This window comes from Canis lupus, chromosome 18, assembly GCF_011100685.1.
Source record: "Canis lupus familiaris isolate Mischka breed German Shepherd chromosome 18, alternate assembly UU_Cfam_GSD_1.0, whole genome shotgun sequence".
Taxonomy (NCBI): domain Eukaryota; kingdom Metazoa; phylum Chordata; class Mammalia; order Carnivora; family Canidae; genus Canis; species Canis lupus.
The window spans coordinates 20450746-20522834 of record NC_049239.1 but is presented as its reverse complement, the minus strand read 5'-3'; the positions used below and the strand labels follow the sequence as shown (position 1 = coordinate 20522834).

Genomic DNA, 72089 nt, shown 5'->3' with positions numbered 1-72089 from the left:
ACCAAAAGGGAACAAAGGATTTGAAAGAACTTTGGAGTGCGTTAGAACCTATATTAAATGCAAGAAGAGGAGAAAAGCAGAAATGACTCAGATTTCAAGTATGAGGGAGGAAGAGAATCATGCTGGTGCACAAGGGACGAGGGAAGGTTTATACTGAAACATGGTGAGTTCAGTTTCCAACATGTTAATTCTGCAGTGCTCGAGGACTAGCCGCCAACTGAGGAGACAGTCTAGGTGGAAGGAAACATTTGGGGCTTCATCATGTAACATTTCCTAAAGAGGAAATGAAATTGCCTGAAGAAGGAGCATGGGAATTAAAGCCAGAAACGTGAAAGAATTTGGCTTTCAAAAAACTAACCGGAAAAGAATTCAGTGAAGACAGAAGACCGGTGTGAAGGCATAAAAAGGTGTTAACCAGAACGTGAAAGCTGAGTGACAGAGGTTTCAGAAGAATGAGCGGTTAGCGATGTCCACATTCCCGAGGAATTCCTGGACAAGCCATAAGGGAAAGAGGATTTGGTGTTTTGTACAACACAGTGCCTGACGAAGCAACTTTGGTAGAGTTGGAGGAGTGAGGTTATATGACTCATATACAGGATTATTTAGATAGAACTGGAAACAAATTCGATGGCTGTCTCACCTTTCTCCTTTGGCATCTCTAATACATGCTCCCACTCTTGCTTCCTATCTCAATGAGAAAACAGAAGCAATCAGAAGAGAAATATATTTTATTTTTATTTATCTTTTTTACTGAAGTATCACATGTATCCAACATAGATGCCATATTATTTTTAGGCTTACAATATAATGATTCAACAATTTTATACACTTGTCAGGGCTCATCAAGGTAAGGTATTCCTAATCCCCTTTATCTATTTTATCCATGGCCCCCACCTACCTCCTCACCTGACAACCACCAGTTTGTTCCCTGTATTTAAGAGTCTGTCCTTTGTTTTGTTTCTTAAATTCCACATGAGTGAAATCATACGGGATTTGTTCTTCTCTGACTTATCTCACTTAGCATCATACTCCCGAACTCCATCCGTGTTGTTGCAAAAGGCAAGATTTCATTCCTTTTTATGGCTGAGTGATATGCCATTGTGTATATATACCACGTCTTCTTTATCCATTCACCAATGGATGGGCACTTGACTGGCTTTCATATCTTGGCATGGAATGTAGATAATGTAAATAATCTTGTAAAAAATGTTGCAGTAAACAGAGATGCATATATTGTTTTGAATTAGTGTTTTTGATTTTTGGGGGGTAAAATACCCACTAGTACAATTACTGGATCATATGGTAATTCTATTTTAACTTTTTTGAGGAAGCTTTATACTGTTTTCTACATTGGCTGCACTAATTTGCATTTCTACCAACAGTGCACGGAGTTCCCTCTTCTCCACTTTCATTCCAACATTTTTTATTTCTTGTGTTTTTATTTTAGCCATTCTGATAGGTATGAAGTGATATCTCATTGTGATTTTAATTTGCACTTTCCTGATGAATAGTGATGAGCACCTTTTTATGTATCTGTTGGCCACCTGTAAGGCGTTTTTGGAAAAATGTCTATCCCATTTTGTTGCCCATTTTAATCAGATTGGGTTGTTTTTTGTTTTGTTTTGTTTTTGTTTTTTTGGTTGTTTTGTTGTGTTTGCTGTGGAGTTCTAGAAGTTCTTTATATATTTTGGATATATATTTTATCAGATATATCATTTGAAAATATCTTCTTGCATTCATTAGGTTGCCCTTTTGTTTTGTTGATGGTTTCCTTCCTTGTGCAAAAGGTTTTTGTTTGTTTGTTTGTTTTTTAAATATAGTCCTAGTAGTTTAATTTTGCTTTTGTTTCCCTTGCCTGAGGAGACATATCTAGAAAAATGTTTCTACAGCCAATGTTAAAGAAATTACTTATGCTGATGTTTTCTTCTAAGAGTTTTATGGTTTCAGAATTCACTGTTGGGTCTCTAATCTATTTTGAGTTTATTTTGTGTTTGATATAAGAAAGTGGCCCAGTTTCATTCTTTTGCATTTAGCTGTCCAGTTTTCCAGCACTTTTTATTGAAGAGCTTGTCTTTTACTCATTGTATATTCTTGCCTCCTTTGTCATAGATTAATCAGCCATATAAGCAGGGGTTTCGATATGGGTACCCTATCATGTTCCTTTTATCTAGGTGCTTGTTTTGTGCCAGGACCATACTGCTTTGGTTACTGCAGCTTTGGTATTATATCTTGAAATTGGGATTGTGATACTTCTAGCTTTGTTCTTTTTTTTTTTTTTTCCAAGGTTGGCTTTGGCTATTTTTTTTTTTTTTTGTAGCTCCATGCAAATTTTAAGATTATTTGTCCTAGTTCTATGAAAAATGTCATTGATATTTTGATAGATGTTGCATTAAACCTGTAGATCACGTTAGGTAGAATGGGCATTTTTAACAATATTTGTACTTCTGTTCCATGAGCATGGAATATCTTTCCATTTGTTTGTGTCGTCTTCAATTTGTTTCATCAGTGTTTTATAGTTTTCAGAGTTCAGGTTTTTACCTCTTTGGTTACATTTATTCCTAGATTTATCATTTTGTGGGGGGTTCAATTGTAAATCGGAACCTTTCAGCATCATACCTAACATCTATTTGTTTTAGTATCAATTTGCTTTTCCTTCCTGTTACTGTAGATGAAGTGTCTGGTCTTCCAATAGAAAACTACCAGCCAAAAAAGAAAAAAGAAAACTACCAGCCACATAGGTCACCACCTCGCTTTCTCACTTACTCTGGAAGATCTCTGCAACAACACAGTCCCTTCTCTATTACATGTGATCAAATCTTACCATTTTCCCTCTACACTGTATCTTTCTTATCGGTTATATAAAAGCATCCCCCTTGACCAATGTCCCCTACCAGTTACCATGCAGGTCCTCTCTTATCCTTTGCAGAAAGGAAAGCCTGGAAAGCAATGTCCACTGCAGTCTATAATTTCTCTCCCCCATTTTTTACCACTGCTTTAAAACCTCTGTTATCAAGGTCAGCATTTTTAAATTCTGTACCACCTCTATATTCAGTCAAGAGAGGACCCTTTCCCAAAGCCCCAAAATGCTGCTTCCAAGTCTGGCTTGGAAGGAAAAAACGCAAAGCTGCAAAGGTCCCAAGCTCATAAAGGCTGCTGCTTTTATTAGGTGCACTGCTTAACCCTATGTGTTCCAAACAGAGATCTCTACATTAGATAAGTCAGGTAATACAATGAGGCAGGCTGAAAATAACTTCTAATGAACACCCCTCTCATATAGGGTGCACAAGGAAGTTTCAAGTATGATGAACAGTCCATTTTTATGTTCCAGTTGGTTGCGTCCTGCATTCAGGACTTAGTGTTCTTCTATTCGTAGAAACTTCTCTTTGTCTCACCATGGGGCGCATTTCTCAGGATCATATATTAACAGCCTCTTTTCTTAGATCTATTTATGATACAAAAGGCTTGTTTCCCACACAAAACTTAGAAGTCCCCTCTCTGGCCCTTCACTGGCTGAGTTCTTCCCTCAAGGAGCAAGTAGTTCATGAGGCTGAGAGGACATGCCCACCTGGAGCCTATATTCTTCCAGAATCCAAGAAACCAGAATCCCATAATTTCCTGCTAAAATCACTTAAACCTGCTTCAGGATCTGCATGGGCCTCTTTCCTAAGTCTGAGAGTTAAGTCTTAAGAGTTTATCACACTGTGTACTTATCCCTAGTCCCGAGAAATTGCTAAGAAGCACTCATTTGCATCGTGTTAAGACGACTTGGCCAGAGCTTGCCTGTGCAAGGATTCTGTGCATGGCCGAGCATAGAATTGATGGTGGGAAGAGAAGAGGGGCAAGGTCCTCATTCTTTCATATTTTGGTGTTGAAAAGCACTCAGTTTGCTAAATCTGAACATCTTTTCACGGCACTATGAAGTTACATTTTTTTTTTCTTTAAGAGGAAAGAATACATTTTCTTTGAGTTGTTAGCTTGATTTGAAATAAATATTTAGATGTATGGTAGATACGCTGTGAATGATAGTCTTCCTTGAAAGCGTCAGTGGTAGGCCTGTTGGGAATCAATGAACAATTCTCAATATATATTTACTTATCAGTAGCATTTGACAGAGTGCCTCACTGCCTTCACTTGAGAACCGCCCCCCTTTCCTTGGGTTCTAGGAGGACAGTGTGTTCTCCTCTCTTCTCTTTCCACATTAGCAACAACTTCTCAGACTTCTATAAAATCTTGGACACAACCTCTGAACCTCTTTTCTATCTTTACATATCTGATTAGATCGTCGACTTTTGATTGCTTTGATTACCATCATCTGCTAATGACTCCCAAATTATATTCTAGCTAGAATTATATTCAAGCCAGCCCTACACCCATAAACTCATGAGTAGCCTGCATAAACACTTAGTTTGGCTGCGTAATAATTATTCCATACATGTGATATTCACAATTGAGCTCCCGATCTTCCTCCTCCAGGTTGGTTTCACAGTCTTTCCTGTCACAATACGTAGCAACTACACTCTTACAATTACTCAGGCTCCTCTCTTTCTCTTTCAAATGCTGCATCTCCAACCATGTCCATTCTACCTGTAACCTGTATCCAAATCTGACCATTGGCTACTATGGTGATAATGTCGCCTAAATCATGTTGCCTTTCACTTTTGTTCTCATGAAATTTTCCTGATTAATTTTCAACACGCTATCCAGAATCCTGTCAACCTTGCAATGTTTTCCAATACCTCAGAGTAGAAGTCGAAGTCCTGAGCTGGCCTAGGAGTCTCTCAACAATCTGGACCCCTCACCCTGACACCTATTAACTCTGCTTTGTTCTCCTGCTGCCATCCCTGTACTCCTTCTACTGCAACCACTCTGGTTTTCTTACGATTCTTCGATACGGTAGGCAAATTTCTGCCTCACGGCTTTCACATTACCATTCCCTTTGCTCAGATTTGTCTTTCTCCAGATGATTTTGTTTTTTATTTCTCATCTCTTTGATGTCCTTGCCTAAATGTTACTGAAGTGAACATTTTGCTGCATCACTTAGAATTCTGTGACTGAGACACTTGTTCTTCCAGCCACTGGGAGTGGTGGCAGCTGAATCCCTCTTCAGGAACTGCTTTTGACCAAAAGGAGCTGTCTCTCCCAAGGCTTTTAACCCCTACCTGAGGGAATCCCCCAACCATCGACTAAACAATTTGGGAGTATACATGTTCATCCCTCGTCTCATTTATGACTTTGAAGATTCATTCTAGTTAAAGACTCCTGGTAAATGCATTGCGGTTCAATCTTTCATCCTGCCAAGTTTTAATTCTAATTCCATAGAGGCATCTCTACAAAGGGTTTTCCCCAGTCCACTTTATCATGTAAATCTGTCTCAGATTCTGTTTCCAAGAAACTTAATCTGAAAGAGTTGGTGTCAGCAGTATACCTAAGAAGCAGATGCTAAAATCACACATCGGAAAAAGATAACCCACTCCTTATCCTCAACCTCTAGCCAGCCGAACAATTAGACCCTCTTTACTGGTGGTAGGTCTATCACTGATAGCTCCTGGCTTCAGTAGTTGTTTAGTTTTGAAAGATTTTCACCTGAGATGGCATACTAGTGAAAGACAATGTATAGGTGAGCACACTCTTACTGTTTGAATTAAGGAAAACAGAAACTATAAGGACTGTAGCAGTGGACCACTGATTCACTGTAGAAAGACAATGAAAGGCCAAAAGTGATTAATAAACAATTAAATGCAAAGTAAAAGCCAACAGATCTCTTGTGCTGCATAAAAAGAGACTCATCTCCTGTAGTAGAGATAAGGGTGGAAATAGTGATGATCTGGTGTAGGATTTAATTATAAAGTAGGAGAATTCCAAAGAAGATGGAATTTTCAACTTTGCCAAGACTACTACATCAAAATCAAAGTCCTCATTGGAAAGGAGTGGGACTCAGAAACTTAGAATAATGATGCATTATTATTGACCTGATGCATCCTGATGCATCAAAAAATCTGGAATTCTTAGATTTGGACCCTCTGGAGTAGTAAAAATAGGATGCTCTTCCTTTTTAAAGGCTAGCACACCCCCTTGCATGAAGACAGTACAGAGGCCTTTGTCTTATAGCATGCAACCTAGTGAAGATCTATACCCACTGCTCCTAGAGATCAGGTAAATAACTAAATCTACTTATGACAGAACCTGGCCAGGGAAGCTCTGGGCCGGCCATTGGAAGAAAGAGTTCACACACCAAAAGAGCTACAGAAATTAACCAACAAATACAGAAGGGGATGACTATCCATACACATAGTACATGTACATATGTGACTGGATTATTAGGGTGCTAGATCAAAGGAAGGTGAAACGTAAAGTTGGATAAAGGAGAAGTACCATACAGAAGATTGTTCTTATGATACAATAGGATACCAACACTTTAGGCGACAGTATTAACATGTTTTATGGGATGGACCTTAGAAGACTGGATATTGTGTTGACCTATGGAAAACGGTAGAGAAGGGCAACAAGAGGCTTAAAGAAGTTGGCATCCTAGATTGCAAAACCAATTAGACGTTAGGAAATGACCGAATAGTTTTCTATGTATTAAAATAATAAATACACCAATGAAGAAGACTTCAGCATTTTGGAGATAGTCCTTTATAGGCAGAGCTTAATAAAAAAAAAAAAAATCAAATTATAGACCTAGGCTTCCTCAAAGCAGTAAGAATAATAGGATCCCCAAATAAGAAAGATCAAGTTCCAGTACTTAATTATGAGAAGAAAAGTAAGGGTAATATTATAATGAGAGTCAAAGTCAGAGTGGCAGCCAAGAGACCCTATATGTAGAGAGAGACTTATGAAAATAGTTAATAGAACAAAATGTTCTTAAAATCCAAATAAATGAGCAGGCAATAAAAGTATTGCTCAACCTAAACAACCAGAAAAGTGAAGAATAATCATTAGGAGGATAAGAGTGGTCACTTTCAAAAAAATGTTATGAACTATTGTTCTGTTTCTATATCTGAGTTATTTCTCAAAGCCAGGACCCAATTACTGAATAATCCTCACGAATGACAAAACTTCAACCACAATGATGTATGTACAGAGTGAAGATTCACAAAAGATATCCTATGGGGTCTGTGTGAACCTTGATAGTTGGGGACCAGTAGTAGTATCATGGCCTTTATATTAGAATGGAAACTTATGGGAACCAGGTAATAAATGGTATCCTGGACCATAGTTAGGTTACAGAGGATCCGCTGGATTCACAGACTCAGCCAGTACTCATTTCTGAAGTCCCTAAATGCATAATCAGAATAAATATACACAGCAGTTGGCAAAATCCTCATTTTTTGGCTTATACAGTAAGATCTGACACAGTGAATATCAAATGGATGCCTATGATACTGCCCCACCCAGAACCTCACTGTTATGTTCTTAAAGGAGGTATACTGGTCCAGTCTTTGTGCTTCATTTCAATATAAATCTAAAGAACCATCCCAGGTTTTGAGCTCCCCATAGGAATGGCTGAGTTCTCTGTTGTAACTGCATTGCAATGTAATTTCTCCTTTTGCCAACATTGCTTCCATTACTCACTTATGTGGATTGTTCCAAAAAAACACTTTCTGATAAACTTTCTGCATGCATTTTTCATACTAAAGTCAGATTTTAGAACTCTTGATCCAAAATAATTCCTTTTTCAATTAGTTTTTCCCAGAACAAGTTATATAAAATTCTAATCTCTATCCTTACCACAACTCTCATACTCCTTATTTCATTCTGTTTTATTTAACACTTGTTGCCACCTATAATTCTGTATACTTTAAATATTTATCATGTTTATTGTCTGTGTGAGCCCCCATACATACTCACATTCTAGAATGTGAGGGTAGGTATGGGGGTCTATAAGAAGTGTTATCTAGGGCAGCCTGGGTGGCTCAGCGGTTTAGCTCTGCCTTCAGCCCAGGGCCAGATCCTGGAGGATTGAGTCCCATGTCGGGCTCCCTGCATGGAGCCTGCTTCTCCCTCTGCCTGTGTCTCTGCCTCTCTCTCTCTCTCTCTTTGTGTCTTTCATGAGTAAAAAAATAATTTTTTTTAAAAGAAGTGTTACCTAATTTTTTTTTCCACTGGTAGTAGTGTGGGGCATAGTGGAGAATATACATATTAGGTTCTTAAAGAATGGGTACTATGGGAAAAAGTCAGCTAAAGAAAGGCAAGATATTCCTAGTGAGGAAATAAAGCATGTGTGAAAGCTAAGCTGGAAAATCTAGTTAGGAAAGAGATAAAAGCCCAGCTATAAAAGTGTGTTATGAGAAGTAATGGGAAATGGTTTGGGCTAGTTGGACAGAGCTAACCAGATTGCTCAGTATATGGCAGCAGGAAGCAGTAGCAATGAAGTAATTCTTTGAGTTTTCAACAAGAAAGGTATAACAATGAAATTTGGGTTTGAGAGAATTTAACCTGGCCCCATCAGACAGGCTAGAGTGGAACAGAGCAGAGACTAGAATCTGGAAACCTAAATTAAGAGGTGGTTGCAATAATCAGAACTGCAGTGACTGAGGAGTAAGATTAAGGCAGTAAGTGGTGGAAATATTGCATTAAAGAAATGTAGTACAAAACATCTTAAATAAGATCCGAATTTGGGATAGGAAGTGGCCCCTTGGGAGATCATTATGATTTTCATCTTTGTCCATTAAGCTGATAACATTTTTAATTTCAAATAACCATTCCATATAACCATATTCTAATCCAAAAAGAACATGTAGAGTAAGTAAATGTAGAAATCAATTCCAATGAATAAAAATACATATTTGTATTACCTCTTAAGACATAAGAGCTGCTTAATGTTGGCATTGTAAACTTATTGCACCACATGAATGTACTAACTTGAAACAGCAAGTTTTGCCCTATTCCCTTAAGATCAAAAGACTGCTCTCAGGAAGTCCCCAAAGATGTGAACTCTCTGGAGGAAATACCATACACAGAGCTCACAGAAGTACACATTGGAGTACCATTAGCAAAGGAGGGATGGTTTGCCTCAAATTTCAGGGGAATATGCAAGGATAAAGGTCATTGCTAAGGTAGCCAGGACTCAAACCACCCAGGGCCCAATATCTGAAGTCAACACCTCCTATAATATATGGAAACAAAATGAAGAACAATACAGATGGTAGCCTGGATTTACAATTTCCAGAAGGAGCTGAGCCATTGAAACCACTTTTTAAAGTCAGCCACAAAGCACATCCTTGGAGGAAATCCAGCTTGAAGCCCAGGTAATTCTGGCAAAAGAGACATCTGCAAAAACATGGTTTGAAATTTCACCATGAAAAGCAGGTGAATGATTGCATGTCATCTCAAGCTAGATGTTGAATTATAAATGTAAAATAGTGATTACTCAAACTTTTTAAGGGCTAATATCCCCTTCTGAAGATAATACTGAGACCCTGACCAAAAATATCAAGAGGAAAAATTATCCACACCATACAAAGCTTGTGGTATTTCAGTGACCTAATTTAGAACTGAAGACTCTCTCTGTACTTTACCTCAAGTCTATTTTCTTTCCCACAGCCTGGTGCCAAAAGAAGATATTCTCAGTCAGCCTAATGCCATGAAATAAAAAATTAAAAAGCAACAAGGTTCTTAGAAGTCATTCTCAGTGATTATTCTAAAAGACCATGATACTGATATACAATATCTCTTGCTTTCAGGCTCTGGTGTGTGTGTGTGTGTGTGTGTGTGTGTGTGTGTGCGTGTGTGTGTGTGTGTATGTGTGTGTGTGGTGTGTACACAGCAATCCCTTCAGCAGGCTAATACGGAGAACTCTAACATTATAGTGTCTTGGATAACTTTATGTTTGTTTTCAAAAACAAAATTTATGGCCACATTTTCCCCTGAATAAAAAGCATCTAACATAGTTATCTTTCCCATTGTTAACTTTTATCCATTTTCTCTCACTATGAAATGAGGTTTTACCATAGAAAGAGAGTATACCAATGTCATTTCTAAGACTGGGAAAAAAGAAAGGTAAATTGACATCATTTGACATTATTTCAGACCAAAATTGGGCTTTCTCATTGATATTTGGAGATACTCTAAAGTTTCTAGGTTGTTGAGACAGACCTACTATAACAATGAACATTGGAAAGGAGCCCATAACCATTTTGTCACCTTATCAGAGCATAAGAAATAAAAAGGACTCCAGGCCTCAATCTATCAGCAAGAACTAATTTTTGAACTTTTCATATGGCTAACAGTGTGCCAAATACTATAGCACACATCCAAGCTAGTAAGATATTGTCCCCACTCTAGTGTTTATTATTTTATTTTCATCATTTTCTTAGGCCCAGGAAACTATAGTTCTAGGTGAAGCCACAGGACTAATAGCGTATTAACAACCCAGCTCATTAGTAAAGCTTTGTCCCAGGTACCCAGGGGAGAGGGCTGAAATAGGAACCTTTCTCTTCTCCCTGGCTCTCTCCAGCCTGCCACCCCTAAATATAGACACATCTTGAATTGTGTATCAAGCTTATTTTAATCACTGCTGAAAGAAATCATACAATAGTCTTAAAGTTGATGACTAACCATTCTGGGATACACAGAAAAGTAGAAGTTCATAATTTTATATAGTGCAGAAAACTGTACACAGCCCTGAAAGAGTTGGTCAGTTTAATAACCTACTTAGGAAGGCTGAGTAAAATGCTTCTCTTTTCAAAGCCCAGGTATGTGCGGTATATTTACTTGAATGCAAATTATATGAAGTCTCGTAGTTCATAACTGTTATGAAATATGCAAAAATCCAGTATATTCAAGGTACTCAGTATATATGATTTTGATATAAAAACAATAGGCAAAAACAAATTTATTTTAACGTTTTTATTTTGCATTGCTGTCAGAGTGAACTCCGTGTTCATGGATGAGGTTAAATAAATGAAGCAGTGCAAATCTTGTTCCTTTGGGGCAGGCCTTTTGCATTGTAAAAGCTATACCACATGATTTGCACAAACCCTTGCGTACCTACTTTTCCACATCTTTATACTATCATAACATGGCTTTGGAGAGGTGAAATCCAGAAGTTTTGACTATGCTTATATATCTGCAGCCTAATATTGTATGTGAAAAAGTAAACAAATTAGGAATATGTATTTGATTCGGAAGCCTAACATTTCCTTGCTTTATGAATATGCAAAACCCCACCTGTTCAGTCTTTGCGGAAGATCTCAAAAGAAGAACTGCACTGCCATGTGGATGGATTGACGATAGTCCAGCATTTCCTGGTCGGGGCACATTCACAGATCCCGAAATATTCATTGAAAGATTTGCCTGCTGCCACCAGTAGCCAACCCTGTTTATGAAATATCTCATCTACCTAATAAGTGCTTTTTTATGCCTCATATAAACAAAAAGTTGTACAACATAATCTTTGCCCTCTACCTTGCAGGTCTTCAAGTTCATGATATCTATTAGGATAGTTGAAAGGCAGGGAACATATTTAGACGTATTTACTGTTCTTACTTTTCAGGAAGAACCAAATTACTTACCATTTCAAAGAACATTGTTTTGTATTTTCTTGGTACCAAATCAATAAAAGTGCTTCCAGCACAACAGCTGTTGCTTAATGGCCCCAAAGAGTTAATGCACTGCCTAAATTGAACACAGTCCAGTGTCTACACCAAGTGGGCCCTAGAGTAATGTTGATGGATTGGCTTTCTCACAAGCAGTAAATTCTCAATTTATAGAGATGAATCCTATGAGATGAAAATCAATAATTTAAAAGCAGTATGTGTTGAATTCTGTCTGTGGCAATACGTTAATAAGTATAAATATAGGAACTACATTTATGTGTTTCTATTTTCTAAGAAACATGTTTTCTAGTTAATACTAAGAGATTCCCAATAATTTTTAGTGATAATCTAAATACACAAGACTGTAAATTTGGATGATTCAATATAAATATTCTGATAGTGATACTGGAATGGTTGTGAAGAATTTGAAAACTCAAATATCTGATTAGTAAAAACTTTACATCACAGCAATAAATATTATCTATTAGTGAGAAATGTTCTGATTGCATATTATCTCTAGTGTATAGATTTTGACCACGTTCTACACTATTATACCCTATTCTTTAAGGAAGCTGAGCAAGCTTTTGAAGATGTGCCATTAGTGGCCATTTAATTTGAAAGCATAATGAATTTCCTCTTTTGCTTCCAGCCATACAACCATGGTGTCCTATGGCTTTACGCTTTGATCATGTGACAGCTCAGAAAGCATCTCCTTAGTCAAAGCAGAATCTCAGAGTGAGGGAGTGGGCTGTTAGGAACCTCTGCAGACCACTGCTTCTGCCGTCCCTCATCCAAGCCAGAGCTGTGCTGGATGTTTGAAAAAGTTTGGACAAATAAACTGACAAGTATCTAACACCACAAGATGGGAAGCGGAATCAGTTCAGAGAGCAAGGAGTCAGCCAAAAGATCAAAAGAACTGGAGAAAAAGCTTCAGGAAGATGCTGAGCGAGATGCAAGAACTGTAAAGTTGCTGTTATTAGGTAACATTCTCTTTTCCTTTTGTTTTCAAAACTCCAATTTTTTTACACTTATGATGCATTTCCATTCCTCAAATTTTAATTTCAGGTATATTACCAAATGGGAGATTTATTATGAATATGTGTCTGGAAACTTAAATAGACATTATCTCCACTCTATAAATATTTTGTTTGTTTGGTATTTTACTTTTTTTTTTTTTCTTAAGCAGAGAAACAACTATTTATGAGATGATTCAATTCCTTTGCCAATAATACAATTGCCTATTATTAAAAGAAAACTCATATACATTTTTTTATTTTATCACACCCTAATCATTTTCTGAATATCAGTTATTTAATACTGAAAACAATCCTTTAATTACAAGTTGTAAAGTGTGATGTTACTTTGAAGAGAAATATGTTCAGTTGTTTGATATCAAACTTAATATGGTATTTAATTACTTGTGCTGTGAAAAACAACTAGTCTCAAGTTATTTAGAGAGTAATGAATGATAAGGTAATTTATATTAATAACATTATTCAGGCTTCTTTTTTTTCAGGCTTCTGAATACTGTCTGTGATATTGCCTGTATACTTGCAAAATATTCCATTTAAAGACTTTCAGGATATCTATATATTGATTCAGGTCAGGAATTATGTTCCTTATACTTTTTATCCTTTTAAAACTCAGAACAATGTTTTACTACAACTCTAAATTCAACAAATGTTTAATGAACTGAAGGAAAATCTATATACTGAATATTATTCTCAACATAAAAATTCTAACATGTAGTAGTCACGTCAAGATAAATATGTTTTCAAAATAAAAATCAAAACCTATTTAAAGAGATCAAAACAAGAACTTAAATCAGTTGTCTGTTTGGTACACACAGAAAGACTCATTTTATTTCAGAATTGTGTATCTTTCACATGAAATGCCCTCATTTTTTTAAGTGCCTCCCTTACTGAGTCTAATTTGCTCCCAGTGGCAAGAGTGTCTCAGAAACCAATTGTGGGATTCCCAGCACTTGCTCCTCAAAGAAAGAGAATGTTCTCTCCCTTTATGCACAAGTTCTGTGGCTATGCACTTGTCCACAGCACTTGCAAGTTACTAACTAAGGGTTGGTAACTTAGAAAGATGTTGGGGCCAACTCTTATGAAAGCACCACACTCCAGAGCACTCTCTGAGGCTTTGATCACGAGTAAAAGTAATGTGGACATAGAGAAAGCAAACAAAAGGTGAGACGGAAAGACAAACATTCCTACAAATGCATTCAGTGTCCCTCTAGTACTAAGAACAGTGGTATAATAGTAATGACAAAATATATTTAAAAATTCCTATGTTTGAGGGATCCCTGGGTGGCGCAGCGGTTTAGCGCCTGCCTTTGGCCCAGGGCGCGATCCTGGAGACCCAGGATCAAATCCCACATCGGGCTCCTGGTGCATGGAGCCTGCTTCTCCCTCTGCCTGTGTCTCTGCCTCTCTCTCTCTCTCATGAATAAATAAATAAAATCTTTAAAAAAAATTCCTATGTTTGAATAAAATTTCAAAAGAACAGACATATACTCAATATGCCAGTAATTTTTAGATTAAAGGGGTTGAGATAGAGCAAGAAGAGATGATAACTTTTAGTACCAGAGATCTAAAAGAGTAGTTAGCAGCACTATTTTACCTCTTACTCTCCCAAGACCATCACGATTTCACAAGTACAGTTCCAAAGTTACCATGCACCATGCGTGGATTTATTTGGTTCTTATGATATGTGCACTGAACTCCTTATTTACACAAGTGAATCTGATTCTCAAGTCTTCCTCTTCCAGTCTATTCCAAATATTTGTCTAAGTTTTCCTTTCTGGACTCTGAGTATTATGTATGATCATTCAATTGTCAAGTTCAAAACAACAAAGTTTTGTAACAACTCTGCTTTGATCCTCATTTTTTTTCTTGAACTCAAATTCTCTAAACAGTAATTTTTAATATGCAACATGGCCTCATTAAGACCTAAGAAAGCTAGTAGAACTAACCTAAAACTTCCCCATCCTACCCTCAAATCCCTTCAGAAATGAAATCTACTTAATTTTTCCCAACACTGAAACAATGATTCTTATTCACGAGAGCCGAGAGCAGTCCAAACAACAGTTTTAAAGTTTATCAATGTTTTTTGTCATGTGGGACTAACCAGTTACGCCTCAGTAGTGATCAGATCCAGACTATACCTCAATTTTTGAAAAGATTCAAATAGAAAATTATTTTTGACAGAATTCATTCTTTACGTTGATCCTCTTATCTAATAAATTCTGGGCGCTTAAACACATAACACAACTTACCAAATTTAACATGTGCTGTAAAGTCGTTGTACCATTTGGTATTATTATTGGACACAAAATTTCACTGAAGTTAAAGAGCTATCTAATTGCTATTCTACAAATAAAGGATCACCTTGCAGACAGGTTCCCTCTTTATTATGCCTTTCAGACATTTAGTCAAATTACAAAAGAGATGCCAAATCTTTTTCCTTAGCAAAAAGCAGTCTTCTAGGAAACAGTGGAGATGACTCAGACCTTCCTGGCACATTTGAAAATTACTATTAGAACAGTAATGTCATGTGCTTAAAAAAAAAAAAAAAAAAAACTATAAAGATGCCCCAGAAAGACTACATTTTAATTAGAAGAACAAATTTTATTGAATAACATGTTCTCTTTTGGAGAATTCTTAGTTATTTTTAAAGACTTAATTTATAAATATTTGATTAAATTTTATTTCTATTCAAAAGAAATACCTGTCATTTAATTGCAAAATCAGTGTGGATCATTTCAATTCTTTCTGTCGCTTCTCTTTATATTTTCCGTTAATTTCTTTTGTACTCCTGTAGACTCAGAGCTTAATGGGAAGTTTAAGGAAAATTAGTTTTGTTTTCTCTTCATATTTGACACTGTCACATTCATTCTACAATTTGCAATTATGATATTATAATTAGCTTTTAGCCAGTGATTTCCAGCACTATTCTGGACTGTTCATCATTAGTTTTCTTTTAGATCTTGGCCCTTCTATTCTTTATTTTTCTATCTGCTATATTGTAAACATCTCATAATTTTTAAAATTGTGCCATTCGAACTTTATTGTTTAAAAATATTACTGCAAATATCTGACTCTTAGAAACATGAACTTAAACAGGGTCCAAAGATAAAATATATCTCCTTTGAATGTGCTTATATTTACTTAGGTAATCAACACTTTCAAACTTTTCAAATGGTCCCGCTTACTCAACATATGGATATTTTGGAAAGTGTATCATTTTTCTAGTATGATAGTGGGAGAATTATTTTAATTCTGACACTGTCTAAAAACTTGTTACAAAATAATTGGTAAAACTAAATATGCACAGTAGAATTGGCTGAATAGGTTTATCCACCTGCAGAGTGAAGAGAATTCAAAACAAATAGAGTACAATGTGTTTTTAAGCCATTTGAGATAAAAAGTTGACTTCATACTTTCATTACGTTATGCTTTTTTTGCATCTCTGAGTTACCTCGGGCTAGCCACATAACCTCAGAGAAATGGTGGGTGTGAAAGTACTTTATAAATTGCAAATGTAATTTTTGTTGTGTAACATATTTACAAAATTGAAATAAATTGAATGTCAATAAATGTATACAATTTTTCTTCCTTTTGTTTTCCTTTTATGTATACCTAAAAGAGGACACAAACTCAGATTAAATCAAAGTTCTCATTTTTATTCTTTTTTTTAAGTAGGTCTTTATTTTTATTTTTAAAAGTATCTCTAAATATGAGTGTGATAGTGTGCAGGAAACTGGAGGTGTTCCTGAGTCACAGGCTAGATTATAAATTCATCAAGTATAAGAAATTCTATTTTGAATTTCTATTACACCAAGAGTCAATGCCTATCCATAGGTGTCATCAGACAAATAGACCCCTGGGATAATTACTTTAGGATTAACCAATAAATTTCTTTCTGATCACTACTGATAAGTGAGCAACATGTAAGACATATTCCTAAATAATGTTTTCAATTATTTGTTTTGTTTATTCAAATTAAAGCTGTCCTTTCCTTGCTCTATTAATGTATTTTTGTTTAAAATATTATAAAATAATTTTATTCTATCTTTCTAAAGATATCCACTCCTGTGGATGAACAAATATATTTAGTACAAATGTTTAAAATTGCTTTTCAGTAAAGTGAAGAGAAAACAGACAGAAAAAGTCTACTTGGAGAGTTTCAAATTTTCTCTAAAATACAGTGAACTATTTGCACCATAACAATTTGAAAGCTCTAAAAGGAAAGCCAAATATTTATAATGTTGTATTTATTTACCAAGAATGGCAGATGGGAGTATTAAATAGCTCTATATAATGTTTCTTTTTCCAATAGACAGAGTACTTAGACAAATGTTGTGGATACATTTGGATGTTTATTTATCTTAATTAGCACATCTTATCCATAGACTCAAGTCTCTCACATAAAAGATGCAAACCATTTATTACAGTAGTGTAAATGAAATTAAATACTCTGAAAATGGCTCTTGTTAACTCTAATTTAACAGAACCTCTCTAACAATATTGCAGAACATTTTTGTATTCACTTTTTTCTCATTCAAACTCTGCATTATTGATTCAAGAGCAAGCAATACTGTAATTTTAAAAACATTTACATAAGCACCATGAGAAGCCAACAAAAAGTTATTTGCCCCTCCAAACTGTCACAGAGGTAGGAGCGTGGTGAACATTTGAGAGCATAACGTCTCCATGATAGATTTCACATATAATATACCTCCAAGTTAAAATTTTATACTCAAACTCAGAATCCATCTGTGTATCTTAAGTTTTCTCCAAGTACTGATGTGTAAATCTATCACGGTAAACTTGAACCTATAGAAGTTGGATTGATTCAAGGTGAAACTGAGGGCGAGACCCATCAAGATGTGGGAAAACACCCATTCTGTTTATTAGATCCTGATGCTTTAAAGCAGGTGCACGGGGGGGGGCCTGGTTAAGCATCTGCCTTCAGCTCAGGTCATGATCCCAGGGTCCTGGGATCGAGTCCCACATCAGGCTCCCTGCTCAGGCAGTAGGCTGTCTCCCCCATCCCTCTACCCTCCCCCTGCTTGTATTTTCTCTCAAATGAATAAACAAAAATCTTTAAAATAATAATAAAAATAAAGCAGATGTCCCAGCTTTCATTCCTGCCTCAATACTTTATATTTAAATAGAATAGGTATGCTACTTAAAATTGTTCCTTTTTTAAGTTATCTGAAAGTTTCAGTCTCTGACCAGCATTTTACACACTCTCATTCTTTTTGACACTTGCTGAGTTATTTCTTTAATTTCATATACTTTCCTGCCCCCACTAATCGGAATCAACCTTTTTAACTGTGTTCCTCAGACAATTCTGAAATATCTTGTTCCCTTAATCTTCTGCTTTCATTGACAGTCATACCCTTGGCCCTTCAGAATTCCTCAAAATTGTCCATTCACCATTGTTCTAATACACTGAAGCCAACCAATTTCTGCCAAAGTGATGCTATTCAACATCTTTTCAGCTCTTAGTGCTGATCTAACCCTGACTCAAGTATCCCCTTAATTTCCCTCATTCCCAGGTGTTGAAGAATAAAATGCTATCATTTTCTGTTTCCTGGCTGACAATTTTCTGGGTTCTTTTTTTTTTTTTTTTTAATTTTCTGTTTTTAATGTTAGCTGGACCAACAATTATTTTACTCCGTCCTAGTTTTCTACTACAGTCCTCCAAAGGGAAGCTGTTCCTGCATTCCCAATATCATGTTCCTCTAGAACTCCCCTTTACCTCACCTGAGATCAACACCTATGTACTAGATAGTGATCAATCATCAGCTGCAAATCTCACTGCACTATTTTCAGTTTAAACCTAATTTCAGCCACTGTGTTACAAATTTTATCCTTTGCTATATCTTAAGAATTTTGCTTAATAAAATTGTTTTATCTTTTTTTGCATTTTCAAAAGTCTTCTTTACTAGCTCCTTACTCTCCGTACATGGAAGTATTTCTCTTCTCTAGCCTAAAAACATTCTGGACTCTATCTCCTTGAGTTTACCTTACATAGGTATCTTTTTAAACATACTTCTCATAGTGTTTGCTCACTGCTTCTGTTTTCTTACCATATACATTCTGTTTAGCTAATTGCAATTTAATCTCTACTAAAATGTTCTCTCTCATAGAGCCCTGATTAACCCCAATTCACAAAACTCAGACCTCAGTAACTTTGCATCTCTTCTTTACGTATCGTGTAATACTGCAATACCCTCTGGTGTTTTATATCTGTCACCTCTCCTTTTGGTGAACTCCACTTCTTCTCCCCCTTTCTTCAGGGGTTTCACCTGTCCAGGTTTGTCCTTGGATCTTTGTGTTCTGAAATCTGTACTGTCTCTCGGGGACCTCACATCAGAACTATCTCCTCTGGAAAAACGACACTAATATCTTTCCTTTGTCCATTGTCTTGACCTATATTTGCAAGCTTCTGTTATTTATCAGTGAACTGATTACACTTTAGGAGACCTAGAAAATTAATTTTCAGTCTTATCTTGCTGCCAATTTACCCCTAAGCTTTATATTATGAAGCTCCCAATTATATTTTTTCCCTTTAACTCTGTGTTTCAATCTCCTTTAATTCCTTTGTGATCATTATTTCCCCATTGTGGCAAAGTTGAGTTTTATCTCTATCTTTGATAGAATGGATCTCATATTTCTTTTTTGCACTGCTTGCTATCTACAAAAACACCCCTATGAAATAGATATTATTTTCATTATACAGATAAGAAAACAAGAACTTAAGAAGTTAATTCAGTTTCTAAGATCACAAATTAGTTTATAAGAAAGCAAAGCCTTTTATTTTTATCTGTATAAGTTTTAAATGTTTATCTGCATTATAAGGTCTATGACAACAAACAATATGTCAGGTTTTGTTCTTCATTGAATTCCTATGGCTTAGTACAGGAATGCCTACATGCATGATATATGTATGGAAGAATGACAGAATTGGAATCTAAAATATTTCTGTAAGCTTCATACTGTCTAAAGCATAGCCTTACATTTGGTATGTGGAAACAGAGCTAGAAAAAAGCCATATGTCATCCATATAGAGCTTGTTTAATTCAATTGGAAGATATTGATAGGTTTTCAGAATATAAGTGAGAATGATAACATTTGGATTGGGGGGAGGGGCATCAAAAACCATCCTGGCTACACTGTGAGACAAAGGTTTTATGAGAATGATTGAGGTAGGTAGGCCAACTAGGAAACTGTCACTGCTATGCAAGTTCTTTTGAGATTGTAAATTAAAGTGGAAATTACAAGTATGGAAGTAAGATTTGAGGAGCATGCAGAGACAAGGTCAAAAGAACGTGGTAGGTGACTGCATATGGATTTTAAGTGAGAGGAATGATTAAAAGTAGAATTGAATATAGTGATCATTTTATTAGTACATGAAATGCAAGACAGAGTTTACACTGCAGAAGATATGAAGGAAAAAATAATTTAGAACACTCAAATGTGTGATGTTTATAGCAGAACCAAATGAATATATCTATCAAATAGATGAATATATTGGTCTCGAAATTATGAGGGACAACTCAAGTGAGCATTGGAGATCTGATATATTCAATCCTTTGTTTTCCTTTGCCCAATTATCAAATGTGCATAAAATAGCTATGTAGTTAAGAAAGGGTTTTTTTTTGGGAAACTTTATTATACAAGAGATATGTACATGCCTGTTCCACAATTACTGAACACTTAGATATATCTGTCTATCATCCATTTCTAAGTAAAACAGGACTGTATGGGGAAAATCACATAATTCTGTATTTTATTTTCTTCTTTTTTCAGCCTAAAGTTTATAGTAATAAGATAAGAAAGATGATATATTTTTAAAATACTTCTCAAAATCCAGAATACCTCATATGATCTTTTAAATATTGCATTTTAAAAATAAGTATAAAATTGGAAGTACTTAAATAAAATTTCATTAGAAAAGATAGTACATAGCCATAATATTTCACACAAATGAAACATGCTTAGTTTGTCTCATAAAGTATTTTACAGATTTGTGATGCTTATTAGTATTCTATCACAGAAATTGGTATTTGGACATACTAACAGTCATAGAAATACAGGTTACACCATATTCCTACTGCTGTGATGTAAAACATAGAGTATTATTTATATCATATTTATGCTAAAATATTTATATTGGATCTAATCAGATAAATATAAAACACTGGACATTATATAAGAAATTACCCTAGACTTTAGAAAAATGCTAATGCCTTGAAAACAAAATAAAAACAATATGAAAAGGGGAATATTCTAAATTAAACAAATTTGAATAGTCTAACAATCAGAGGCAATATATAAACCTAGACTGGATCTCGGATCCAAGAAATATAAAAGGTATGAAAAACATTTTTTTGGAACAATCAGATAAACTTGAATATAGACTATATATTAGATCACATTTTGGATTAATATAAATTCTCTCAAGCATGAAACTAGTATTATGATTTTATAGGGAAAATGACCTTATTATTATGTGTTCTGAAGTATTTATGGGTAAAGTGTCCACTTTCGAAGGTATATTAAATACGTGTAAGTATACATTTATATGTAAAACATTATTTCATATATATATACATACATATATATATAAAAGAAAGCAAACATGACAAAATATTAATAATTGGTAAAGGGTGTAAAATATAGGTTTTTAAGGGAGTACAGGGAAGATGGTAGAGTAGGAGTATGCTCATCTCACCTTGTTCCTTGGACACACTGAGATAACATCTGCACATATGCAACTAACCCTGACAATGACCTGAAGACTCCTTACTTCCAGTAAGACTAACCACAGACAGGAGGGACAACACAAGGGCAGCAAAGCAAGAGTATTAAATTCCACCCTGGGCACCCCAGGAACTGGGGATTCACACTGCAAGGACAAGTTTCCGTAAAGTCTGGCATTGAAAATCAGTGGCGCTTAAATTTGAGAGATTTTACAATCAGTGGGGTTTAATTCTGATTACTTTAAAAATCAGTGGACTTAACTCTGCAAGAGCCAAAAGGCAATAGAAAACTGAGCCCCTACCCTTAAAGAGCCCACACACACACACCCTGCAAGCAGAGATCAGTGCCATTCTAAAATGATTCCTGTTTTAGGGAGAAGGGAAGAGAACCGCATACACCAGCACACTCGTAATTCCTGCATCCAAGCTTCGTAGGGGGCTGCACAGGGAGCAAGCCCTGACACTAGGTATGTCTGCACCCAATGCATTGCAGCTGGATGGGCAGAAGACAAGAGCAACCTAGTGACAACAGTAGGGCACATGCAGCCACACAGAAGACAACTCTGGATCATCTGGTTCTGGTCACCAGGGGGGCACTGCACTACAGGGCAACACAGGACCTCTTCTACACAAGGCCACTATATTGAAGACCAGGAGATGCAGCTGACCTCCTTATTGCCTAGAAGTAAACATAGAGTGAGACAAAATGAGACAGAGAAATATATATCAAATGAAAAAACAGTCAAAATTACAGCAAAAAAAAAAAAGCTAAATGAAACAAAGAAACAGTATGTCTGATAGAGAATTCAAAGTAACTGTCATAAAGATACTCACTGGACTTGAGAATAGTGGACGAACACAGTAAAAGCTTTCACAAAGATATAAAATATAAAAAAGAACCAATCAGAGATGAGGCATTCAATAACTAAAATAAAAAATACTATAGAGGGAATCAATAGCAGATTGGAAGATGCAGAAGAACAAATCAGCAATGTAGATGAGAGTAGTGGAAAGCAAGCAAGCTGAATAAAAGAGTAAAAAATGGGAATGGGTTAAGGGAACTCAGTGACATCACCAAGAATAATAACATCTCAGGAAGGAAACAGACATCCAGGACCTGAAAGCACAGAAAGTCCTTAACAAAATTAACCCAGGGAGGTCCATGCCAAGACACATAATAATTGAAATAGCAACAAGTAATGATAAAGAGAGAATTTTAAAAGCAGCTAGAACAAAAGAAAAATGTTATATACAAGGACAACTCCATAAGGCTCTTTGCTGATTTTTCAGCAGAAACATTGGAGACCAGAAGAGAGTGGCATGATATATTCAAAGTACTGAAAGGTGAAAACCTGCAACCAAGAATACTATACCCAGCAAGGTTATCATTTGGAATAGGAGAGATAAAAAGCCTCCCAGATGAACGAAAGTTAGAGGCATTCATCACCACTAAATCAGTCTTACAAGTAATGTTAAAGAAAATTCTCTGAGTAGAAAGAAAAGGCCATAGCTAGATGAAAATTATGAAAGGAAAAAGATTTCACAGGTAAAAGTAAACACACAATAAAGGTAATGGAACAATCACTTATAAAGCCAGTGTGAAGATTAAAACACAAAAGCATAAAGTCAATTATATCTACAAAAAATTAGTCAATGGATAGATACAGAAAATAAGAGATAAGTTTGGCTTTATATACATAAAACATCAAGGGGGAGAGAAAATTTCATGTTTTTTGTTTTTTTTTTAACTTAATGACTTCTAACTTTTTTTTTAAATGACTTCTAACTTAATATAGATTGCTCTACATGTAAGATGTTATATAGGAACCTAAAGGTAATCATACAAATAAAAAATCTGTAACAGATACACAAAAAATAATGAGAAAGGAATTAAAACATAACATTTAAAGAAAGTCATCAAATCACAAGGGAAGAGGGAAGGAGAAGAAAGGAACAGAGAAGGACTACAATAACAACCAGAAAACAATTACCAAAATGGCAATACATACATTCCTACCAATAATTACTTTAATTTACACCCAACGCAGGAGTACCTAAGTGCAAAGCAAATATTAATAGACATAAAAGGGGAAGTTGACAGCAACACAATAGACTAGAGGACTTTAATAGCACCTTACATCAAAGGATAGAACATCCAGTAGAAAATAAAAAAGGAAACAGTGGCTTTGAATGACACACTACACAAGATAAATTTAACAGATATAACCAGATTATTACATAAAAAATACCAGCAGAATACACATTATTTTCAAATGAGCATGGAACATTCACCAAGACAGATCACAATGTTAGGCTACAAAATAACTATCAATAAATTTGAGAAGACTGAAATGATACCAAGCAACTTCTTTTTTTTTTTTTTTACCACAATAGTATGGAAGTAGAAATCAATTACAAGAAAAAATCTGTAAAGCACAGGAATAAATGGAAGCTAAACAACATGCTACTAAACAATGAATAAGTCAACTAAGAAATAAAATGGAAATTTTAAAAAAATACATGGAGACAAATAAAAATGGAAACAAAATGACCCCAAATCTTTGAGACACAAGGAGAGCAGTTCTAAGAATGAAGTTTATAGTGATACAAACATATCTCAAGAAACAAGAAAACTCTCAAATAAAACCATCTAACCTTACACCTAAAGGACATAGAAAAGGAATGAACAAAACCCAAAGCTATTACAAGGAAGAAAAATATACAGATTAGAGCAGAAATAAATGACATAGACACACACACACACACACACACACACACACACACACACACACAATGGAAAAGATCAATGAAACCAAGAGCTGGTTTTTTGAGAAGATAAACAAAATTGATAAATTTTTAGCCAGACTCATTAAGAAAAAAAGAGAGAACTCAAAATCAGAAAGAAAGGAAGAGAAAAAAATAATCAATATTGAAGAAATATAAAGAATTAAAAAAGAAGATTATAAAAAAAACATAAAAACAAATTGAGTAATCTGGAAGAACTAAATAAATTCACAGACTATATGACTTCCAAAACTGAATCAGGAAGAAATAGAAAACTTTAACAAAATAATTACTAGTAATGAAATTTATTAGTAATCAAAACTAACAAACAAAAGTCTGGGATCAGATGCCTTCAAAGGTAAATTCTATCAAACATTTTGAGTTAATATCTATTCTTCTCAATCTAGTCCAATAAATAGAAGAGGAAAGAAAATTTCCAAATTCCTTCCATGACATCAGCATAGTCTAATACCAAGACCAGAAACAGATGCCACCAAAAAAAAAGAAGGAAGGAAGGAAGGAAGGAAGGAAGGAAGGAAGGAAGGAAGGAAGGAAGGAAAGAAGGAAGGAAGGAAAGAAAGAATGAAAGAAAGAAGAAAAAGAAGGAAAAAGAAAAAAAGGAAAAAATAAAGAACTGCAGCCCAATATCTCTGATGAACTTACATGTAAAAATCCTCAAAAAATATTAAATTGAAGTCTAGAATACATTAAAAGAATCATTCACCACAATCAAGTGGAATTTATTCCAGGAATGCAAGGGTGGTTCAATATTCATAAAATAAATGTGATACATCAGATTAATAAGAGAAAGGATAAAAAACATATGATCATCTGAAAAAGCTCTTGACAAAATATAATATCCATTCATGATAAAAACTTTCGGCAAAGTGGGCTTAGAGGGAACATACTAATGGTGAATAACTAAAAACTTTTCCTCTAAGATCAAGAACAAGATAAACGGATCCCTGGGTGGCTCAGCGGTTGAGTGTCTGCTTTTGGCTCAGGGCATGATCCTGGAGTCCCAGGTTCGAGTCTCCCGTCCAGCTCCCTGCATGGAGCCTGCTTCCCCCTCTGCCTGTCTCTCTCTCTCTCTCTCTCTCTCTCTCTCTCTCATGAATAAATAAATAAATATATTTTTAAAAAAAGAACAAGATAAAGATATCCACTTCACTACTTTTAGTCAACACAGTACTGGTGTTCTGGGCATAGCAATCAGACAAGAAAAAGAAATAAAAGGCATCCAAATTGGTAAGGAAGAAGTAAAATTTACTATTTGCCCATGACATGTTACTATATATAGAAAACCCAAAAGACTCCACCAAAAATATTACTAGAACTGATAAGTGAATTCAGTAAATTTGCAGGATACAAAATTAATATTAAAACAGTTACCTTTCTATGCACTAATAATGAAGTAGCAGAAAGAGAATTTTTTAAAATCTCATTTACAATTGCAGCAAAAAGATTAAAATACCTAGGAATAAATTTCACCAAGGGAGTGAGAAACCTATACTCTGAAAACTATACAATATTGATCAAAGAAATTAAAGACAACACAAACCAGCAGAAAGCTGTACCACACATATGCATTGAAAGAGTTAATGTCATTAAAATGCCCATACAATCCAAAGCAATCTACAGAAAAAAAAGATTCCTATTAGAATACGAATAATATTTTTCACAGAACTAGAATAAATTGTCCTAAAATTTGTATGAAATCACAAAGACCCTAAATAATTAAAGCAATTTTGAGAAAGAATAAAGCTGGAGGCATCATAATCCCAGATTTCATGATATACTATTGAGCTTTAGTATTCAAAACAGTATGATACTGGTAGAAAAATGGACACATAGGTAAATGGAACAGGAAAGACAGCCATGAAATAAACCTACATCTATATGATCAATTAATCTATGACAAAGGAGGCAAGAACCTACAATGGGGAAAAGACAGCTTTTTCAATAAATGGTACTGGGAAAAGTGAAGAGTTACATGCAAAAAAAAAAAAAAAAAAAAGAAAGAAAGAAAGAAAAGAAACTAGACCACTTATTTTACACCATATACAAAAATAAACTCAAAATGCATTAAAGATCTAAATGTGAGACCTGAAACCATAAACTCCTAAAAAAGGCAGTAATCTCTTGGACATCACTCTTAGCACTTTATTTATGGAAATATATCCTTAGGCAAGGGAAAGAAAAGCAAAAGTTAACTAATGGGACTACAACAAAATATAATATAATATATATATATATTATATATGTATATAAATTTATACATAATAAAAATACATATATATATATATATTTTTTGCACGGCAAATGAAGCCATCAACAAAAAAAAAGGCAACCTAGTGAACTAGTGAATAAGAGAAGATAGTTGCAGATGTTATCTCTGATAAGGGGTTAATATCCAAAATGTATGAAGACCTTATATAACTCAACACTAAATCATCACAATCATCCAATTAAAAAATGGACAAAGAACCTGAATAGACATTTTTTCCAAAGACCTACAGATGGCCAACAGACATGTTAAAAGATGCTCAATGTCACTAATCATCATTAGTGATCCAACTCAAAACTATGGGATGCAAGGAAATGCAAATCAAAACCGTGGTGACCTATCAGATCACACCAGTCAGAAAGTCTCAGAAAGTCTAGCATCAAAAAAGACAAGAAATAACAAGGGTTGACAAGAGTGTGGGGAAGGGAACACACATAGTATGCATTGCTGGTGAGAATGTAAATTGGTGTAATGTAAATGCAGCCACTATGGATGACAGCATAGAGTTTCTACAAAAAAATAAAAATAGAAATGTTGTATGACCCAGTAATTTCACTACTGGATGTTTACCCAGAGAAAATGAAAACACTAATTTGGAAAGACATATGCCCCCTTCTATTTATTGCAGCATTATTTACAATAGGCAATATACAGAAGCAACCCAAGTGTCTATCAATAGATAATGGATAAAAAAGATGTAAATACAATGGACTATCTATTAAACATAAAAAAAGAATGAATTCTTGCCATCCGCACCATGAGTGGACTTAAAAGTATCATGTTAAGTGAAACAAGTCAGACAGAGGAAAAGCCATACCATATGATCTCACTCATATGTGAAATCTAAAAAAAAAAAAAGAAAGAAAGAAAGAAAGAAAGAAAGAAAGAAAGAAAGAAAGAAAGAAAGAAAGAAAGAAAGAACAAAAACCAAGCAGACTCTTAAATATAGAGAATTGGTGTTTGCCAGAGGAGCAGTGGGTTGGTAGGATGGGAGAAACAGATAAAGAGGTTCACAAACTTCTAGTTATAAACTAAATAAGTCACAGAGATGAAATGGACAGCACGGGGAATATAGTCAATACTATGGTAATAACATTGTATGGTGACAGATGGTGCTTGTACCTATTTTGGTGAGCATTTATTATATATTCAATATATACAATTTAATAATGTACAGAATTATTGAATCAATATGTTGTACGCCTAAAACTAATATAAATCTGTAAGTTAACTATACTTCAATTTAAAATATAGATTTCCAATGGACTATTTTCTCAAACTCTTGCAGGTTTTAAGATCATTAGAATAAAATATTTGGGAAAAAATAAGTGTACACTGAGATATTGTTTATTATCTGGCAAAAAATATATAAATTTAACTACAAAAAAATAAAATACAAATTCAGTATGACTTTACAAGTAAATTCTACCAATAATCTCATGAACAAATCATTTACAAATTTCACAAAGAAATATATATTTTTTAAGACTTTATTTATTCATGAAAGACACACAGAGAGAGAGGCAGAGACACAGGCAGAGGGAGAAACAGGCTGCCCGTGAGGAACCTGATGTGGGACTCGATCCCAGGACCCTGGGATCACATCCTGAGCTGAAGGCAGACCACACTCAACCACTGAGCTGCCCAGATATCCCAAGAAATACATACTTTGATACAAATACATTATTTGATAACCTTGACAACAAAATTTAACAGATGGTAGGGAAGCCTGGTGGCTCAGCGGTTGAATGCCTGCCTTCAGCCCAGGGCGTGATCCTGGAGTCCCAGGATCGAGTCCCACATTGAGCTTCCTGTATGGAGCCTGCTTCTCTCTCTGCCTGTGTCTCTGCCTGTGTCTCTATGTCTCTCATGAGTAAATAAATTAAATCTTAAAAAAAAATTTAACAGGTGGTGACACAGCAATCTCCCTCAACAGAAACATAAATGCAAAGACCAAAACCAGTATTATTAGCAAGCTGATTCTAAGAATGTACAAAATGTTGAAGAAGACAAAGATGAAGACGAAGACGAAGAAGAAGAAGAAAGAAGAAGAAGAAGAAGAAGAAGAAGAAGAAGAAGAAGAAGAAGAAGAAGAAGAAGAAGAAGAAGAAGAAGAAGGGGAGGAAGAAAGTATATCAAGTGTATCTTCTTTTAGGGGGCAGTTATCCTAAAAATGCATGGTTAAAATAGCACTGGAATATTAATATCATTCACTACATTACTACATTACCACATTAAAGGAGAAAAATCGTTATAGTTATGTTTGAAGTAACCAAAAGCAAATAATAAATTTCTTTCATCCATATCTGATAAAACTCTTATCAAACAAGCTATAAAGGCAGTTCCCTTAACCAGATAAGCAATATGTACAATAACGTTCAGGGGTTGTCATAGTTCATACTGTAAGCCAGTTGACTACATTGTTGACCACAAACAGTGAACAAGGGCTAATGATGATTCAGGGACTTGACCCAGTTTCCTGCCCCTCACCCTTTCCTATTCAATGCTCTTACCAGGTGTTTGGGTGAAAGTGGATAGGCACCATTTCATACTCAAATAAGATTCAGAGTTTGGCAACATATAGTGACAAACAAAGTCAAAGTTCTGACTGACTTTAACCATCAGAAATGATTGATCCAAATAAACAAAATGGAATTTACTTTTTTTAAAAAGATTTTATTTATTTATTCATGAGACACAGAGAGAGAGACAGAGACATAGGCAGAGGGAGAAGCAGGCTCCCTGTGGGGAGCCGGATGGGGGACTCGATCCTGGGACCACGGGATCACAATCTGAGCCAAAGGCAGACAACCATGAGCCCCCCAGGTGCCCCAACAAAATGGAATTTAAACAGAGATCTTCAGCCGAGGTTTAAAAAAAGATTATACACGCATAGTATGTGAAATAATCTGTTTGCTAAGAGGTGATGTGGAATCAAAGTAGAAAATTTTTAAATATTCCAAACTCAATATAGGTAGAGGATATGATAAAATTGAAGAAGAAAAGAGAAAGAAGAAAGAAGGAAGAAGAAAAAGAAGAAGAGGAGGAGGAAGACAATGGCAGTGGCAAATGAATCATGGTCTGCATTAAGTGTTCTATTTAAAAACAAGTACCAAGAGCAAGGCCAGCCTAGGTTGCATTCCTATCCTACTACATCAGAATGTCAGTATTGTTGATAAATCTCCTGATATGTATGGCACAATTTTCAGTACCATTGTTTCAGGACACTGGCTTTCACGTGGAGTCCAGTGTCGAGTGTAAGGGGTTTAAATATCTTGTTCCACAAGAAGGGATTGAAGGACCAGAACATATTAAACTTGCAAATTCTCTTAGAAAAGAGATAGAGCATGCTTCAATTAAGAGAAAATGCCGAGAACTCACCATAAGTTAAAGTATGTCCTGGGGATTTCTATCTGTAATTTAACCTGCCCAACCCTAAGCGGTAGATATTAATAGCCCCATTTTATAAAAGAAGAAACAGACTCTCTGATTAAATTTGACCAAGATATCCAAAGTCAAAAATAATTGCAAGCCCACATTTGTTTAATTCCAAAATGTGAGTATGCCTATCACGTTTTCCTACCGTCGGTCTAGCCGATTTGAAGGGTTGTCATGAGGAAGAGACAGATAATTTTGTCACTGCTCTGTAAGAAAGAGGAATAGTCAGTGCAATAAAATTAAGTTGGTTCAAAAGGGCTACCCTAAAAACCTTCCATGCCTACAGTCTATAAATGGATGGCAGGCAGACACTGCACACCGATATCTATGGCAAGTACACTGCCTTCATATTAATTTGTAATGAAGGAATTAAATAATTTATGTGATGAAATAATTTTGATATTGACATCATAAGGACTTTTTTTTAATAAATCAAACTTACAGCATTAATATGGGTGTCAGAAGACATAGTTTCTCTGTTTTGAGGTAGATGTGGGACTTTAGGTGAGTATCACAATTTCTCCTAGACCCATTTTTCTCATGCATAGAATGAAGAGATATGCATAGTTGGTTGATTTCTGAGTTTGTATTCTACTGTACAATTATGTGATTTTTAAAACCACCTACAAAACAATCTTATGCAGGATAAGTGTTTATTCTCACTTTGCCTCTTAGCAAATGAATAATCAAGCCTGGGAGTGTGTCCAGTTGAAGTTCAGTTACAACCATAAATGTCAAGTAGCTTTAGAATTGTCTTTAATATTTGTAAATAAAAATGTGAAATAAAATATTTAATTCTTAGGAATAATTTGAGTATTAAAATAGGAAGCACCAACCTGAATATTTAATTATTTGAAACATTATCCACTTCCAATAAATAAAATTCCTTTAGTACCCCTTGACCCAGAAAATAATTTTAGTGATGACCGGTTTGGAAGGAAGAGATTATTTCAGGACACCCTCAGCCTATGTGAACATGCTGTTTTGATGTCTATATTTGACTCTGTAACATGATCTCATTGTACAAGAATGGAATGGTTATTGTGAACTATGACCTAGAATCATTGTGAGAATGGGACTTGCTAATTTACTTCTGATATAACTTTCTAATAGAGTTTCAAATAATGAATAGGATTTTGGAGAGATTGACTTTTCTTCAAGAGTTTTCCTGTTAACACTATAGCGGACTATACTGGACCTTCATATAGAAGACTAAAGTCATACAAAGAGCAAAGAATGATCCAGATAGCTTCTCTAAAGTCTTCCAAGGAAAATATTCATATTTCATATGTAGTTTCTAAAACATACTATTTTGTAAACATTACAGTATTCTGCTTACCCAAGAAAGGTCATGAATGATCAGCTAACCTATAATCATTTTATAAGATACCCTCTAGACTCAGAAATAATTTGGCAACTTGCCCGATCTTAGTGTTATCAGTATAATTACCAATTAAATATAATAGTCAGGATGAGTTCCTTTTCTCAGTCTCAGATTTTCACCAAAGTTCCCCCCCCCACCCAATACTTCCATTCTGATTGATCAAAATATAACACTAAATACATCCGCATGAACAAGCAGTGGGGTTCCTATTGAGCCCATTGGCTGTCCTCCCACATCCTTATGATTCTACAATTTTCCATATAGCAAAATTATGCATATACATATACATATAAATTTGGAGAAGTGAGATATTCTCCAAATCTGTCACCCAAATAGGATGACGCTATAATTTCTAATGTCCACATCTACTGTAGAGAGTTTAAAACAATATTACCAAGAACAGTTTTATAATATTGCTAGGTAACTTTTTTCCCCTAAAATGAGGCACAACCTGGAGCAAAATAGCCAATTTTCTGAAGCCAGCAAACCAAAATATTATACAGAGCTCGTTGATTTGCTCTTACTACTCTTGCAAACAAGCATGCTTAGTCATGCAAAATAATACAGCCACTTGTCTTCTGAAAATAGGTGAGGTGATATTTTAGATTTTTATTTTATCCTCAAAAGTTTTACCCTTGGACATAGCAGTCTCTATTAATTGGGATGGTTTTGCGCCAACTGTCAGTTCATGTTTGGTTACAAGTCTATAAAGAAAGATTAGCAAATTGCTGTGGTTGATTTTGCATTTGTCAAATTTTATGCTGTGCGGTGTAGACCACAGTAGTATAAAGGCATGAAGAGAAGTCTGCTGTTGGGTCCTCAGGATGAAGAATCCATACATCCTCACCAGGCAATGAAATCTCATTTTCCGTAGCTTTACCACTCTGATATCCTTGCTATGAGGTGGCCCGCTGTTTCAGATAACTGTAGGAACTAGATATATTTTGATAAGCTTGAGACAATACCTATTTGCTGTGAAGTAGGATTAAATTTAGGTGTAGATATATTTGTTTATCACAGCTGAAGAAAATAGTGCCAATCAGGCAGAAAGTTTTCAAGATAAAAAGTGTAATATCCAATACAAAGGGCAAAATTTTATTTTTTAAGTATGAACTTAAAGAATTCATTTATTTCATTGGAATTCTAGGATTAGACACTCTTCTAGGTGTTTTAGATTCATCAGTGGACAAAACAGAGACCCTTGCCCTTGTGCAGTGTACCTCACAGTGTTGGAAGGACAGACAAAAAAAAAAAATTAAAATGGCATGTGAGGAATTTGTCAATTTGTAGAATATGGTAAGTGCTAGGAAAAAGTCGAGTAGGGAAATTAGAATAAAGTAGCTGACAGTGGAGTTAAAAATCTAACCAGGCAAGTCAAGGTCCTCCAATTCAATATATATTTTGCTATAAGTTTAAATAAAATTCTGAGATTCAGAGTTATCAAAAGTCCTATTAGTTTTGTTTACATAAAAACAGGTAAAACAAGGCAGTTGACTGCCATGCTGGTGAGGGATAGACGTTTAGTAGCATAATAAAATCCAAATCCTGAGTTTGGATTTTTCCTGGGAAATTTTAAAACTGCCTTAGCTGTGCTACTTTGAAACCTGTCCAAAATTAACAGGCGCACTGAGATTTCGTATGTGTCCCGTGACCCAATTTTTGGAGCTACCAGTAGTATATCAAGCCTCTTGCTTCTCTTAAAGATACAGAAATTAGGATGAGAAAACTAACAAATCTACTCATTGGTATTTTAGTTCAGATCTTTGGTCATTATCTTATTTTAATGTCATATTTCCTTGGATAAGAGTTAGTTGTAAACTGAGGATAATTATAAAAAAAAATATGATCATATCAATTACAAAATACTGAATATTCCCCAATGCTTTCAAGATTTATTGGTGATTTTATCTAAAAGTTTTACGAAATTTGTATTATCAGGCTTTGCCAATTCTTGGTGACTCTCTGCTTTTCTCCCATCTGTAAAATCAGAACATTCCAAGTTCTAGTGGCTGCCTAAATTTGCTCCTTCCCCACCTCCCGCTTCGTATGTCTAGGATTCATAGATAAATACACTAAAAAATATGTCTTTATATATTTTATACTCTATACAGTATGCCCTACATGCTGCAGTAATTTTAACCAAATTCTCCCATCATTTTCACTCTCAAGAGATATATCCATTTTAGACTCCTCATATGGCAGCCATCCTTACACTAGTCATCATTTGTTTTTTAAAGATTTTATTTACTTATTCATGAGAGACACATAGAGAGAGCGAGAGAGGCAGAGACACAGGCAGAGGAAGAAGCAGGCTCCATGCAGGGAGCCCAACGTGGGTCTCGATCCCGGGACCCCAGGATCATGCCCTGGGCCGAAGGCAGATGCTCAACCACTGAGCCACCCAGGCGGGCCATCATCATTTTAATAAACACTCATATGAATACTCCTGAGTCCCATTGCATTTATCCTACTGTTCAAAATACATAAATATTACATATTACATATAAGTATGTAATATCCTACTTTATAAAACACACATATATTAAGATATTATGAGAATATTGGACCTTAAAAATCATAGGTGTTTTATTCTCTGTAGTCTTCCTGATAATGACCTACGGTACAATCATTTTTAAGTTGCTGAGGATGTATGTTTTTTAAACAAGATTATTGAGATAAAAATCTACATATAATAAATTGCAGATCCTGAAAGAGTACAATTTAGTGAGTTTTGATAGATGTACACACCCATGAAATCGTTTTTACCATGACTAAAGATACTGGACGCTTTTGTCACGCTCAGAGTTTCCTCCTGTGCCTCTGCAATCCTTGCCTTTCTCCTCTCCCGTGAGTAGGAAGAACGGATCTGCATTCTGTCACTGCGCTTGGTTTGTACTTTTTTTATGTTTTTAAAATTGTATTTATCTATTTGAGAGAGAGAGAGAAAGATCACGAGCGGGGGAGAAGGGCAGAGAAGCAGACTCCCTGCTGAGTGGGGAGCCTGATGTGGGACTTAGTCCCAGGACCCTGGAATATGACCTGAGCCAAAGCCAGACACTTAACCAACTGAGCCACCCAGGTGCCCTGGTTTGTACTTTCTAGAGTTATATAATGAAACAAATATACTATGGAATATATGGGATCAACACACTCTTTTGCGCCTTGCTTCCTTCATGCAGCATCGTTATTTTAAGTTTATTAGTGTTGTTGCATGAGTCATGAGTGTATTCCTTTTTAGTGCTTGTAGGATTTCATTAAGAGATGCTACGTTTTGTTTATTGTCCCTGTTAATGGGCAGTTGGGTATTACTGCTCTGGGGCTATCAAATAAAGTTCATCAAATATGAACATTCACGTGCAAATCCTTGTGAGGATGTACATTTTCTTTTATTTGGAGTAAATGCCTAAGAGGGTAATGAGTGGATCATATGATAGGTTTATACTCAACATATCAGGAGCCGCCAGTTGTTTTCCGGAGTGGATATACTTTGTTCTTTTCTACCAGCAAATTAGAGTCTCCCAATTGCTCCACATCCTTGTCAATACATGGTATTGTGAATCTTTTAATTGTAGCCAATTTTACTGGATATGGAATGCTATCTCTCTAGGGTGCCATTCTTGATTACTAACATGGAGCATCTTTTTACAAGATTATTGGTCACAAATATCTTGTTTTAAAAAACATCAGTTCAAATTTTGTGCCTAATTTTATTGGATATATATGTCTTCTCATTATAACTTACAATAGTTTTTATAAATCTACGTACCTGCCCTTTGCCTGACAGACTTGCTGTGAAGGTTCCCTCCTAGTCAGTAGCTTGTCATTTCATTTGCTTGACAGTGTCTTTTGGAAAGCAAACATTTTTAATATTGAGCAAGTCCAATTTATCAATTTTTAAGTCTTTGTTGTTTTGTTTGTTTGTTTTTGTGTTACCTAAGAACATTTTGGTTACTTCTAGCTTGCAAAGATTTTTAATCTATGTATTGCTCTAGAACTTGTATAGCTTTAGTACACACACAAACAGATACATGTTTATGAATCAATTCAAAATAATTTTTGGATTATTGTCATGTAAAAGTCAATGCTGTCTTTCCACATGAACAGCCAGTTGATTCAACATCATTTATTTAATACATGTAGGGTTTCTTTACACTGTTCTCTTTACAAAGTACCGCAGAGTTTCTGACATACGTGGATTCTTAAGTACATTGCTTTATATTTTATCTTGCATGGTAGCTGGCAAATAAGTTTGTGCTTATTATGGCATTATAGTCTTCAATAATCTTGTGAAGTAAATATTCTTGGTTTATAGGTAAGGCCTTAAGAACTTACCAAAGAGATCACAAAGCTCACAGGCATGCACACACGGGGACAGAACCAAACCCTCAAACCCAAGTCACTTCAATTCAGTACTTCTTGGGTTTCTTTTCACAAGTAAACACTCATTAATGGCACAGGAGACTCAAGAAATATGCTCAAAAGGCCTTGCGACATAGCTGGAAACGGATTTTTTTCATCAGTTTCATCTTTTATATTTTATAAATCATGTGAATTTTGTACCTCTGTATACAATGTTTGCCAAACATACCAAAATTAAGTTGTATATTGTATATCAACTAAAATAAATGCTCGAGGTAAATGCAACTGGTTCTCTATGGTATTATCACCCTCCCCCCCATGCTCCTCCCTCTGGAATGTGTAATCCATTTTCAGATGCTCACCGGTCATTGTTATCTGCAGCCTCTTTAGGTTTGTTTAGTGTTGTTTATCTTATTAATTTCCCTTTATATAAACAGAAGAAAAAACATTGTGTACCAAGGTAAACACAGTATTAAAGACAAGAGTCTATTCTTCAATTGGAATAGGCTTCAAAATGCTCTGGGAATAAAAGACAACTTTCTAGTGTTCCTTTTTTATTGCTATTTAATCTAATAGGATACATGAGGAAACATTCTGGGAGACTTAGAGCTACCTAGAGACTGTAAAGTTGGGACTACTTTCCTTGGGGTGCAAACCCAGGAGACACGAGCTTTCCAAATTATGTTCAAATGCAGTAATATATTTTTTTCCTGAGAGTGTACATTTCTTGTTTTAGAAGATACCCTTTACCTTGAAGTCAGACCTATATCTGGATTTAACATCAATATACAGGGGTTTTATTTTCTTCGGGTATCCTAGAAAGTAGGCAGCTAATATCTTTCAAGACTTGACAGAGATTATTTTCCTTCTTTATATAGGAGAGCTCTCTGTTCAAGATTTACCCTCAATAAAGTGATAATCAAGGTTTTATTATCTATATGAATTTAGCAATTTATAACAGTCCCATCTTTCTGTTGCAGGTGCAGGGGAATCTGGAAAAAGCACAATCGTTAAACAAATGAAGTAGGTATAGACTATTTAAAATGTTTGATATTTGAGGTCTATCCGTGTACTTGAGCAGTCCGAAAATAAATGCTTATGGAAAATTTGATTGATAATCTGTGCATCCAAGTAGTGGCAGAGCTGGCACAATTCCTGTGCAAGTATCCCTCCCTCCTTTAACAAAGAGCACAACTGGTGTGTAATATTGCAATCTCCACTCTCTTAAACTCTGCTTCTCGACAAGATGAATACTAAAAGCAGTCATATTTTAAATATATTAATCTGGGTATAATATAGGGTTTTGGTAATGTGGCCACAAGCCATAAACATTTCAAAATATGTCAATCAATGATCCATTTGAATTTAGGAGGAAACAATATTTTTAACCTGCAAAGCACTTTCTTCTTCCTTCTTTTTTCTTTCACCACAGTAACCACACCAACATCAACCAGTTTTGTTAAAAAGAAAATTATATCTCTTTCCTGAATTGTACTCTTCATGAACTATTAAGTACAAGCTCCTTGAAGGATACAGAAGACACTTCAGAATCCAGCTCTTAAGCTCTCTTCCTCCTAACATCCCACGACATCCCCCTTCCTGCTTCTACACCAGAAATGCTGAACTCACACAGTTCTGTGAACTACCCAAGTCAGTACAGCTAGGTGGCTAAGGTCGCAGGCTCCCCAATCAGACTGCGTTCCTTGCCCAACTGTACCACGTACTAACTGAATGAGTTGGGGGGCTTCCTGCCTTTACCTATGCCTCCATTATTTTCCTGTAAAATGTAGGCAAGAATCTTACCTCCTTTAAAGGACTTAGTGCAAGAAAGGAGAAGACATATGAAGCACTTAAAACAGTGCTTGGCACACACCAAAGCTTGACAATTGTAATCATCTACTTGGTCATACTGATCCTTCTGCCTAGAATGTTCTTCGTTTTCACTATCTGGAAGTAACTACTTCTCCTTGAAAGCTCAGCTGATCATCACTGCTCCCAGGCAGTCTCCTGTGACCCCTTACACATATTCCCAATAAAGTTTACCACTCTTTCTTCTCTACTTTATTGCATCACATGCAGACATGGTTGCTATGTACTATCACAATGCACAAAAATTGATTTTATGTTCTTCCTTTCTGGTATTAATAGAATATTTTGTGATGACAGAAAGATTCTCTATCTGCACTCTCTAAGACAGCAGCTCCTAGTCGTATGTGGCCATTAAGCATTTGAAATGTGGCTGGGGTAAATGAGGAATTTAATTTTAATTAACATCTAGTGGCTACTGTATAACGTCTAGGGGCTACAGTGGAGATCCAGTCTATAAGTTCTTGGGGAGGAGAGAAAGTATAATTCGCTCATTCTTTTCACACATAATTCAGTATGTTACAGAAAATGCCCAGTAAAAGCCCATTAATTTAAACAGATTTAGGAATCAACTTGCAAGTAGAAAGCTCTATCTCACTGAAATGTATTTATGCAGTCCCTAGACAAACAATGCTGCTTAAAGTCTCACTACAGCTGGATTTTTTTAAAAGTAAATTAAACACCATTTTGTCATTTTGCTTTGTGATGTTTCCTTATCCTATGATGAAAAGATAGAAATCAGAATTTGTTCCAGAAAGAAATCCTAAATGCCCCCAAGTTTAGTTGTACTTGCCATTTTAATGAAATTAAAATAATTTCCCAGTTTCAGTTTTTGAGAAAGGACTGAGATTTTTTTAATGAACTTATTCTTGATCTATCCACAAAGACATTTTACTTTATTTTTCTACAATCTCTAATTATCTATTTATTTATTGAAGTTACTTGTTTAATACAGCAAGATAAACATGCCATGTTTAAAATAGAGATACTGTAATTACTGGTAATTAAATACCAAAAACAATAAATATTGGATACAGAGGCTGCTTCAACTCTTCTCACTGCAGAAATTCTTGTATTTCAAAGTTTTAGTATCTTGCAGGGCACTTCTATTCTTTTTCCACTTATGATAAAGCGTCTCTGTATAGATAAAACACAACTGCTTCAGAATATGACATCCAAAATGATACCCAATGTACCTGTAGCACTTCAAAAACAACAACTAACAACAGAAAGGAGCAAGAACATACTATATGACAGATGTAAAAAAGTAATCAGCATATGCAGAGATTTTAGCTTTTGAAAGTAAATCTATTTTAATCTATTACTCCAAAACTATACGTAAAAGTTTGTGTTCCTATCGAGTGGAAGGAAAAGATGAGTTCAGTCAAATAAAATGTCGAGCATTTATACTTTGAGAACTAGTGGCACGTACACAGATGGAAAACTGACAAGGGATTTAACAGCAGGTAATTGCCTACATTAAAAAAAATGCCTTTGTTAATGCTATATATAGAAAGCCGGCACTCCTATTTTCCAGTGTGTTTTAAGTGATAGGAAAAGAAATGAATGTTCTGCTAAATTGCTTTGCTTCCTCTAGAAATCACGTTATAAAGACATTTCAGAACTCTGTATGTATCTTTGTGCGGGGAATCTGGAAATTTTTCTTTTGAAAACAAGTAAGCTTTCTAAGTAAGGTTCTCATGATTTACTCATTTTAAATACTGGTTTATCTAGGGTAAATTCAAAGTCCTTTTTTATATTTAGCACGAGGAGCTCAGAAAGAATATACTGTATTAAATCCCAATGATGATAATAAAAATTCAAAGGCATAAAATTGTTCAGATTTAACATAGACATATGGACAATATTTTTTGTAGCAAATACATACTGTAATTTTATTTCAGCAAATTATTATTGATGTTTTAATATTATAAAAAAAAAAATTGCTCAACTCACAAAAGCTTTTCATGTTTAAATTATAGGATCATCCATAAGAATGGTTACAGTGAGCAAGAATGCATGGAGTTCAAAGCAGTTATTTACAGTAATACATTGCAATCCATTCTAGCTATTGTGAAAGCCATGACTACCCTTGGGATTGATTATGTAAATCCCAGAAGTGCAGTAAGTATGCGAATAATGACAGTTGTAGTCCTACAATGGAGTTTCAGCCATAAAACAATAGAACTAAATTTGTAGGACTAATCTAACAAAAATTTAAAAGTATAAAATATGAATTTTGGGAATTTTAATTCTGTTTCATGTAAGATTCCTTTTTCTCTTTAAATGAAGCTTTTAGAGTGTGTTCTATTATCTTATTTAGCATTAACTATTTTTCTAGGAATCGAACCTAGTATCAAATAATACGTTGTATTAGAGAAAAAGATTGATAACATTTACTAAATATAAGAGTTCATTCCATTAACTCAAACTGCAATAAATCTACACTTATTTTCTTAGTTTAATTATGAGTCATTCATGGAGTAAACATTATAGTTATATTTATAACATAATTATCATTATTGCTCAACAATAACTACAAAGACAATGTGGGGCAACGAAATGATTCTTTTATGTTAATTTTTTAAAACAACTCGAAATTGTGTGATTAAGTAAGATGTTTGTATAATATACTCAACTAGTCAGTTATGTTTATAAGGTATATCTAAACAGTTTCATCCTATTTTATATTTTGTAATATATTTTATGTTAAAACACATTAAAAACCCACTTAGTTTAAAAGAGTTTATGTGCAAACATATAGAACTATTTTAGTTGACAAATGAAGCATTTAGTATTCTCCAAAGAACAATAGTTAACCACACCCCAAAAAGGAGTAATGGTGTACAATCAACAGGAAAATACTCATTTCCATTTGTTCTGTCGTGGAGCAGCTGGTTGCCTCCAGATGACATCAACTGAACTGCTCCCAATATAACTCCTAGATACCTTGTTACACTAACAATAAAAAAAAGAGGAACAGCATGTTTAGAGAAGAATGTGATATGTGTACTTGTCTCTTCCTACCCCCCCAGGAGTTTGAGATTAGACTATGTACATTACCATTGGAAGCCATTAGGATGAAAAGAAAAATACCTCTTTCAAGCTGTTCATTTTAAAGGAAATGGTCAATCCTCATCTGTCATTTTCCAACAAAGAACACAGAAATTCTATGTCCTTAGGGCAGATCGTTTATAAGCAGAGTCAGGAGTTCCATGAGGATCTCCTTCCAATTTTACCTTTCCTCAAACGTGGCTCCAGTAAGTCACCTACTTTTTTAGATTACAGTTTCCCTCTCACGGCATTCTTTACCATTCCATGACTTAGTGATTCCCCTTTTTACTTAAGGGTAGTTGGTTATCACTCTGACCCTGGCTGTTCCTAAGGCTCTGAGATTTTAAATTGGCTCTTCAGAAACCACCAGGTATAAACCCCATATTTTAAGGTGTGGAAAATAGGGAGGCCTAGGTGACTCAGGGTGTGATCCTGGGGTCCTGGGAGCAAATCCCACATCGGGCTCCCTGCATGGAGCCTGCTCCTCCCTCTGCCTGTGTCTCTGCTTCTCTCTGTGAGTCTCCCATGAATAAATAAATAAAATCTTTTAAAAAATAAAATAGAATAAAGGTGTGGAAAATAAACATCAAAGAGGATTAGCAATGTGGCCTGCATTGCATAGCTAGTGCTTTAGTCAAAACCCGCTTCTACTGGCTTCCATTAGAGTGCTTTTCCCTATGCAAGAATTTTTGTAAAAATATTTAATGATCAGGAATGATTGTTAATCCTTAACTGGTTAACATCTTAATGATCTGCATGCAGGCAAAGTGAAAATAATATAGACTCTGTAGATTGCTGCCATTATGTTGACTGAAAATTAAAATAAATGCAAGTTATTCAAACTGTACATTAAATGGTAGCAACAGTGTAATTCATGCAATACTGAACGATTGATATGACGTCTCAGGAGGACCTATGCCCTCAAGTGTTAAACATCACAGTTGGCAGGTACTGCATAATTCAAATTTTGATTTCAGTTGTTGAAAACTATAATAGTTTCAGTGATCTTCTTTAGTACTTGATTTTAAGATTAATATACTTTATACCTGGTTTACACGGTTTAAACAGATGAATTGCTAAACATCTTACCCATGTGTGTGTGGCTTTCAGAGTTCAGCTGTACTATAGCTTTCAATTTAGCTATTTATACAATTTATATATTTTTACATTACCCTTTGTTTTATCAACATTCAGAGAGGAAGAGTCCTAAAGGAAAATTTCCATAAGCTTTATTGGTTACCTGTTCTGTAAATTTTGATGTTACTTAATCTCTCTACATTTGGGTTTCTACATCCACAAAACGTTAGTGCTTTTTTCACCGAGTTTCAAGGACTATTACAGAATTGAACAGAAATATAGGAAATCCACTTAAAAACAAAGTACAATAAGAGCCTAGGAAATATTGAGTATATATATTTTCCAATAGCACTCTGAATGCAAGCTCATTAAATTTATGTATTAAAGTCTATACATCTAACATCATTTGAATAAATTATATTTCATCAAACTATTATTTATATGGCAGACACTTGCTTGGACACTGAGAAATCAGCAGTAAATAAAATAGAAACAGTATCTGCCCTTAAGAGAAAGAAGTCTGATGCTGAACAAGTAATTAATTACAAAGCATCACCTATTTCAGAAGTGCAGCACAGCTGGATGGGAAACCAAATCCTCACTTATGAAAAGAATTACTGAGAAAGGAAATACTATCACCAGTGAAAATGGGGGCAGAACTAGTATGTCTTAGGAAATGTTGAGTTTGTAAGTTCTATAACATACCCACATGTGTAAGTGGTTGAAAATGTGCCTTTCAAATTCAAACAAGATAATCTGATGAGAGATCTAAACCTCAGTAGTATTGGCATTACACTATGGTGTATAATTTATATTACAGAAACAGATGGGATGGAAGAGGTCAACTGCTTCAAAAGAAAAGATGAGGGCATAAAGAAGAGTAGCAAGTTAGGTGCTCGTGTTGAAAAAGTAACATATTCTGGTCATTTGGGAGGAAGAGGGAAGTTTGGAGATGATAGACTAGTAAGAGGAAAACCAAATTTATGTGGAATCACAGAATTCAATACAAAGTTTCCAAAGGGAAATTATCTAAGCTGAAAGGTCTTGAGAAGTCAGGAAAGAAGTATATTTAAAGTCTATTGGATTTAATAATATAGAGAACACTGGGGAATATCATGAGACAGGCTTTAGAAGAGTTGTGAAAAGAAAATTAAAAAAAAAAAAAAAACAACAAAAGGAAGAGTTGTGGATGCAGAATCCAATGAAGTATGCTGAGAAGTGAGAAGAAAATATGTGAACAAGGTTTAAAGACATTGTTAGCACCTATTGGTGAGGAGTAGGAGAGAAATAAGATCTGTAGCTGAAGGTGAAGGCAGCTAAGGAGGGCTTGTTCTTGCTTTGGTTTAATACTTGGCAGACTGATTTCCTAAATATAGAACATATAAAGGGGGGAAGTGGAAAACTAGAGGGGAATACAATACAGGCATTTAGTAAATTCCAACTTATCCTCTCTGAATATTATTCTATTCTATCTTAGAGCATCTCAAACAACCACTAGACCAACATGTTGTAACTTTATCACATGATTCGGGTGTTGTGACCATCCTTGCTTGGGACAGCGTTTTACAAAGTGAAGCCTCTAATATGAACCAATGAACGCTGTTTCACGAGATGTTTTAGGATAAAAGTTCTATGATCAAGTTTGAATACATATAACAACAACTTATTGGAAATTGGCAAATGGCAGTACTCAAAGGCTCTGACAGTCTTGTAGAGACAAAAACCTGGCATTTCTTAACCTGACATTTCCCAAGATTACAAGGTTGTCATATGTCTCCCTTCCTTGATATATTTTTTCCTGCAATCTTTGAAAATACGACCAAGGGTTTAGAATGAGTTCCACAATGTTCTAGGATCATCACCTAATACTGGTGAGGAAGTCTGGGAAACTAGTAGAGAATATATATTTCGGTTTCTATGCAACATTGTTCCAGAGCTACACAACCTTGATAGAATGAACAATTTCAGAATCATCGTAATTCCCAAGCTTTTCCAAATATGTCACAAGGAAATAACATTTCTTCAGGATGCCACTCAAACCTCTTTGGAGCTATTTGAAAAATGTAGGAAATTATTGGAGAATCTTTTAAGTTTCTCAAGAAAGTGAGGTCTGAGCTAATACGCCAAATTCATTTTATTGATTCATTTGTTCTACAGTATTTCTGGGACATATACTATATGTTAGATTCTGCTACCAGTCTTGAGGATGTAGAAATGAACAGAACAACAACAAAAACCTGTCACCTGCATGTGCTTATAGTCTAATATAAAAAATACAAAATAAAAAAAATGCACTATATGGGTAGAAATAAGTGCTATGAGGAAAAATCAAGGAGGGCAGGAGGCTATAAAGTAAGGAAAGAGTGGAACAAAGGATGGCCCTGGAAGGCATTCTTGAGGGGTGATATTTTAGAAGAAGCTAAATGAAGTAGGAAATGAGCCACAGGGAAGACTTGGAGTAAGAGTCATTCAAATGCTCTCAAATGGGGGTTTGGTGAGTTTAAGGAACAATAAGAAGTCTGTGCATCTTGAGGAAAGAGAGACAAATTGTGAGGGGAGGGAAAAATGGGGAAGGAATGAGAAGGAAAGGTGAAAAGGAATACATGGATTAAAATATGTAGAACCTTGTGAGCCATGGCATGGGATTTGGGTTTTGAGTATGATGGGAAACTACCGGAGTTTTTAAAATATGGGAGTAAGATTATCAGTAGGAGTTCAGTTTTCCATCACTTTGGCTGTTTATGTAGAACAACTTTTCATATTACTGGTTAATTTTGGTATTATATATTTAAAAAATTCAAATGTGATTTGGGGCCCAATTCCTGAAACACATGAATTTAGATTCTTTAAATTACCATGCCAGCCTTTTAATAATTGTAGTAGAACCCCACATGCTTATAATGCACAGCCTAGTTTGAAAATCCCAGCCACTGGCTCTACCAATGAAAGCAATAAGCTAAAAAATAAAAGGTCTTAAAGACAAAAACCAAACTGATAGGCTGGCCTGCCCTGGGGCGGGGGGGGGGAAGTAGTAGGACTGACATTTACATGTTCAATATGAAACTATTTTCATGGTTACTACTCAAATAAAGTGTAGATTGAAATTGGATAATTTTTTTAATGAAAGAGTTCATTAGAAATTAGTTTGGTTTGTAAAGGTATACTAATAAAGCATGTCAGTTTGTCCCTTTAGGGAAAAACTAGTTTGAGCAGCTATTTCATTGCATCCTTTGTCCTAAATGGCACCTTAACAGTGCAAAGAGGCAAATGGGATGATGCCAGCTAAACTGGCTGGGTCATATTTCACTGGATTTGTAGTGCTCGCTCATATCCAACTTATTGGAAAGAAGGACTTAAAAATCTATGCTGTGCCAATATATTAAAATGGGGTCAGTTCTAAGTTTTCGGCCATTTACAATTTCTGGCTTGATAGTCATCTGATCTGTTTGGGTTAGCAATAACATTTGAATGTGAAGGCAGATGCAATAAGGTTTTGTCATAACAGAGCCTTTCTTTGACAATAAGAGACATACCTTTCATTTTTAATGAAAATAACAGATTTTTAATAAAATGGTGAAAAAATGGTGAAATACATCATTATTACTATTTTTAAAAAGATTATTTATTCATGAGAGACAGAGAGAGAGAGAGAGAGAGAGAGGCAGAGACACAGGCAGAGGAAGAAGCAGGTTCCACGCAGGGAGCCCGACGTGGGACTCGATCCCGGGTCTCCAGAATCACGCCCTGGGCTGAAGGTGGCACTAAACTGCTGAGCCACCTGGGCTGCCCCCATTATTACTATTTTAAAATGATAAATCAAATTGTATCAGAAAAGCAGCAAGTTCTCATTGTCCATTCTTCACTGGGAGCCACCTACCATTGCACAAAGTAGTTTGGGTTTGACTCTTCTGATGTTCCTTGTCTTTCTTGGTTTGGCAAATTAACCTCCTAGTTTTAGATTCATTTTTAAAATGGAGAAAATATAGCATCTATGTGACTAGTGTTGTGAGGATTTTGTGAGATATTACAGGCACTGTCTTATAAGCTGTTATTATAATACTATGTACTAAAAAGAGTATGAGCTTTGAAGTCTGACAACCAGAATTTGAACCCAGACATCATTTGCCTAGTTTAGCATCATGAGCAATAATTTAATTACTCTGGGACTCAAATACTTAATTTTTTTTCAGTCATAAATGGTATTATTCGTTTAAATAAACCATGGGGTATATAATTTACTTGATAAAATGTTATTTTCTTCGGCCCTTGTCACCTCTAAATATCCCATAAGGACTAACATTCTTTCTTTTTTGCTTTTTTTTTTCATTTTTTTCTTTTCTTCCTTCCCTTCTGTACTTCCTTTTTTGAAGATTTTATTTATTTATTGAGAGAGAGCACATGCACGCACATGAGTGGGGAGTGGGCAGAGGGAGAGGGAGAGGATTTCAAGCACACTCTGTGCTGAGTGCAGAGCCTGACTCAGAACTTGATCTCACAACCATGAGATTATAACCAGAGCCAAAATCAAGGGTTGGCTGCTAAACGGACTGACCCGCCCAGGTGCCATTCTTCTATTTTCCTAATTTTCTCCTCTGCCTTATTGATTAGCACCAAAGGCATGTAATCAACAACACCTAGACAGGTATCTAAAACCTGTGTGAGGATTAAAGTGCTCATCATTTCTTATTTATGGGATTGCAAAAGATACACGATGGCAAAGAATATTGAATTCTATTTTCCATTTTAACTCTAATTCTTGCATGATATTTTTATATCCTGGAAAATATATGGCTGTGATGAAAGGAAGATGAAGTATCAGATTAGTTCAGATTCATTACCCTTTTATCTCTGCATTTTGACTCCCTAAGATCTCAATGGATTTACATTAAACTATTAACCCTTTTGATATCAATATTTCAGAAGTTAATGATATATATAAAAATATCCTAATTTCACCATATAATGTTACACAGTTTTTGCTATGGAGAACTCTACCCAGGCATTATAAGGAAACTTAAGATTCCATCAACCTTAAGATACATTGAATAGATGTTCAACAAAATTATTATCTAAAGGAGTAAGATAAAAATAATAAAATTGAAATGCTCTATTTAAAAAAGAGAAATGTGATTCCAAATAACAACACATTTTTATCATTTTCACAAAAACATTGCTATAGGAAGACCAACAGCAACTCTGTGTGATGGCAAACACTCTGGAAGATGGAGGCATGACACCAGAACTGGCCGAGGTAATAAAACGACTCTGGAGAGACCCAGGAGTTCAGGCCTGCTTTGAAAGGGCATCTGAATATCACCTCAACGACTCAGCAGCTTAGTAAGTGAATGCATTTGACAAGAATTATAGTTGAAACATTTTAAATTAACAGTTCTAATTTTTCATATTCTGCATTTGTAATCACAAATGAGGAAATAAAACAGCTTTACAATATGTTAAACTAAAATAAAAAGTAAAAAAAAAATAAAATAAAATAAAATAAAAAATAAAATAAAAAGTAATTGAAGAGAAATGAAGATTAAGAAAACAGCATGAGATTTAAAAATCTAAGGAGAGGAGCATTTAAAATAACTAATTTTGAAGTTATTTGCCTAAGAAGACCCATATTTTGCAAATATTTTCTCCCAACTGAAAAGAATTAATCACTGTGTACTGTGCTCAATATAAACGCAGATTGGTGACATGCATACTGAGGTTTGGGGCTATTCATTTCACTTCTATTCATATTACTGATCATCATCTTCTAAAATAATTTTATTAATTACACACATTCTTTGGTTCCATTGGTTTGATGAATATGATACAGAATTCTAGAAGAAAATAATGATTTCCAAAACACTTGTTTATTGTATAATTCTGTTTGAGTCTCAAGAAAGTTATAATTTTCACAGCTAATATCATCCAGTTGGCAATAACCAGCCACAAAGAAATTAGAAGGTTATGACAATATGTATAATTTCATTATCAAAATTATTTTAAATTTCTATCTTAGTAAGCAATTTTTAGCCTATGCTGTGGTTAAATGCCTACAAGTGTGTGTGCACATGTATGCAAATATAATTTACTTATTCTGTATTTCTGTCCATGCATACCAATGTCTAAAAAGGTATAAATACAGTCTTTTTGATGAACTCCCAATGGAACATGCTAGTAGTGCTTTAAAAAATAAGGTAAAAATGAAGCAAATGAAAGATTAAATGAGGACAGAAGAATGAAGCTTTTACGATACTTCAGATTTCTGATCATGATGGTCGGAAGAATTATGGATAGAAAACAACCCATATAAATTTTAGGAAAAGCTAACAACAACAACAACAACAACAACAACAACAACAACAATAACAGTCTTTTGTGATTACTCACCCATGTTCATTTTAGATTCCAAAGCCCTTGGAGGAAAGTCCTGCTCTTGTCACTTTGGTGAAGTAGAAAATGCATAGCATCATGTAATTACATAAACCCCAAGAACTGTTTTATGTGTCCCAGTACCTAGCCACATTTTAATACTAACAGAACTCTGTAATATAGAAACCACTGCTTTTCTATATAAATCTATATATGGGCAGTCACAATATGAAAGTGAATTGTGGATTATTCTCATAAAATGTTGCTTAACAAAATTCTAGGGAAGAAGGGAGAAAGTAATGGATAATGTTGGTAAATGTGCTGCCGAAGCAAGCATAACACAGTGCTGGGGACCGAGAATTCCTGTCCCCTCCAAGGTCCTTCTAGTTGGCCTAAGAATCAAATTGGCAAGAGACAGATTAACAGGAGAAAATCAAATTTAATAAGGTACATACAGGAAATCTACATGGACATGGAAGTTTCAAAATCAGACAAAATGAAGTCTATATGTTATTCTGAACTAAAGAGAAGAGGGAAGTGGTCTGGGACTTGAGAGCAAAGAAATACACTTCAGAGAGTGATAAGAAGAGCAGATATTTGGTAATTAGGTGTTTGCCCTACCATACAGATGGGTCACTCAGATAAAATGTATCTCTGCTAAATTGAGGGCAAAGATTCTCAATTTAGATTCTTCTATGTAGTTAAGGAAGAGGCAAAAGTTCTCTTGAGCCTGCAGAGTCTCAAGTGCTTTCAGCTCAAAATAATCCACATGCCAAAGTGGCACATTCAGGGGTATGGCGGGGAGTAGAGAGTGGTGTGTGCTGTCCCAAACCCCTTCAATAGCTGCAATTAATATATTTAGTTTTAGATAAGCATTATTGATTAAGCATTATTTTTCTATTTGAATATTATAAGAAGTGTGTTTGCAATTATGCTATCATTATGTTTACCAAATACTTTGTTATTTAATAGCAAAAAATTTATGTATTGTATTGTTAAAATGGGCAGATAAAATTATCTTTTATTGTATTTTCCAGTCTTTCTAACCTTTAGTTTCAGTTTTTCTGTTTTCACGTGCAAAATACATAATTTACAGCAGAACTATCATGTTATAGATTCATAGTAAGCACTTATCTGTTCAAGTTAAACACAATTACACATTTGTACTCATTCGGTGAACGTTGCCTATATTATAATGGTTTTCAACACCCCGATTGATTTGCTGACCAGTCGGACAAGAAATCCAAACCATCCCTTCACCTTCACTCCCACTTCCATGTCTAAGAAAATTTGCATTTAAAATCCCCCAAATTTAAATATTAACTATGTTAATATTTAATTAATTAATTAATTAATTCTGCCCTTAGAGGCCCTTGAAAGAAAGATTAAGTAAAACATAAATAAAAATAGCTGAAAGCTATTGCTTTCTTCCAAAAATTAATATTTTTTTCAAATACCACATTGCATTCACATTTTAAAACTAAATACACTATCAGATTGGTATCGAATCCATGTCTGCTTCATATGTATTATATAAGGTAATGAGCTCTTTTCCCTCTTTCCTTCCTCTCTCTTTCTCTCCTCCCTCTCTCTCCCTTTCCCCTTTTTCTTTTCTTTCTTTTTTAGTCAAAATAGGAAATTTATTATTATTTTAAATCTAGAGCCCCCTCAGGGCACCTGGGTGGTGTAGTCCCTTGAGCTTCTGACTCTTGGTTTCCACTCAGGTCTAGATCTCAGGGTCAGGTCAAGATCTTATGGATGTGGGACCAAGCCCTGGTGAGGCTCCATGCTTAGCAGGAGTCTGCTTAAGACTCTCTCCCTCTGCTTCTGCCTCTGCCTTTCCTGACCCCTGCCCCTCCCCCCACCTTCACTCAGGCACATGCACTCTCTCTCAAATAAATACATAAATATTAAAAAAAAAAACCCACAAACCTATAGCACCTTCAAGTTTAGGCTAACAAAGAGGTGAGTCCTAATCAGCCTAGGGAAGGCAATGTCCTTGGCAACATAACACTTCCCTGCTCCCATCAGTACAAGCAAACTGGAAGGAAAAGTCATGACAGTGACAAACGGGGAAAACATTTGTATTAATACTTCATGGTTTACTGATTGAGGCCATGTAGTGTGCTATTTAAATTCTATAAGCCTTAAGATCTAACAAAGACTTTACCAGAAAAAAAAAAAGTACTGTTTGCTCATGATTGGAAAAAGAATCAGGTGGGGTTTGGGGGATTTAAGTGGTTTTATGTATGTCAGGCTTCTGGTTTAAGTTCTAGACCACAGGCCTGAGCACTCAAATCTTATATTTATTAAAAACAGGCGTCTTGTTATTTTCAAGATTTTATTTATTTATTCATGAGAGACACAGAGAGAGGCAGAGACACAGGCAGAGGGAGAAGCAGGCTCCCCTCAGGCAGCCAGATGTGGGGCTCGATCCCAGGACTTGAGGATCACACTTCTGAAGACAGAAGCTCAACCACTGACCCACCCAGATGTCCCCAAAACAGGTGTCTTAAATGCAAATTTGTCACTCTGCTAATGCTTCTGCTTTGCTTGAAATCATTTGTATATGCAAATGAAAGCACATTAAATGCGTCTTTTTCAAGTATTCATTTAGCTAGCATAAAATGAATTTAGTCGCTAGGTTGACGGTTTGCTTTTGTTGTTGCTGTTCCCGCATGAACCACCTGACCAACAGTATGCTTTACCATATGTGCAGACTTAGTCAACAGGGAATTCACAAAGGACCTGGCTTCACAAAATAATAGATTTTGGAAAAATCTCCCAATATTTTCTTCTGATATATCTGTATCTTGATTGTCTCTTGCTTTTAAGAAAAATTCAGCTTTATTAGAATAAAGCATGGTGATAAATTTTCACACCACACATACATGTGTTTCTGAACTGTGATTGCCTTTTTGTCATTTGGCCGAAATCCCTTTGGGGTATTCACTCAGTTTGTTTCGGCTCAAAATCAGAAAGAACCTCTGAGAATAAATTATCCATATTGCTGTCGAATTTATTTTTTTTTAAATGATAAAATAGCTTTGCTTTTTAAGGCATCGTATGAGGTGCTAATGCATAACAACTCTAACTTTGTCCCTGAAAAATGCAACTTTTGAATAATAAAATATTTAGCTGGATTATGCCCTTGGAATTCTGTCTGGATGGATGTCTGCCCATCATGATCTTCCTATTTAGCCACATATGTAAACTAAGTTTAACATCATGGCCAGTTTTGTCATAAAAACCTTACCAGGCTTTTACTATCTCTATTTAGCATTTTCACAGAAATAGCCATATTGCTAAGCTACTAAAGCCTTAGTTTTGAAAGTCTAGAATACTGGTTGCCAACTGTTTTGAAAGCGATGAAATACTTTGTTTTAGTTTAAAGACATGATCTGGTTTCAAGAAGGAGGCAGAGAACAGTTTCTTTCCTCTCATCCAACAGACTCTTAGAGAGCAAACAGTCTCCTCAGACCTAATCCTCCTCCTCAGCACCCCGAGGATCTTGTGGGCAAAAAGAGGGCAGGATTCAGCTTCCCAACAGTAGGGCTTTTAATATGTCCTCCAGGGAAGAGTTAAGGACAATGACACACGGGTGGAAGAGAAAGTATTAGAGGTGGATGCAAAGTCTAGTTCAGCCTTCCATCCCTTGGAGGGGTCACCGATATCATGTGGGCCACAAATCATGAGGGGTCATCCTATCAGTATCATGAGTTGGTTCCATTATGAATTGGCAACAAAATCAAAAAGGTTTTCTTTTATTGCACTAACTGTATATAATCACGGCACTTAAAACAAATGGTCCAGAGTCCTAAGTTAGACAATCTATGGAGAACAACATTATTGCAACTACTTACTCTCTTAAAATTCAAAGTGCTTGAATTCAAACTATAGCATTTTTAGGACAGTCTAGTGAGTAGCATCACAGGATAGCACTTGCGGGGTTTTTTGTATTTAGGTTTCTTGGGGATGATCAAAACCTGAAGATAGAACTTTTCTCTGAAACATATCCATACACCATCAATTCATACACCTCACAAAATCCAGGCCAAGGCAGCATCAATCTAGCAATCTTTAAAAGAGGCCTTCACAGGTCAGCCGTGCGCCACTTAGCACTCTGCAACATCCGCCCACCAAGCTCTAATGAGCAGAATTTAAAAAGCACCGGTCTGCAACTTGATCATTTTAATGGACTCTGAAGTAAAAATTCATTTGTACTGAATCCTGGTGTCCTCAAATATAAATTTTAAAAACACATGCTATTTTTGTTGTTTTATTAGCTACCTTAATGATGTAGACAGAATCACAGCTCCTGGATATGTCCCCAATGAGCAAGATGTCCTACATTCTCGAGTGAAAACAACTGGAATAATTGAAACTCAATTCTCCTTTAAAGATTTGCATTTCAGGTATGCACCATGTCTTTTCTAACCATCAATAGAAATATTCAATATTTTTTTTCACAGAGGAAGGTCTTTCAAGCCGAGTGAGTGCTTGGGCATCCTTCCCAGGCCTGGTTCACCTTCAGTACCACTCTCTCTCTTACTGCTTTCCTGTGGCCCAACACCCTAACCCTCATCTTAAGCCGCATGTCTTCCTCTAAGAAAAATGCTTCTGTCTTGACCAAGTAGGCGCTAAATTTCATTTTCCCTTTTGAAACTGATATCCTACTATGAAAAAAAATAGAAAGAAAATATATTTAAATAAAATTTAAGTAACAGGTGCCACAGCTACTATGTCTTTTGCCCTTCAACTCTCCCATTTGCCTGAAATATTCGTTTCCTTCATTTAAAAAATGCAAATAATTGAGAGAATTATTTGAATGTGATACTAGTTACTGAAATAAGATCTATTTTATAAGCATGGTTTGGGTAAGAAAATGAGTCCACTATTTTTATTGCTGTCACATTACAAGACGTTTCTAGAAATGCTATTGCAAAACCACTTATTCACTATACCAAGAAATGGAAATCCAAACCATAGTGTTATAGAATGTCACAACACTTAAGTGCCTTTCCCTGTGGATTGTGAATAAGATGGACTATTAAATTTACAATCAGGTTCCCGATGTATCACTTAATAATGAAAAAAATTAATAAAAATGCAATTAATAAACTCATCCATGTATGCAAAATGGGAATATTTTAGTAAGTAGAAAAACTGAACAAAAGTGAAATGAATTATCTGTATCGATTGTGAAGCAAAATTTACCTCAGTGGGATAAGAGCTTTAAAATTTTTTTATTATTAGAATTGGCGAGATGTAACATCTAATTAGAATAGATGTTAACATAGATAGCCAGGGTGTTTTCAAGTTACTATCAAAGAAAGCTCTTCAAAATTTACACCTGAATTTCAAGTCTACAAATAGTTAATTTTCTGACAGATGAGTCAAAGATCAAACCGGGATAAAGGAACTGCCAAGATTGGGAACAACATCTACTCTTGGCAAACGTCAGCAGTTTGTCTTCCATTCTGTCATCGCTGTCGCACAGTTCCTCCTTGGGAACTGCTTTCTCCAGGCTCCTGGTTTTTGATCCAGTTTCAGTGGTTTTCCTATGGGAAGCCAAATCCAATTGCTCAGACCCTCTGTCCCTCCTAAGCCTGTCCAAGCATTACACAAGCTAATGGAATTTTCTGGATTTTAGACTGTCTGGGAACAGTCTGGATGGTAAACCAGTTACTAAAATTAATATCACATACTGGATACCTAGAAGGTTACAACTCTAGTCAGTCTACGCAACACCAATTTAGTATCTTCTCAGAAATAGTCACTCTCATAAATTATCTGTTCCTTGAACATTCCAATCCTTAGGGCCTTTGCACTTGCTGTCCTCTTTGCCTAAAATGCTCTGCCCCTGGGTCTCTGCAAGGATTGGCTCCTTCTTACCATTAAGTTCCCAAATGAGATCCTGTTTCCTCATACAGCCTTGATCATTCTGTGTACCATCCTTGCATATACTTGTCACTACCATACCCAGTAGTGTGCTGGTGAACCTATCAATAGGTTCTATGGGACAGGGGGGAGGGAAAGCCTGATGTGTGGTCATTGAAGATTCCCTTGGTACAAATACGCTAACAATGGCTAATTGCAATTTAGCAATGTGATGTCGCTAAATGCAGCATGGAGAAGAAGTGCAAACAGCTCTCACCTGCCATGTCAATGTGAGCCAATGCCTTTAGAACATTGAAATATCACACTATTTTGTTCTTTTCTAAAAAAAACTTACTAATATATGAAATAGCCTTTCAAAAAATCTGTTTGCTCTTTTGTTTGTTTCTGTCACATATGCTCTGAGCTCCTGGAGGGTGGGGGCCGTGTCTACTTACAGTACCACCTCCTGTGACTATCGTGGTGGCTAGTGCAGGGTAGGCTTACAGTCAGTTCTTGCTGGATGGATACATGTGCTATGCCAATCACTGTACCTAATCTATTCTTACACACTCCTTATAACACATTCCTTATAAGAGCACTGCTGCCCTTATGTTGAATAAAGAGTCAAAAGATGGAGGCTAAAATGAAGTGAAAAATTTCCCCATGATCATACAGAGAAGTGCTAGAAATATGACTAGAACACATCTTTCTAACTTCAAAGACCACATTCTTACACTGCGTATCGCTGTGGGCTATGAGGTAAATTGGAGAAGAGAGCATTCTTTCTTTGTAGAGCGCTTCTTCCAATGTTGTTGGTCATTCATAACTTCCTTCAGAGAGAAGAGGGAACAGGGGATAAAATGGACAGCTGGTAGGGAGACCTCTCCAAGTTGGCAGGGCTCTGGTACCTTCACACATCTGTGCTTCTGAAACCAGAGGACATGACGACTGCCAATGAGCACACAAAACCTCAGAAAGTCACATTCATTTCCTGGGACATCTATTTCTCCAGGACCAAATAATATTCATAAAGTTTCAAAAATTATTTTCTGAGTGGAATAAACCATTCGCATTAATTAAAAAAATAAAACATTATTATAAAGATATGTTACCTCATAATATGCCTCTTCTGATCATACCTCTAAACCCTCATTGGTGCATCAACATTTTCCTGTCCTTCTGCAGTTCTGTGGTTTTGGAGGCACTGTCTGAAGTCCTATAGGTAAGTGATTGTCTATGCTACTTCCAAATGCTGCTGACCCTTATGAAGGAGTAGGAAAGGTCTTGCTAATTCTCTCTGACAGCATCAATGCTGAAATGGAAGATGTTCGTGAACTGGATTGTGAAGCCAAGTTAGGACTTCTTTTGACATAACATTTTCTATACTATACAACTACTACCTCCTTGCCATTCATTAAAGAGGGTTTTAGCTATTTTAATAGGTTTTGTTTTTCCTCTCATTCAAGAGGGTGTGCTATTAAAAGGTATCTTCTCTAAGGAAATGGAGGACATTACTCAAATGCAGGGAATTTCTCTCAACACAAGTGTTAAGCAATGATGTTTTGAAAATATTAAATTTTATCACAAAATATAAAAAGGCAACTATACTTTTTTCTGAAGCAACTATTTAAAATCACTTACTTACATTTTTAAGTTTGGTCACAGCAACTAACATATATTAATCCCTTAATAAATTCCCACAGTTAAATCACCTTTTTTTTTTTTTTGAAGTGCTGAATAGGATTATCTGAAAGTGAACAGGCTTTTGTAGTTTAAAGTATGGTAGTATTTCAAAATAGAAAGTATAAAAATAAGATACCTTCCAACTTCATTTCAGTAAGTGCCAGGTATTAAAATATATTGCATTAGCATTGATCTGTATTCACATAGCATAAATCATCCTGTGATTATATAAAACTAAAGATTTAATTTGCATATTAAATTAGAGAACTCTAGCATTTTAAACAGGAGCATCAAAATGAAAAATTCTTTCTGCCAATGTACAGTATCATCTTCCTGTACCACCTAATTTAATGGAAATTATCTTAGAGTTCTTATCAAACCAGAATTTCAGCAGTCAAACATAAAATAAATTGTTTTTACAGATATTACAGTACTATGTAAATGGAAAATATTAAGTGTGAGCTCTGTTACTGTTATAATTCCTTGGGACAAAGAACTTAAAGATTTACAAGGCTTTATCAAACAATTATAGAAAAGTCATTTCCTTCCTAACTGCTCCAATATTAAATAAGAGAACTGGAAGGATGTAAAACTATGTGGAACTCCAAGAAAAGAAGTCAGTAACTATTACGATGTAGAGCTTTAGATTTTGTAAGTTCAGCAGAACTATTGTCAACAGTGTTTAAGTGGATCTAGGATCTGACATAATTTAGAATTTTCTTTAATTTTAAATTGATCGTGTGCACCGTGTTCCTTTTTATGGGGATATAAGTCAGCTTAGGCTTAGGAGTGAGTCTGATTGTCTACCCAGCTGCTCAATCTCAAGTTAGCTTTATCATTGTCTATTAAATCTGAGAGAGCAGTAACTCATATATAACTATTATTTGTTTCAGGTATGTTCATGGTCAATATTACCCCCAATAAGCCCTATAATATGTCTAATGTATTCTAGTGATATATTGTAATGACTTTATAAACTATGTTATTCAATAATTACAGAATTATCTAGTGGACATTTTATTTATTTACTCATGAGAGACACAGAGAAAGAGGCAGAGACACAGGCAGGGGGAGAAAGAGGCTCCCTGTGGGGAGCCCGATGTGGGACTCGATCCCTGCACTCTGGGATCATGCCCTGGGCTGAAGGCAGACGTTCAACCGCTGAGCCACTCAGGTGTCCCTAATGGGCATTTTAAATGCCAAACAGACACACACACACATTGAGTAGAAAGTATATAATGTTATTAATTATGGGTATTTAGAGACCTAACTTTTTCATGGTTATAAGTCCTTTTGATTCTGTTTTTTAATCACAAGCTATTAAGGGATTTAGAATATCTCTGTGTATCTTTTTTTTTTTTTGTCTATAAACATTAACCCTGATCTATTTTCAGAATTTGGCACAAGGGAAAGACCTGGTTAGACCATTTTGCTATGTCTGTGTAATGATGACACAAATCTATATGACACTTTCATAATGTGGCCATCTTAAGAAGATGTATCAGTTCTGATACAGTCAAATATCTTGGAACAACTCCACTCTGCAGAATAATTTAAAATAAATTCCAACTCAGATTAGATCTTCTTTTTCTGTGGTCAAATATATAGATGTCAGAAACTGTGTTTTTTCCAGGACAAGTCACATACTTATAGGAAGAGCAAAAACATCTAACAAATTAGTTACAGTAGCATTAGTAATGTTTGGCTGTCATAGATTATGTAACAATTGTGTAAGTACCATGAAGGACGGATTACTTCATTATAATCTGTTTTAAAATGAAGTGTGAATAATCTGGTATTGGTTAAATATTTAGCCAACTGTTTGACATAAAGCCATAAAACTCAACAGTTTTCCCAACTGTTTAAAATAGACTACACAACTCAACTGATTAATATAAAGCCATAAAACTCTGATCACTTGCCCTATATTAGTGCCATGAGCAATTTAATAAATAACCAATGTTCAGCTATCACTTAAAAGCCTTGCCTGTGGACTTTTAGTTGTATCGTACAACTCAGGCATTTAAAAACTTTCTTTTTTAATTTAAGAATTCTAACTGAAATATCAGACTTAATAAGGAAATATATATTACCAAAGAAATAAATAAGTAAAACAAAATCCCTTCACCCAAACGGAGAACTGTGCATTCCATTCAATATCGTTAACGCTCAGGGAATCAGGGTATTCAATCTGCATCACATGGGCATTTACCTCACTAACTGTCCCTGTTGATGTGACCAATCCAAATGTTCAGTCAGCGAGAATGCATGTTTTCCTCAGATTTCTACTTTTGTTTTTCACAAAATGGTCATGATGGAATATACATATATTCATATTCAAGTATATTCTTATATATTTATATATTCATACATATTCTTACATTTATTTTTTATAAGAGAATACTTATTCAATGAAATGTATAAGTAAAAGCTTCTGCTTTGGGAATCTAAATTGTTTCAATAGGTTTTAATGCTTTACATCTCTAAAATAAGCCCCAAATTACAATTTAGAGGAAGAGCTAAAAGTGGAGCGAGATGTATGAAAGGAAACTACTACAACAGCAGCATAACAACATGCAACTTCTCAGAGCTACCATAATATCCAGTAGACTCAATATGAAAGCAAAACTCCAGCTGTTGGTCTGATTTGCTAATGAACATTTCAGTTCCGTAATGGCAGATGGCATAAGAGCAATGTTCAATGCTCCCTGAACTTTTGTCTCTAAGGTCAACCTGAACGCTTGTGTATACACACATCACTGTTTATCAAGTGAGACATAAAATGAGGTTATTAGCGTGCAATCTAAGACTTTCAAAAGCTGTTTTTATTAATATGACAAAGCCCTCAGAGGATAAATCTTGTCTTCCCTCTCTCAGGAGAAAGGTGATTTATTGAAGGCTGCATGATATGCTAAAACAGGAGGCTAAGGGTCAGGTTACACATTGTACTCTTAATTGTATTTGTTTACCTAGAGGAGAATAGCTACCCTTGTACAAGGATGTTAATGTCAACATTAGGCTGCTGAAGAAGCTGAATGATCAGAGAAAGTCAGAAGAGAGCCAAAGAGATGGCTGGGCTTGCTCTGACTTTCATCTCAAAGATTTTTCAAATATTCCACTTCTTGGGATAGCCATTTGAGATCATTGCAGTGCAGAAATGAAATAAATAGGAAGTACACGAAGTTTCTGTTTTCTCTATTTCCTGGGGAGTTTAAATTCCTCTCAGAGCTCAGAAATTAGCAATACTCATATCTTGATAATTCTTATTACTATTTTCATTGCAAAGGACTCCCTGTGATTTTTTTTCTGATTTAAAAACTATTAACATGAGAGAAATAAGACTATTTTCTTTGAGGTGCCAGGAATCTGAGCAGGTATACTAAGTCACCTTAAGAATATTCTCAGATTTGTAAAGTTTGAATATAATCTAATTGAAAATATAAAATTTACCAAAAAGAAAAAAAAGAAAGAAATCATCAGACAGATGGAGATAGCTTACTTAGTTGGCCATAAAAGCAGAGAAAATAAAGAGGCTCAACAACAAATGCTAGTTATGCTAACCCAAGTCCTACCTAGTGGAGAAAACATAACCAAGGTGTCCTGGAGTTTAGTTCCTACAGCAATATCATTTCTACTGGGAAATTGGATATTGGTCTCAGCACAGGCATTCTATTCATCCAGCAACTTCTGTCCTCATTCCATGATTAATTACTTCTCCATTATGGGATGCCCAGTATGGAAGCAAAGAGAACACCAGAACAAAGAGGAAACAAGAATTGTGGAGATACCTGTTCAAATCTAGTGGGTGGAGATACAAGGGGTGGTTTTAGCTGGAAAAGCTTACCAGGAGTTTAAACCTACTGATGTGTATTCAATCTGCAACACACCAAACTCCACAGGTTAACGTATCTTTGTTCAATTACAGTTACCACCTTTCTTTGCCAACAAATGATCCATCACATATTTGTATATGACCAAATGGAGAATATACACGACACCTAGAATCCTGGTAGTCTAAACTATCACCATTCAAATCATGGAACAAAACACCTGGAAAGGGGGGAGTTTTACATTTTTGCCCAGTTTGACAACGTGTAGGACTAGTATCTGATCTAGGGTAAGAAGGATAGACTCTACAGTGAAGGCGATTCCAACCCACTGGTGACGACTTAAGAATTTTAAAGCTAACTGCGGATGCTAGGTATAACTGGAGCCCTCTGGTCTAAGTAAATAAACATACAATTGATAAGATTCATAAGAAAGCTTCATTATCAAACCCACAGAATCTATCATGGTACCTAACACATCACAGCTTCTACAAATATTACTAGAATTAATGAGCTTTGGGCAAGTTGCTTTAACATCTCATCTGAAAAATAGAAATAATATTGTACCTACCTTATAAGTTTATAGTTTAAAATTTGAGTAAATTGTTGTAGATTGCTTACATGCCTGGCACATAAACATTTATTAGGTGTGTTAAATTAAAATCAAGACATTACAATTGGTGGGAACTTATGGAAGAATTAGACGTCACTGTACTGCATTTAATACTTTCAGTAAAGCTATAAGGAAAGCTATTTTTGAAAGCTTGAAAAAAAGACTAAGGTTATTTTTATAGATCAACAAAATATTTGACTAAAAGTAAAGGTCTGCATATTGCTTATCTTCGCTTCCATAAGAGTTATTGACTGGTCTTAACAATTAAATTTGCTGGTTGGTTTACAAATTATATAACCTTAAAATCAAAATGCTGCCCTTTGCTCCATTTATATCACAAGTCTCAAGATGCAGAGGGTTTGGTATGAGCAGCACCTAACTAGTGTTAAAGACACTGGATTTAAATTTCCAAGGCACCCAACTACTGAACTCTTCAACATTATCTTGAATACTGTGAGCATCTTCTCTTTCAATCTAGTGCTAGAGTCTTTTTGCTTTGGGGTATATAGAGATGTGTGAATTCAGTTCTATTGGTCTGTTCTCTGCCTGGTTCATACCTCAAGTGGGAAGTAGTAGAGAAGTACAATGTAGTCTACTTTTGCTTATCCTCCGCAGCTCAGATGAGTGACATTTATTACCCCAACTACAATTATTACCTTTGAAATCTCTGTATGGCTTGGTTGTTTCCACTAATTAATATCTTGTGGTTAAACTAATATGAAAGCCCCATAATTTCTTTCCCTGCCTCTAGTCTCTTCCTTATTGAATCTATCTTCTGGACTCAGATCAAAGTGACCTAACATAACAAGAAGCAAACAATGCGAATTCCCTGCCCCCAAATCTCCTGTAGTTCCCCCACTGGTTGCAATATAAATGTCATCTTCTCATGTAATACAAAAGACCCAGTTAATCGTTTCAGGGTTAACATGTCAGGTTTACTCCCTCCCACCTGCTTAAATCTTTGCTCTTGCTGTTTCCTCTGCTGCCTCTACCTGGAACATTTTCCCAGACATTTACTTGGCTCTATCCTTCATCTCCTTAAGTGTTTAATTAGCAGTTTCCAATTAGTTTTGTTCAAATTATGACTCACCCCTACCCTCTCTGTATGTATATCCTAAGCCTGTTCACAAACACACACACACACAACAAGCCCCACTGCCACCACCGCTGCCTCCACAGTAGATTAGGAGCTTCTTGAGGTTGAATCTCTAATGCCTGGCATGATCAATAAATATGTATTGAATAAATTAACAATTATCAGGCCATTTATCTCAATGGTTTTGCCTAAGTTTTCATGTTCCCCCAAACATTCCAATGTTCTCTCATTCCTTGGTAACTGGCACATGCACTTGATGTCAAAGTCCCCCCGCATCCCATTACCACGAAATATATTCTTTTGTTTAGCAAATATTTATAGCATGTCTATTGTAGGTCAGACTTAATGCCTGCTACTGGGAATGTAGTTGTCACTTAATATAGCTAAGTCCCTACCCTGGGGCCATTATTCTATTAGGAAGATGACAGATATTAAACATGTAAAAAAGTAAATAAACCAGTACATTAATGATTGTGACAATTGCAATCCTTTATAGGAAAGAAAGTGACGTACAGAAAGTAAATGGGGGCGGAGAGAGACACAACTCACATGGGGGCTCACGAGGGTTTCTTTGTGAAGGAGACACGGACTATAAGACCTGTGAGTTAGGCAGTGTCACGTAATGAAGAAAGGAGTCACGTCACCTGGGAAGGAGACAAATTGTGCACATTCCTGAAGCAGAAAAGTTAGGTTTCTGTGTGATCGGGCTGTAGTAGAGAGGAAAGTGGTATGGACTACGCTGGGAAAAGTAAGCAGGAACCCAAAGAGCCAGAGCCTTAAGCGTCATCAGATGGGTCTGTGTTTGTTCCATGGCTAAGGAGTCACAGAGCTTTTGCAGTGGCGTGTGAGGAACGGCGTGGCTTGTCCGAGACAAGGGGACTTGGAAAGGAGTGCATGGATTGGGAACTGCACTTTGCATATGTGTTCCATGGAGGGTAAGGGAAAGGAAGCTCTTTAGAATGACTCCTAGTTTCTTTACTGAGTTACAAGATCCACAATGGTGACTTTCACCAAACTACTAAGACAGGGGAGAGCTCAACTTTCAAATACCTCCTCTGAGTAAGTTCCATGATGACTCAGGCTTACATAAGTTTTCCTCTGGGCTCACATTTTACCTTGTGTATTAGAATATTTATGATGTAATACTGGGCATGTGGGTAGCTCCGTGGGTTAAGTGATGCTTGATTTCGACTAGGATGGACCTCATGAGATCGAGCACCCTTTGGCCGTGCTCCACAAGGAGTTTGCCTGAGATTCCCTCTCCTTCTGCCCCTCCCTTTGCTTTCTCTCTCTAAAATAAATATAATCTTTAAAAAGAATATTTATTATAAAATCCTATAATAACATATTGGTTTTCTCTCTCCAAGACAGCAGGCTTTCTGAAGATAGTGGCCGTATTTTTTCATCTTTGTGTTGATAGGCCTAACAGTGTCTTGCACAAAAAATGCAGAATGAATGTAGGAAGAACTAAGAGAAGCAAGAATCATACGTAGTATCAGAACTGTGTTAGCTTCCAATCTTTCTGTAGGTTCTCTTCATTTAAAACTATGCATAGGGTTTCTTTTTTTCAATTTCCAATATGGTTAGTTGTGTTCTATTATTTTTAATACAATACACACAATATTGTGTGTACAATATAGTGATGCAAGATTTCCACACTATGCATAAACTTTGACCCAAAATTTCTCAAGTCCAGTGATTTCTTACTAAAACTGTAAACTGCCTGAAATTGCCCAGTCCTTCAAAGTCTGTATGTGATTTTTATCTAATTTGCATGAATTAAAAAAAGAAAGACGAACTTTCTCTTTTTCTGTAGTCCTTGAGCTGCAAATTGACCAAATATGATATTTTATAACCAATAAAAATCAAGATTATCTTGTAAAGATATGAGAGCATTCATTTAGAGCTCTAAATCTTAATATTAATGTAACTTCTGCTGGGTATTTCTAAGACTTGTTATTCTGTTTTTATTTTATTTTTTTTAAAGAATGTTTGATGTAGGAGGACAGAGATCTGAGAGAAAGAAATGGATTCACTGTTTTGAAGGCGTTACATGCATTATATTTTGTGCTGCACTCAGTGCCTATGACATGGTCCTAGTAGAAGACAAAGAAGTGGTAAGTCTAAAAAGGAAAATAAAGCCAGGGTATAGCAAACAAACAAAAAAACCAAGCGTGTGTACGTTCCAACATTACTACCACATTCCCCAACTCAGTGAAGATCTTCCAAACATATGTGTTCCTTCTAGAGCCTCATTTATAATGCCCAGGGTTAATACTTTGCAAATAATAATCCTACACATTTTCATCTTTATACCTAACAGAACAGAATGCATGAAAGCCTTCACCTGTTCAACAGTATCTGCAATCACAAGTACTTTGCAACCACCTCCATTGTCCTGTTTCTCAATAAAAAGGACCTCTTTCAAGAAAAAGTTACCAAAGTGCACCTTAGTATCTGCTTTCCAGAATACACTGGTAAGATACTTTGCTCTTTAATTCCATACTAAATGCTTCTATCGACTTATATTTTCCTATCTTCATCTTGACAGGTAACATTTATGAAGTTGAGGCTTATGATAATTGCTTGAGTCACATGTATGATTCAAATTGGAAGAGATCTTGCAGACAAATAAGAAACCCTGTCTACACTGTCAGCATTAAAGCAAAGCTCTAAGGAATAAACGGGAATTTCAGTAGACCAGTGTTACTACTCTCTGTATGAAACAACACTGAGAACTATATTATCTTAAACACTATAAACAATGCAATATATTCCAAATTGGTATTTTCAAAGATTTGTTTTATTTATGAGAGAGAGACAGAACAAGCAGGAGGGGCAGAGAGAATTCTAAGCTGGCTCCATGCAGAGTGTGGAGCCCAACCTAGGGCCCAATCTCAAGACCCTGAGATCATGACCTGAACTGAAACCAAGAGTCAGGCACCCCTCAAATTGGCATTTTTTAAGTTTCTTTTTTTAAAAAAGATTTTATTTATTTATTCGTGAGAGACACAGAGAGAGAGGCAGAGACCCAGGCAGAGACCCAAGCTGTCTCTCTCTGGGGAGCCTGATATGAGACTCAATCCCAGGACCCCAGGGTCACAACCTGAGCCAAAGGCAGATGCTCAATCACTGAGCCATCCAGGTGCCCCTTTTTATGTATTTCCTAATGAAACTTTATAATGCAGTGGTTTCTCAAAGTCTGAATTAAATTACCTGAGGGACCGCTTGAATGATTTTGAGAATAGTGACATTTTCTTTTACTAGTTTTCATAGATCCTAGAATTTTAGTGCTGATCCTGTTAATGACTATAAATGTCAGGTTCTATAAGTGGGTTTTTTTTCCTTCATAGACACTTTTTTGAGGGGTTATATAGTTACATGCTTTGCTAATGAAATTATGTATAAGGCAGAGCTCCTTATGACTTAAACGCAGATAGGGGCACCTGGGTGGCTCAGTCAATTAATCAGCTGTCTTCAGCTCAGGTCATGATTCCAGGGTCCAGGGATCGAGCCCTGTGACAGGCTCCCTGCTCAGTTGGAAGTCTGTTTCTCCCTCTCCCTCTGTCCCTCCTCCCCCACTCAGTGGTGTGTGCATGTGTACCCTCTCTCCCAAATAAATGGAATCTTAAAACACACACACACACACACACACACAAATAGAAGCTCAATTCACCACTTACATACATGGGTAGCCCAGATGTTACTAGAAGCATGGCATTCTGTCACAGTAATTATTTTTTTTAAAGATCTTATTTATCTATTTGACAAGAAAGAGAAAGTCGTTGGGCACAAGCAGGAGGAACAACAGAGGGAGAGGGAGCCTGACATTCGGCTCCATTCCAGGATCCCAAGGTCATGACCTGAACCGAAGTCAGACAACCAACCAGCTGAGCCACCCAGGAGTCCCCACAGTGGCTATTTATGCTCATCTAAAACTATTACTTATATCTTTCTTCTAGCATTATAAATATCAATTACATGTTGACACATTTATCTTGTGACTAAATATAATCATGATTCCATGTAGAATATTACAAACTAAATATAGACTCAAGACAGCTTTATAGGTTTTCTTCTGACTAATAGGCTACTCCCTCTCTGGTCAGCTTCCCGTTTCCCTTATTACTAAATTTTGCACTGATGTAGTGTATTTGTTACAATCGACTAATAAGTACTGATATGTCATAACCAAAGTCCATAGCTTATTATACTCTGTGTTATACAGTTCTGTGTGCTTTGCCAAATTCATGTCACATACCCACCAGGACAGTAACATACAGAATAATTTCACTGCCATAAAAATCGTCTCTGTGTTTTACCCCTCCCCTCAACTTGTGGCAACCTGTGATCTGTTTGCTCTACCTATAGTTATGCCCTTTCCAGAATGTTACAGAGCTGTAATCATACAACTTATGGCATTTTCTGACAGACTGCTTTCATTTTTTGTCATAAATTGCAATACACATTTAAATTTCCTCCATGTCTTTTCATGAGTTGACAGTCCATTTCCTTTCATTGCTGAAAAATATTTCATTCCATAAACAAATTGCTTTCTTTAATCTTTCACCTATTGAAAGACATCTTAGTTACTTCCAATTTTTGGCAATTATGAATAAAGCTGCTATAAACATCTATGTTCAGGATCCTGTGTGCTTGTATGTTTTTGCGTAAATATCTAGAAGCATAGACCAACCAAGTGCCTTCCCAAGTGGCTGTACCACTTTGTGATCCTGCCAGCAATGAAATCAAGTTCTTGCAGCTCCACATCTTTGCCAGCATTTGGTGTTGTCAGTGTGTTGGATTTTAGCCACATTACATGATTTTAAATGTTGTCCCTCATGGAATTTTTCTCCTACTTACAGTAAAGTGGGGCAATAAAAATCTCATGTCCTTGGAAAATCTCCATGCTGCTGCCCTATCGTATGTTAGGTTCCCACCAAGTATATTCTGTTTTAAAGGCCATCAACAAAGTCACTTTTAGGTGCCTTGTATGTATTTTATTACCACCTTTCCCCAGTTGGTCCACTGTATGTCCTGCTACTAAGCTAACCATTCCCAAGCCCACCCTTCATCCACTCTCCATTTAACTCTACAAAAGCCTCAGTCAAGAACAGCTCTCTCTAGTTTTACATACGTCATTTCAACTCCTTTGTTTGGTTAGCAACATAAACCATAATCTGACCCATACTATCCATTCTCCTTGATTTGCTACAATTCCTCTGCAAAAATCCTCTCCAAACTGCACATTTACCTCTCAACCCTACCCTCTAGTCCACTGACACAGGCCATTCTCACTCCCACTTTTTGGCCTTCACGCATACTATTTCCTTCTCTCTTCTCGCTGCACTTCAAGATCCAGCTGAAATACCACCTTGCCCTGTAGTCTACTCATTTTCAATTTCTCTTCTTCCTTTAGCTCATATTAAAACACTCCTCCATACACATACATATGCAGAGCCTTTGTCATATATATAGACTTCATTGCTCATTTATATATATATGTCAGTATTTTTACTGTATTGTATTTTAGGCAAGTGAAGCCCCTTATCAGTGGGGCAAGTATAGTTCCCAGCACAAATTCAATATTGCATAAACCCTAGATAACTGACCATTGCCATCTTGATTTTTCAATACTGAGTATATCAAACAACAGCACACAAAGTAAAATCCTAACACTTCCTGATACTTCTAATTTTATTCCTTTTAAGATGCGATTTACGTTTCTTTCTTTTTTTAAACAAGGACCAAATACATTTGAAGACGCAGGAAACTACATCAAAAACCAGTTTCTAGACCTGAATTTAAAGAAAGAAGATAAGGAAATTTATTCCCATATGACCTGTGCTACGGATACTCAAAATGTCAAGTTCGTGTTTGATGCAGTTACAGATATAATAATCAAAGAGAATCTAAAAGACTGTGGGCTTTTCTAATCAATCCTTTCTTCTTCCATTCTTGCTCATGTACACTTTTCAAGATACAAAAGGAAAGGTGCTGTGTGACGTGTTTAGTTTTAATAGAGTAGTGTTCTGAAGAAAAAAGTTTTCATACAAAAATTTTAACATATTGTCAACTGTATCTGGATAAGTTTCAATTTCACTGTGACATTGAGGATGGGGGTATCTTTCATGTCCTCAGATCTAAAAATATACATTTTGGTAATGCTGTGTCAGTGCATATCAATGACAGGGAATTTGCTTGGTAGTAAATTTCTCTATTGTGATCTATTTCTAATTATAGGATAACAAAAAATGCAAGGTTTTCCATGTTACATCATCGGCCAGATTATGAGAGGCATTTGTTTTCACTGGTATGTACTGTGCCCGTACTATAAAAACTATTCATTATTGGTCCATTCCTGCTATTCAGTAAGTTGCTAATGAAATGTTCACCAGACATGTACTTGTTGATGGGAAATTACACATGCAAAAGAAATGCATGTAATTTTATCTGCTACATTTTTCTTAGGGAAGAAAGTCATTAATGCTGAATTTACCCTTAGAATTAGAGATTTTAACAGTCTATCTTTTTCTACCAGCCTAGTTGAAAATGGGACCATGCAGAGTCAAATACTGAACCACAGTCCTTAATGGGGTTCTCATCTCCCATATTTTGCCCTAGAGTGGCACGGAGCATTATTACAATTGATGGTCGAAGGACAACACTTTTAAACCACAAGAGAGAAAAATAATAATAATAATAATTCAGTTTCTTGGCACCTATTATGTTTCAGTTTTGTGAAGAAGAAGTACAAAGTAAGAGTGAGTAATTAGGAGAATTTGTAGAAGAGAAACATTGAACTTCTCTGCTAGCGTTGTACGGTCCGTTCTAAATGTTAGACCGTATGCTAATGGTCAAGCCTACTTTTAAAAAGCTAATTTGGTGCCTTACGAACCAAATCATGTCATTTGCAAACAGAAAAGATGACCTTTCTTTTTTAAAGTGTGTACCACTTTCAACATATACTCTTTAAGCAAGTCTTGATATTGTTTACTCTCTATCCTGGTAGAAGGTGATACATAGGTCAGGACATGAGACTTATAACCACCCACAAAAGAGGGCTAATTAGTGTTTTACAAGCCAGTTTAGGAAAACATAAATTAAGCAATTTGCCAATCCATAGCTCCGATGGATTTAGGAAGCTCTGTCTCAGGGTCACCTTTTCAAGGTTCTGTAACATTTCCATTCTAAACGGTTAGGAATGATCACTATTCAATAAATAGCCTTACTGTTTCTGGCTTTACTTTCAAAAACAGAAAGGAGATGTCAACAAATACAATCCAATAAAAATGTCATAGTAAGAAAAATAAATTGGAAATTACTTTGCAGAATATAAATTATTAATTAAGGAGCCTAAGATAGCAAGGACAAAAAAAAGAGAAAGCGAGAGAAAACATTTTCAAGCATTCAATGAAATTTTCTGGCTAAAAACCAATATCTATAGGACAAAGACCCAACATTTTGCTGGGAGATATTCAATGCTAAGAGATTCTAAATTAAGACTACAAATGCTGTCATTTTGTCTATGGCTTTGTCTTTTTTGTTTTTTCCCATTCTGCTTTTACCTGTTTTTCTCCAACAGCGTGAAGAGAATTTTCCATAAAGGAGTAAGATAGTTTGTGACATATTACTATTATTGTTTGGATTTGACTTTGTCTTACCGTTAGGATTTCTCTTTTTGGTGTAAACGGTGGAGTCAAAAATGTTTCAATTTGTCTTTTAAAATTTCATAACTTATTTTGATCTGTGCAAAAAAGATTGACAATTATCAATATTTATCATATTCTCTTGGAAATTAAAAAAAATATGTTAAATGACCAAACTAAAATTAGAGGTCACTTTGGATTACAGGAAAACAAAACAAGACAAAACCTATTTCTTCCAACCCTCTCAATGGAATTTTAAAATGTCTTCTCAATCACAAACAGTTGTTATGCCCATGAATTTTAATTAAAAAAAGAAATTTTAAGTAGAGAAAATAGACATTTGCATTATTTCTTTAATGATCATTCTCCTTAAAACTGAGTATCTTTCTGATTTCACTTTTTAAATTTTTAATAAAAAAAAGTTGGCATAGAAACACAGTATTTTGAACTAATTAAAGAAAGTAACAAAATGGAAAATCCGGAAAACCATGCTTTAGTTGGAAGAAATTTACACTGAGATCAGGAATATTAAAGTTGGTTAGAATTCAAACACTTGTTTCAGTGGAAAATTCAACCTTCCAACTGTACAGTTAGTGTTCTTGCTCTGACATATCTCAAAGAAGCAGCCTAGTCTTTTTTTTTAATATTTTATTTATTTATTCATGAGAGACACACAGAGAGAGGCAGAGACACAGGCAGAGGGAGAAGCAGGCTCCATGCAGGGAGCCCGATGTGGGACTCCATCCCGGGACACTGGGATCACACCCTGAGCCCAAGGCAGATGCTCAACCACTGAGCCACCCAGGTGTCCTGAAGCGGTCTTAGGGTTTGTAAAAGTTCAAATATTCTATTGCTATTTTCCTTTGCTGTTATTTGAGGTTTCTCTTCCTCTCTCAGAATGTCCTTCAATCCTCTTGCTTTACATTGATAACACTCCCAACTCATTCATTTCTAAAATGTGTCCATTGTAGATACACTGTACTACCTCAGAGACCTGGTGCAGGCCTATAGCTAGTGGAGTCACTAACAATTGGTTCTTGCAGAGTTTTTCCAGAAGCATGAACTGGTCAACAGATAAGTCTTTGTATCTGGGGACCAGTGACTAGAGAATTAAAGACTATTAACTGGGAATACCCTTGAGTCAAAATATTAAAGCTGGTGACTCTAAAAAGAAGCTCTATAGAAAAGAAGTGCCCAATTCTGTGAAATCCACAACATGCATTATAGATTTCCCATTTTCTATTGATTAACAAAATTCATAAACAAACACTAGTTTTCATGTAAATCATACAAATTGGCAAACTAGTTTTTTCAGGCCTTGGGCCTGTCCTAAGACAAGTTTTCTTACTTGATTCATCATCCTATCTAATCACAAAATATACTTTCAAAATACTTGCACAGAATCATTCCGGTTGACTGAATCACACACTCTACTCTGTAAATGAAGAAAAATATGTCTTTTGTGTGGAGATAAGTGTTCTTCCTATGAGACACCACTTCAGAATCAGAGGTGGATGTGCTGGTAAGCAGGACTAATTACTAAAAATAATATATCTGTAAGAACCGTAGAAGAATCCTCTCACTTAGAATAATTTGAAAAATAAGGGACACCAGCCTCTGCCCAGATGCAGCAAGCATTCAGATGATAATTCAACCATTTATGGCTGGATGATCTTTTTTGTCCCTTTTCTGACATCCTTCCCAACTAGTCTATAGCCACATGGGGGCACACTAACATCATGTGTTTTTCTCCCCAAATGTTGCCAACACAATAAATTTAGATTACCAATAACTTCAATGAGACAGATAATAAAATCCTATTAAGAAACATAGCTCATGTTGCGCTTCCAGCTCAGAAGCATACGATAATCTCCTGGTAATAATAATATGCACTACTTTAGTCAAATTTGCAAATAACAAAGCTATTGAAACAGCTCCAGATTTGTTCAGTGTTACACAGATAATTTGGTTTTTTCTCACCCTCTAATTTTTTTTTGTCACTTCTCAACTGTTGTTTACCTCTAAGTTACCATTAATTTTGTACAGTGTGATTTTCCATTAATCCATATTGTTTTGAAAATCTTGATTAGCTTACAGTGAAACGTAGGAGAAAAATAATTTGATGTTTCACAACTATGTTTCATGAATGGTAATTAAATGGCTGCTTATCGATGTGCTTCTTTTCAGTAAATCAAAGTAAAATTTCACTCTGCTATAACATCAACCATCCCATTATTACGTTGATTACAACTTTTTCCTTAACCACCACTCTGCCAGATAGATAGGAAAATAAGTGCTCTGTGACATTTTGTGATTACCGGCACTGTGGTTGCCAACACATTTTTCATTAGTAATAGTACAATTTTTACTTTAAACCACATTGGTCACACTAGTTAAGACGTAAATAGAGTCACATGAAAGAAAAAGGAAATAAAAAGGCCCTAATTTACTCGAGATGGACAGTAATGGCCCTCTAACTTTTTTTACCTTTTAGAAAGCAAATAACATCTGAGACACACAAGCAAAGTGATTGTTTGAAAGACATTCATATTTTCTAAATTCCTTAGATTAGAACGAAACCCAGCACATATACGTGATTGAAAATATTTTTTTTCAGTTTTGATTGCTGTGTTTTCTTTTTTTGAAAAAGAAAAATGGCTAAATATGATATGCCATTAGTGGTGACTGTTTCTACTTTTAACATATTAAAAGCCTTACATTGGAAAAAAAACATCGATGATTGTACTTAGAGTTAGCTTATGAAGGTTTGGCATAAAAAGCCTCACGTGCAGAATGCCAAAGGAAAAGATGATGTATGCTATGATTGTTTATCCTATCCAATTAAAATCTTAATACTTTATTAAATTTTAAAAATATTGATGTACAAATGTACATTTATATGCAGGCATATCTTGTTTTAATGCACATTGCTTTATTGTGTTTTGCAGTATATTTTGCTTACGATTTGAAGGTTTGTCGAGGTTTGACCCTGTCTCCAGCAAATCTATCAGTGCCACTTTTCTGACATCATTTGCTCACCTCACACCTCTGTCACATTTTGCTAATTCTGGCAATATTTCAAACTTTTTCATTATTATATTTGTTGTGATCATCTGTGATCAGTGATCTTAGATGTCACTACTGTAATCATTTGGGTGCCATGAATCATGACCAAATAACACAGCAAGCTTAATCAATAAATGCTCTGTGTGTTCCGACTACTTTGCCCACCAGCCCTTCCCCCATCCCTCTCTTTGTCCTTGGACTTCCCTATTTTCTGAGATACAACCACCATTTGATGTAGGAAAGATGTTAGAGTATGAAGCAGAGAGCCAAGAAAGAATTCTTGAGATGCTTTTGGTGCACAAAGCCCAGGGACAGAACCCATGGGCAGAAAGAGCTGCACTG

General features: G+C 35.6%; 1 protein-coding gene and 1 long non-coding RNA gene across 2 annotated transcripts; one reads left to right on the top strand and one right to left on the bottom strand.

Moving 5' to 3' along the window:
* The first annotated feature begins 12402 nt into the window (after positions 1-12402).
* Positions 12403-66968, top strand: GNAT3 (G protein subunit alpha transducin 3). Its single transcript, XM_038562445.1, has 8 exons — positions 12403-12520; positions 36554-36596; positions 39422-39563; positions 46750-46907; positions 52220-52348; positions 63020-63149; positions 63356-63509; positions 66778-66968. The coding sequence occupies exons 1-8, from the start codon at positions 12403-12405 to the stop codon at positions 66966-66968; spliced, it is 1065 nt and encodes a 354-aa protein (XP_038418373.1).
* LOC119864104 lies at positions 21667-22319 on the bottom strand. Its single transcript, XR_005372919.1, has 2 exons — positions 22156-22319; positions 21667-22000 (listed from the first exon to the last, which is right to left on the bottom strand). It is a non-coding gene; the product is annotated as an uncharacterized LOC119864104 (long non-coding RNA).
* Positions 66969-72089: the final 5121 nt, after the last annotated feature.

Coding starts and splice junctions, on each gene's coding strand:
- GNAT3 (XM_038562445.1), top strand. CDS start 12,403: ATGGGAAGCGGAATCAGTTCAGAGAGCAAGGAGTCAGCCAAAAGATCA. Junction 46,908..52,219: donor CTCAACGACTCAGCAGCTTA/GTAAGTGAATGC, acceptor TTGTTTTATTAG/CTACCTTAATGATGTAGACA. Junction 63,150..63,355: donor TAGTAGAAGACAAAGAAGTG/GTAAGTCTAAAA, acceptor TATACCTAACAG/AACAGAATGCATGAAAGCCT.